This window comes from Rhineura floridana, chromosome 5, assembly GCF_030035675.1.
Source record: "Rhineura floridana isolate rRhiFlo1 chromosome 5, rRhiFlo1.hap2, whole genome shotgun sequence".
NCBI classification, from domain to species: Eukaryota; Metazoa; Chordata; class Lepidosauria; order Squamata; family Rhineuridae; genus Rhineura; species Rhineura floridana.
Genome location: NC_084484.1, coordinates 138,403,915 through 138,476,003, shown reverse-complemented (window position 1 = coordinate 138,476,003; position 72,089 = coordinate 138,403,915). Strand labels below are relative to the sequence as shown.

The 72,089-nt window shown below is 42.0% G+C and overlaps 1 long non-coding RNA gene across 2 annotated transcripts; it reads right to left on the bottom strand.

Moving 5' to 3' along the window:
• Positions 1-41,838: 41,838 nt before the first annotated feature.
• Positions 41,839-62,698, bottom strand: LOC133385945 (uncharacterized). Of its 2 annotated transcripts, XR_009763027.1 has the most exons (7): positions 62,652-62,698; positions 58,941-59,072; positions 57,661-57,784; positions 56,086-56,165; positions 55,214-55,421; positions 54,366-54,432; positions 41,839-42,790 (listed from the first exon to the last, which is right to left on the bottom strand). It is a non-coding gene; the product is annotated as an uncharacterized LOC133385945 (long non-coding RNA). The 2 variants fall into 2 exon arrangements; XR_009763028.1 differs by lacking the exon at positions 55,214-55,421.
• Positions 62,699-72,089: the final 9,391 nt, after the last annotated feature.

The following is a 72,089-nucleotide window of genomic DNA, read 5'->3' as shown; positions in this document are numbered from 1 at the left end:
GGTATCCTGGTCCTAAGCTGCATAGGGCTTTATACACCAAAACCAGAACCTTGAACTTGGCCTGGTATGTAAATGTACTGCCTTCAAGTCAACTCTGGCATATGGCAACCCTATGAATAGGGTTTTCATTGTAAGTGGTATTCACAGGCTGGTTACCATTGCCTCCTTCTGAAGCTGAGAGGCAGTGACTGGCCCCAGGTCACCCAGTGAGCTTCATGGCTGTGTGGGGATTTGAACCCTGGTCTCCCAGGTCATAGTCCAACACCTTATACCAAGTTAGACCAATGGTCCATCTAATTCAGTATTGTCTAGTGTGCACTGACTGGGTGTGGTTCTCCAGGATTTCAGGCAGGAGTCTTTCCCGTTCCTACTGGGCTGTGCCAGGGTTTGAATCTGGGACTTTTTGGGTGCAAAATGTGTCCTCTCCCGTTTTGACCATATGCTTACCTACAATCTAATTACATTCTATCTAAGGGACTTTTGGGTAGCCCTGCATTGTAAGCTGTCTGAGGGAAAATCAGCTTGCAAATTCTTATTTTTCAGACCTGACTTGGAAAAAAGCATGCACTCCAGTCTGCTTGTACCCTGTTCTAGGACAGAGGGAGTATACTGCTGCCAAATCACAACTATAGCAAACTTCATCCATCCATTGGTTTCCCTGCTTTGTGTGGCCTTTCCTCCAGATACTGGAAGTCTTGCCCGAAAGAGGAGAACACAAAGATAAACTTGAGTACATGTGTATGTGCATACACACAAACACACACACATACACACATACAAGGGAAGCTAAAAATAATCCAGAATATTAGCATTGGTTAGCTTAACGCAGGGGTTCCTAAACTGTGGTCTGTGGACCACCAGTGGTCCACAAGCTTCATTCAGGCAGTCTGTGGTCTATGGAATTAAAATTATAATACAACAAAATACAATATAAGAAATAAAAGGAGCAATACAAATACAATTAAAGATATCTAGCACCACACATTACAATTGCTACAGCAAGCATAAGAATCATCAAGTAGTCCGCAATGAGCCTCAGCAATTTTCAAATCGTCCATGAGAAAAAAATGTTTGGGAATCAGTGACCTAATGCAAAGAAAATGAATATGAATTCAGAGCTTGGAAAAGTTATTTTTTTGAACTATAACTCCCATCAGCCTAATCCAGTGGCCATGTTGGCTGAGGCTGATGTGAGTTGTAGTTCAAAAAAGTAACTTTTCCAAGCTCTGATGAATATGAAATGAAAACGAATGTTCAGGAAGTGGGAGAGAGCCTTTAATGTGTGTCTGTGTAGTCAGGGGTACTAAGACACGGAACCATGGGGTGAGGGTGTTGCAAGTATACTAGAGTTACCATTTTTCCTCAATGACATATTGGTGAGTATGCATTGTATTGGTTCTAGCTAAAATGTTTCAGTTGTCATACAGGTTCTAGTTTAGATTTTGACTGGACCACTAAATCAACAGAAAATATTTTGAAAGCAGAAAATTGTTTTTTCCTTTGGATCTGGAATGGGTCACTCATGCTGTGGAAAGAAGGTGTCATGTTCACTGTCGAAAAACACCATCTTGGTAAACACTGAATATCTGATGAAATGGGAGTGTGAGGTCTGGTGCTGAGTCCATAAAATGGACGTCACAAAATGACAAAGATTGACATTTGAGATAAAGAAGCATGTGTAATTGGGACAGACCAGAATGATCATACCTTTGAATGTCAGAAAATGTTTTATCTTGTACGCACATCAGCTATCCCATGGGAACCTATGCAACTGCCTATCAGTCCGAGGGGTTAGCACAATATGTGGCATGTTATCACAAAAACAATAAAAGTTACAGTTGTGAGACAATGCTGTTCAGGCACGCCTAGAGCACACGCTAACCTTTAAGCACAGCAAGCTGCTCTCGGCATTGTGAATCAAGGTGACTCTAGCCAACTTGGCAAAAGAAATCCGTATCATTTCTAATGAACAGGACAAGACATGATCCTGAATCTGGCATTTCTCTTGGAAATGTTAAATGGATACAATTTACCCTTGAAAGGGTAATCTTGCGCAGATTTAACCAAATCTGGGCAAATTGTCCTGTTTGTTTATTGACACAACTTGTCTGTTGCTTTTCTTTGCAGCTAGAAACGTAAACCAGCTAACAAATTGAAACAACAACCAACACACATAAAAGCATGTTAAAAGCACAGTAACAATCTAGTAACTAACTACCCCCTCCCTACAGGGTTACAGTACATACACTTACCTTGGAGTAAATCCCAGTGTATTTAATAGGTCTTCCTCCTGAGTAGACATGGATTGAGCTGTAAAAAAGTGTCTTCTTGAACAATTATTTTTTATTTCCCCCCTAATACTCTATATGGATGGACTGTTGGGGACTTCTCTAGAATTTCTTTACTATTAAATTTAAATCCTCCCAGAAGGAGCCTGGGGGGTATCACTACAGTTAACAATAATCGACATGTTTATGCAGCACTGTTGAATATTTAAAGCACTTTAGGCAGTTGTGATTTTTTAATGATGATGTTTTATGTCAGCTGGGAAACTTGTGGACCTCCAGAAGTTGGACTCCAGTTCCCATCAGCCTCAGCTAGTGTGGTGAAGAGTCAGGGATGATGGGAATTGTAGTCTGACATCTGGAGGGCCATAGGTTCCCCACCCTGTTTTATGATGTGGTTTTACTGCTGTCTGTTTTAATATTAGGTTTGTTTTTAATTATACAGCCACGGGAGTGGCTGTATACTATAGCCAGCGTGGATTTTTCACATTCCACAATGTTAAATTGAAAATACGCCCCATGCCATTCTGATGCTTCCTATACGCTCATTTCAAAACAAAACCTTACAAAACTTATAGTCCTGAAGTCAGATACGCTTGCTTAACAACCCTGTAAGTTTTCATGATGATACACAAAACAGTCAGAGAGAATAGAGAGTTCAAAGTCTAAAAAGAGATAAGACAACTCCAGAACCCTTTTGGACTTTTTTCTGTCAGAGTTCTCATAATCTGTTGAAATTCATTAAACATCAGCCATGTTCACAGAGTACCTGTAATCCTATTGCTGACCTTGCCCCATACACTGACCTTCATATTCTGCAGTTGAAAAGTTAAAAAAGTGCCTAGCTGATTTTTAATTAATTTAAGAAATTTTGCCCACCACTGGCTATTGGCCCCCAGAAAGAAGCTTTAGCTCTACATTGAATACAACCCATGGATACTTGTCATTGCTTGGAATCATATGCGGGGAGAGTGCTGTTATGCTGAGGTCCTGCTTTCCTGTGGAATCTGGATGACTACTGTGAGAACAGGAGGATGGACTAGATGGGTGATTGGCCTGATCCAGCAGTCAATTCTTAGGTTCTTATGGATGGGGTACTGACATGGAGGGACAGACAAATTGCTGTTTATCACTGTTTCAAAAACTCAAAGCAGATGTATGATGTTGGGTTAGGGAATGAGGGAGAGGCTCACAACAGTCAAAGAATCAATGCCATACTTAAAAATAAAAAGCAAAAGATTCACAAAAGTCAGTGTCGTGTTGACGGTGGGAAAGTAAATATTCATTTTTATTGAATGTAAGATGTGTGCTCCAGTACTGGAGCCAGCAAACAGGGAAGGACTCCAATCATGAAAGTTGTCCAACATAAAAATAAGTTGCAGATGGTGTGGATCCAGGGAACATGAATTCTGTTGCTCATCTTTAGTTGCCATGATACTTGCAGGACCTCATTACATGCAGCACCAATATCTGCATGTGCTGGAAGAAAAGAAACACTGAAAAAGTTTCTGGTTTGCATACTGGGAAAATGCAATATCCCTGCAACAGTGTGTGCCTGGATCTTATGCAACAAGAAATGAGTCATGGTACATTTGTTGCGTGAAAAAACCACTGTGTAGAAAGACCCTAAAAAGCACTCAAGTAAGATAAAAATTATTCAAGAGAAGTTCAGATGCAGATGTTCATTCACATGAGGGCGGTGAGGAAACAACAGCCAGATCTGTAAAAGTATATGAGATCATCTTAAAATATCTCTTGGCTACGAAAAATGTTTCATGTGCTATACAGCAAAATAAATGACCTCACAGCAAGGATATATAAAGTATTTCCCCTTTTGGTAAAGTTTTAAAGTTTATTTTAGAACTAGCAGAGTTGTGGTATTCTGCCTGGCTGATGAACTTGCCTCCCTCAAATAGACTCACTCAGAGGCATTACAAATGTGGAAGACAATCTTTTCCCCACCCTATTTGGGATTGATTAGGTGATGAGTGCTGGAAGTTCCTGAGCTTTTGGCAGTGATGTGGTTGGTGGCAAGAGGAATCTCTTGAGGCTTGGGGTGAGTCATTGCACAGATTTGCTTGCCTACATGAGAGATTACACCTCATACGTAGACTGCAACCATACCTTCCTGTCCATCAGCTCCCATTGGTGGTACATGCCCTGGTCACCTCTCGTTTGGATTACTGTAATGCGCTCGATCCCGTATGATCTTCGGCATGCCCCTTCCCTGAATGTATTCCGCCAGGCCTTGAAGACCTGGCTTTTCAGACAGGCCTTCGGGACTTCCGGGGAGGGTTAATCTCTATGACTAATTGCCTATTACTCTGAACTGTCATTGTTTTACAGTTTTTATCGTTTGTATTGTATTATTATGATGTATTTATTGTAACTGAGATGTACGTCGCCTAGAGTGGCCATCGGCCAGATAGGCGACACATAAATTAAATTATTATTATTATTATTATTATTCCCTTACTAATAAATTGTGAGGATCCAGCAATTTGCCTACTATGTCAACAGCATCAGTTAGGAGCTGGAGGGGAAACGAAGCCCTTTTTCTGGGCCTCAGGTAAGATAGAGCTAGGATTACAAAAGCCCAAGAAGCATTGTCTGTAACTCTGGGTGCGTCCACAAATGCTAAACCACCACATTTTGGAGATGGCATAATGTATTTAATTCCAGTATTTGTACACTGTCCAACAACAAAACACTGATGTTCAATTACTGTCAATCAACAATAATTAAACAATAAAAGCAACAGTTAGGAGAAGGAGAAATTTGATTTGGTTCGCATTTAAAGCCGAATTGATCAAATTTGCACTTCCTGAAACAACGTGAGAACTGAAACATGGTCATTCTTCAAAATTTGCATGTATCCAAATTTTATAATGCAGTTCTCAACCAATGTTTACAAAAATGCAAATATTAGGGGAACATGTGCATAAAAATAAATATATTACTAAAAACAAGATACAAAAATTCTTTATATTCAGAGAAATTGCTTGCAAAAATGTGTACATTAGTCAAAACTGCATACAAAATGTGTTTAGTAGGAGAAATTCGCACTAAGATGCTGGAGAATTTTCATGAGGGCTTTTTTTAAAGAAATCACAAATAGCTACAGAAGTGAATTTAAGACTGGAAAAATCAGAAACCAAGAGAACAAAAATTGACAGATCTTTCTGTCCCTAGCAACAGTACTTCTGAAATTCTCTGATCAATGATCTCACACTTCAGACCTATTCATACCTACAGAAAAGGGACATAGTACAGTTCTCATTGGTCTGCATCATTTGAGAATGCTCATGAGAAGTAGTATGTCTGAATACTCCCCCTCCTCAGGAAAAGGCTTCTGCATGTGGAATTATATCATTTCATTTATTTAGTATACTTCACATTGGAGAGCCAGTGTGATGCAGCGGTTAGGGTGTTGGACTATGACCTGGGAGACCAGGGTTCAAATCCCCACACAGTCATGAAGCTCACTGGGTGACCTTGGGCTGGTCACTGCTTCTCAGCCTCAGAGGAAGACAATGGTAAACCACCTCTGAATAACGCTTTCCATGAAAACCCTGTTCATAGGGTCGCCATAAGTTGGGATTGACTTGAAGACAGCCCATTACAGTCCATGCTTCACTTTTCTTTCATCATGGAACTCAAGGCAGTATACAGTGCCTTGCAAAAGTAATCGGACCCCTGACCAATGCTCTCATATTACTGAATTACAAATGGTACATAGTAATTTTGTTCTTTATATCTTATTTTGAAACACTGACACTTAAAATCAATTATTGTAAGGTGACATTGGTTTTGTGTTGGGAAATGTTTGTAAGAAACATAAAAAACTGAAACATGTTGCTTGCGTAAGTATTCAACCCCCTACACATTAATATTTGGTAGAGCCACCTTTCGCTGCAACATCAGCTTTAAGTTTTTTGGGGTAGGTATGTACCAGCTTTGCACACAGTGTCAAAGGGATTTTGGCTCATTCTTCTTTGCAGATTCGCTCCAGGCTGTTCAGGTTGGTTGGACATCACTTGTGGACTGCAATTTTCAAAGAGCGCCACAAATTCTCAATGGGATTGAGATCAGGACTTTGACTGGGCCATTGTAGGACATTCACCTTTTTGTTCTTGACCCACTCCAATGTTCCAATGTTGCTTTGTCCTTGTGCTTGGGATCATTGTCCTGCTGAAAAGTGAATTTCCTCCATTCCTTCATCTCTATGCCTTCTATGTACACGGGCTCTCTTCATGTATATCTGTGGAGCTTGGGAGCAGGATCAGTGGGCACAATCCTGTTCCCTCATCTGTGCATTCATATCCATGATGAAAACAAGACTGTAGTGTCTCATATTCTTTTCCATTCTTAACATTCTTTGGAATTTTTAGGGACTTGTGGATTCTTAAGTCATGAAGTCTATGAGTCATGAAGTGAATGCTGAAGGCTTGCATAAGCATATATGATTTTAACACCAACCTTCTTCTACTGGTACATTTTTGCTTGATAGTCATGCTAAGAGGTCTCATGGCAGAACCTTTCCCTTCTGCTAAGAAGCTTTTTCATAGCTGAAGGCAAAATTTACCCTTGGTGGGTGGGTACTTCTGTTTCTGTTTTTAAATAGGAATTCTCTAAAAAGTAATACAAAAGCTGTAGAAGAAAATCTGCTAAGGAAGTGAAAGGGGCTACAGGAAGCTTGTAAAGAACAGAATAAATAGGTCAGCAATTATGTGCATCATTTACATCTAAAGTTACTGCCCAAACTGCTGACAACCCTTAGTATAATATTAGAAAAGGGATTGTTCTGCTATGCTGGAGATAACTTCATAATATGAAATAGAGAGGCATGTTCAAATGAAACTATTTTACTGTAAACCATCAAGAGAGGAATTTCTTAGGAGAAGTATCTTTAAAATAGAGGAACATTTAAACAGTTTCCTGTGGTGAAAAATTTTAACAGAATTTCAGAAACACATCACTGTATATTATGGGTTATTCCAATCCATATAAACAAATTGCAGAAAACCACACCAATAATTTTAATAAATTTGGAGTGCATTCCATGTAACATGGACACAATTTGTATTTCTTGTGTTTCCCATGGGGGTACATGCTGTCTTTCCTCTCCGTAAGCTAGAAGTAGTTTGCACTTATTTCCATGGATTCCTGCTTCAAAATGGAAGGATTGCCATGATGGATTAGATCAAGGTCTGTCTTTTTCAGCATTCCTTCTCTTACAGAAGCCAGCAAGATGACTTTGGAAATATAACAAGGAAGATAGTGATAATTATTGTTAGTGTTTTGCCCAGTATCTAAATGTAGGAGCTGCCTCCCAACACAGGGTTCAAGTTAAGCAGAAGACAAGCCTTGAGCCCTTGGTTTGGGGTGCCGATTGTGGGGTGGAGCGCACCTCCAGGCAGTGAAAGGAGGGAGGAAATCTCATCCTTCCACCCATGTGAGCTCTCGTGGGATTGCCTGCAATCCCGGGCAATCGTGCAAGAACGTCTGTGGGGTGGAGTCAGGCCCGGGCATTTAAAAGGCCCTGGCCTGTGGAGAACTGGCCTCTTTTTTCACATGCTGGCTGAAAACATCCTGGTGAGGACTAAATGTGCTCAGTTGACTGTTGGGTTGGGAGACAGAAAACCAGAAGGGAGAGAATGGAGAATTCTGAAGGAGGGCACACTGACTGATTGGAATCCTGAACAGGTGCACTCAAAACCACAATAGTTTGTTGCAGGTCCCACTTGTCATAGCAAACGTTCATTGATTACCCCCATTGATTTTTTTCTAGCTACTCCTTAATCTTGCCACCACCTACAGCCTTTCCCAACCAGTGTGCCTCCAGATGTTGTTGGACCACAACTCCCATCAGCCTCAGCCAGCATTGCCAATGGTCAGGAAAGATGGGAATTGTGGTCCAACAACATCTAGAGGCACACTGGTTGAGAAAGGCTGACCTAAGAACTAAATACAGTCATAACATAGATCTCCATACGGTTACCAAATGACAAAGTTTATTATGAATACAAGTATCTGGCTATGGATGAATATTCTGGACTGCAGAGGTCTGCACACACAGTATTCTTTTGCACTGAAAATGTTCATTGATTAATCAGTATGAAAAATCAAACCTTTAATTACAGATTTTAGGAGACTGTGACAAGTATAAAAGTATTAATTCTTACATCAGAAATTAAACTTACCCATAGATGAGTCAGAGTATTGCTCTACATACCTTTAACAAAATTACCTATAACACTTGATTTTGTTTTAATAGGAAGCTGCTACCTTCATTATTGGGATCCACAACAGGACACAACCACAAAAGAATACCACCTGTTTAAATTGCTTTGATTAATTAACCACTTGATTAAATAAATATATAAGACCCAAACAGTTAATCACTAAACCAACTTGAGTCCATTGACCGTTTTTTGTATACATCTGAATTTCATGAACAATAGTTTTTAATTGTTTCTTTTTGGCAGAGTTTGAGTGAATGGCAAAATGTATTACAGGTACACAATGAAGCAGAGCAGGTTCAAATCCTTTAATGTAGTCTTTCCCAGTCTGGTGCCCATGAGATGTTGTCTGGCTCCAACTCCCATCAACCTCCACCACCATGGTCATCAATGGTCAGGATGATAAGAATTGTCAGCTAAAACATCTGGACAGCAGCAGGTTGGGAAAGACTGTTTTAAGGCATCAGTGACTGTTAATGAATGAGCCAAAAAACATCATGCAGATTAGTGACTGGATTTAACAAATAATCTGACTCGATATTATATGGAAGACATTAAGCTGATCTACTGACTTGTGCTTTGTTTTGCATTTGTTTTATGAAATTAATGTTATTGTTGATTTAATGTTGTTAACTGCTTTTTCTTAATATTGGTAGTATATACATTTTTGCAAATTAAAAAAAAAAGTGCATTGCTCCTCCTAAATTGCAGCCTCCTAAATTGCAGCCAGAGGACTGGCTGCTTAGCTCCTTTCCCACTCATCATTTGTCCATTCAGAATCCTCCTCCTCAGCCATGGGACAATTTTGAGGAAGGGTGACGTTTAAATAGCTGCTCTTCCAATCATAACCGCAGTCTCTGGGATTGATGTTCACTAAAACTGGGAATGGAGATTGCTAATGTATCATCCACTTAAGTCTATTCACAGAGAGACAAATAACTTGCTATCAGGAGTACCCACAACAAAATTAAGTCAAATAACCTAGATTTCAAGATGTTTACTCCCATTGCCCAGTGTGATGTTGTGGTTACAGTGTTGGACTGGGACCTCAGAGACCAGGGTTCAAATCCCTGCTCGGTTATGAAGCTCACTGGGTGACCTTGGGCCAGTCACTGGCTCTCAGCCCAACCCACCTCACAGGGTTGTTGTGAGGATAAAATCAGTAGGGGAAGAACCATGCTTGTATGCCACCTCATACTGCTTGGAGGAAAGGTGGGATATAAATATAACTACAAATAAATTGACATGAATGTGTCTAAATGGTGAGAGACTCACATATTTTCTTTATCTAATCCCCTACCATGTGATCTCATCTTCAATCACTCTTCCCACAACTGCTTCTGGTTATCATCTCCCCTACTTTTAGTCCTTCTCTCTGCCATATCATCAAGCTTGTTCCCCATCACTTTCAAACATTCCATCAATTCCACATTATCAATACATCCAGTTTGTGAAAACTGTCCATCTGCCTTCACGTACAAGCTCCTGGAATCTACTGGTAACTCCCTCTGCCCTAATTTTCTCTCTTCCTGCCTCTCTTCCATCTGTTTTCTGTCCTCTGAGCTTGACTGAAACTGGCCTCACTGAGGGCCCATCCATATCACTGCATAATCTGCAATGTAATTGCTTTGCGTCCTCATTAATTCACCATCATCCATATGATGTTGCAAGCTAGTACTGATTTTTGTGTTAACAAATCCACATTAGAAATAACCCCGAAAAACTGATAAGCTTTCCTAAACCGATAATCTGTTGCATTAACTTTGGTTGGCTTGGATGCAATGCCGTGGACTTTCCTGCAATAGGTGGTCCATGGGCGTTCCTCCATCATATGCCAAGTCCCTTCTCTTTCCCCCCACTCATCTGTCCATGTCTCCTCCTCCTTTCTTATAGTTCATTCCTGCTTCTGGTGGTGAACTGGGGTACTTCCTCCTTCTGGCTGCTGTAAGTGTATCGCATTGGTGTTTTTTTTTTAAATCTACTATTTTGTGATCAAACATAAAATCAAATGTTTAATTAATAATATTTCCACTTAAAAGCTATTTTGCAATGTTACACAAACAATTAATTGAAAACATGGAGTTTAAAGGAGGTTTTTAACTGAGCTTCCTTGGGCTGATAGGGGGAAGGAGGGGGGAGAGGAGCAAGCTCTAGTACTTTAATGTGGCATTGATCTTGCAGCCAATCCAGCAGCAGGTGAAGCCTCTCTTTTCCTACCCAACAGCTGATGGGAATAGGAGGGGGAGTCAAAAATACCAAAAAGCCAAAAATCAGGGAATGAGAGGAAGGGGAGATCAGCTTCTCTACCTCCAGGCAGCCCAATCTCTCTGTTTCTCTCTGTGTGTGCAGGCATTATAAATTGAGTTTTCCTCTGAGCCTGAAATGGACTAATCTGGGTCCTCCCTTTGCTAACTTGAAACTGAATGAGAGACAATCTCTTGCTTTCTCCTATGGTGGGCGGTGGAGGATCTAATACAATTTGGGAGGAGGAGGCATGAAGAGATTTGGTGGGTGCACTGGACAGCAGGTAACAGCAGGAGTTAGTGGGAAACAATTGAACACCAGAAGGCATTTGCCTCTCAGTTTGACAAATTCAATGGAATCAGGAGTAACCAGTGGCTCCTATCCTTAGTATGCACTATATTATATATAACGACCCAGACATCTATTTTGCTTGCACTTGGGAGGGGGATAACATTGCCCTTTTGCACATCCACAAACCTGCACATGAGTGGGAATTAAAAAGAAACAAACATTTCTTCCCTCTTCTGAAAAAGGGCATGAAAAATTAATGACCATTATGGACCAATCACTGAAAATGGATTGACTTAGGGGAGTAGCCAATGAGAGAGGGGGAAAAAAAAGCCACATGTATGGATGCTTCATACTTGGGTTTTCACAATAATCTGACCACAAACGAGACATGTATGGATCTTGAGGCCACCAATCGAATATGGAAAACACGGATTTTGTGGTTAGGTATGGATGGGCCCTGAGGCTGCAATCCTATGCATGCTTATTTGAGAGCACATTGCATTGAATGCAGTGGGATCTACTCCAGAGTAAAAATGCATGATGCAGCATTACTGAAAATCTTCTTCCTCTTCTCCTTCTCCTCCTCCTCAAGTTACTTATGGATATGTTTCATATTAAATTGCAAAAAAAGGAAATATATTTTAAAAGCATTCTTTTTATATTTTTGTACTTCATACTACTTCCACAAAGTTACTAATATAGTTTCTATGGTTTGTCACACTAGAATGCTGATTTATAGTTAGTGGGCAGAATCTTCCTGCTTATATTTCTCATTTACAACAGTACAGTGGTTCTGCAGAATGCTGGGGTTCCTTTTATCCAGGTGTGAGGAACCTTTGGTCCTCCAGATATTGCTGAACTACAATTCCTATCAACCCCAGCAAGCATGACCAATGGCCAGGAGTGATGGGAGTTGTAGTTCAGCAACATCAGGGGGGGTGCTAAAGGTTCCCCACACCTGATTTTATCAAAGGTCCATGAATGAGATCAGTAAAGGCAGATAAGCTTCTCTGAAAGTTCACTTGACCACCACTACTGATTTTTTCCTGCAATGTGCAATCACAGGACGTATTCTAGGGCCCACCTTCTGTTCTCACAGTGGCAACTCTACTACACCCAGACTCTGCTACAGTATACAGAATGTTCCATGGCTGTCATGCAGGAGTTCAACAGCAGAGAACAAGTCAAAGTGGGAAAGCGCACTGGGTGACCTTGGGCCAGTCACTGCCTCTCAGCCTCATGAAAACCCTACTCCTCGGGTCGTCATAAGTCGGAATCGACTTGAAGGCAGTACATTTACATTTTTTATGTGTTTACCTATTATTCTAACAGAAAATTTATTTGTTGCACATAATCAACAAATAATCAGTCTTCACAATTTGTAGAACAGCTGTGTTATTCTGTTTAGCAAGAACAAATGAACAAAAATAAGGTCCTCCTGTGGCACCTTGAAAGACTAACAAAGGCATTGTGGCATAAGCTTTCATGTGACAACCTCAAATGCAACTGATGAAATGATATCTAGTCCATGATAGCTTGTGCCTTGATACATCTATTAGTCTTGAAGGTGCCACAGGAGTCTTTACTGTTATTTTCATATGCTATTATTTCTAATAGTAAAATAATAATAATAATAATAATATCCCAATCTTCCTGAATATCTGAAAGATTTAAGTTTAGATTTTCTCCCCTGCCATGTGCTCAAGACAATCAATTGCACTTATTCACATGAATTCAATGCTATATTTGTGCTAATGTCACTCACCACTGTGGCAAAGAATTGTGTGGCACTTTAAGGTCTAACACATTAATTGTGGGCATAAGCCACAACCAATCTGTTAAGATGCCACAAGATGCTTTGCTGTTTTTAATGGGGATGAGTCTATCTCTCATTAATAAGGTCACACAGGAAGTGTAGTAGAGAGTTCTCTGGTGCCAGTTCATTCACCCCTCCGCAAGATACTTCCTCCTTTCTCTCAGCTTCCTCATATCTGATCTTATTTCCTAAAATGTGTTGAAAGATTGTGAATGATGGCTGCAATATGAACATTTTGTTCTAGCGTGGCTTTTTACAACAATGGTGATCTGGAAGTCTGAAGTTGGGAAAGCCTCTTTGAAGGCAACAATAATGTGCTGGAGACAGACCCAGAGTGTTCTATATAGTCGTTCACCACCTTCAAATACTTCCACAATTTTAGAATAAAGGGAAACTCTCTCTTTTTTTTTTTTACAATAATTTTTATTCAAATTTTCATAAAACATACAAAACAAAATCATAAAACATTCAAAGACAAAAAACAAAACAAAACAAAAATGATTAAACAAAAAAATAAAATGTTGACTTCCCATTTGTCGCAGATCAAATCAGTTATAGGTCTACAATATATAACAATCCTGTCTCTTAAATTATATTATAAAATCACTTTCCTCCAGTAGTTATCTTAATTAATCATCAAATCTCATAAACATTACTTTATTCTTTCCACAAAAAGTCAAAGAGAGGTTTCAATTCTTTAAGAAATATATCTATCAATTTTTCTCCAAATAAACATGTCGATTAATCCATCTCGTTAATAATAATAATAATCTTATTGTCATAACCATAGTCCAAATAAACATATCGATTAATCCATCTCATCAAAATCTGTTAGGTCCAATAATTTCAATAGCCATTATTCCATTATCCATATTAATTCCATCTTCCATCTTCAATAGTCCTGTTAAGTCCAGTAATTTCAGTGTCCAATCTTCCATTATCAGTATTCCATAATAATCTTGCTGTCATAGCCATAGTCATATAATAAGAGTCTGATGGGAATTTCCTCTATCCCAAGTATTTTCTTGCCATCCATTCTGAATAAGTTGCTGAAATACTGTTGTAAAGTCATATCTCTGTTCTTCTTTTTTACAAAATGCACTGGCTCATCTCTTGAGAGTTTTTCCATTGTCACATGGCTGCAGTTAATTCCATAGATTTTCTCTATATCAAGCTCCATCACGTCATTCCAGTCCAGAAGATTATCCAAGCCATTGATAACTTTATCTCTAATATCTTCATTAATTTCTTCAGAGATAACGTTAAATTCCAAACAGTAGATTTTATTTCTAATATCCATAAACTCCAGATCTTTTTCCAATTCCACATTTGTTCCAATCTCCAGGGCTTGTATCTTCCCTTTATTTTTTCTTTTCTCATCTCTGATCTCATTCTCCTCTCTCACAGGATCCCCTATTTCTTTAAGCTCCTGCGTCATTTTGCTCAGTTCAATTTTCAGCTCCTTACTGCCCTGTCGCAGGGTTTGTTTCATTATCTCAATCTCATCCATTATTTTCTGAAACATAATTACTTCCAGATTCTCAGCCACTTTCTTGATTGCCATTTTTAAAACCACGAAAACAAAACAAAACAAAAATAAAGAAGAACCACTTCTTATTTCAGCAACAATTGGGTTAATATTCCAGGCTTGATGACATCACAGTATAAACAGAGCAGCCTGCCTTATCTCTCTATGTTCAAGAATACAAAACAAATTTAGTTCCCAGCATCAAAACAGTTAGTGGTGTCGTGAAGAAGCAGATTCGTCAAAATAAAATAGACCAAAAAGAGAATAGTCCCAGACAATATAATGTTCCTTGGAATAGAAATCCCTCTTCTGTTTATATCTTTAGAATGCACTTCCAGGACAGCTTTTTGCAATAGAAACAGAGATAAGCTGTTAATTTCATGAATAACAGAGAAGAGTTATAGCTCACCCAGAAGTTCTTTAAAGCTGATTCATTTGACAAATCTCTTTTTGCTGCAACAATTTAAACCAAGTAAAAAAAATAATAGAAAGAAGGGTGCTTGCCTGTTAGTCCGTTTTCTCTTTGAAGAAAAGATAAACGTATCGCATTAATCAGATAGAGCTTGTTTGGAAGTCCGTCCGGCATTGCTGGCTGGACCTTTTCTCATAAATTAATGAAATCCAGTCCTCCCAACAAAAACAGGCTTTTGAGGTTGATCTCTACGTTTCTCCCTGCCCGGGAGAAATTTCATCAGTCAAAAAAAAAAATGTTCTGACTGATTTATATCTGAATAAGCTTCTTTTGAGGCGGGAGCCCGTCTCAAAAGCAGGCACAAGCGAAGTCACCCTTCCCGGAAGTCCAGAATAAAGGGAAACTCTCATGGTGTTGCAACTTGTCATTTCTCTGGTCAGGGCAGGTTGCCAATTTGTGCCCTATTCTCTGGATCTGGATCACACACAGTTTTTTATAGGCAATGACTTTAAAAAATTAAAACAGGAACTAACCCTTGACTGACCTGAAAAGGAATTATTAGCACAACCTGAGATGAGTTGAGAATGCATGCACATCTTTTATTTAGTTAAACATTTTCACACTGCTTTTTAGCAACCATTGTCATCATCATTTAATTTATATACTGCTTAATGCCAATACAGGCTTCTAAGCAGTTTCCAAGCATACAAACCAAACATCCACAATTAAAATATGCAATAAAACATCCCCGTTAAAGAAACACAGTAATTGAAATAGGATACTCAGGTCAAGAGGTCAAGAGAATGCCTTGGTAAACAGGAGCAGCGTCTGCCAATATAACAGAATACCAATAAGACCTCTCATATTTCATCAGGGAGTGCATTTCATAATAACAGTGCCACCAGTGAAACAGCCCACCTCCATGTCCCCATAAGCCATAATCATTAGACCATGGCAAGACTAACCAGGTTCCATTTGTTCCTCTTAAGTTTCTTATTGGGCAATAGGTGTTTATCAGCTGTTTACCCCAAAAATAAATAAATGGGGTCTTAATGCAGGAATCCCAAGTTCTCACCATTCAGATAGATGGCTCCCGCTCTTTTACACTGAGTCATTTCAGAAGCTGTTGCACGAATTCAATCAGTCCCATCAGAGTAAAATTGCTCCAGTTCATCCTCTCTCCCAGCAACATTGATTACGTGTAAATGCTTTACTGGATTAGGCCACAGCCGTGGAGCCAATTCGAAGCTGCAGGGGTGCCCCTCTTATTGCCTTTGCTAAGCCTGCGAACAAGATGATACTTGGCTTTTCATGTACCACACTGAGAACATGTCAAGGTACTTCTAACATGACATCATTTAATATTATTTTATTGTGCTGATATATTGCACAATGTTTTCCTCTTCTTTGAGCCCCTGCCAGGTTGCACAAAGTTACCTCCTAGGGCAGATGCCTATAGTGCCATACTTTAGTTACACTGTTGAACTCTCATTATCCTAATCTCAATCAGTTATTTACTGATTTCATTGTACGTTTCCCCACAAATGTAGTCCCATTTATTTGTATTTTGGATGTCTTTAAAAATTTTCAGTACATCCTCATTTGAATAATACAGAACAGCACATCTTTTCACGCCTTTTGTGAATTCATTACTGTTTTTTCATTCCAATGAATTAAAAGAAGAATGGTAAATTGTGAAAGTCTGTGGCCCGATTTATATATAGCCCCATAGGAGATGTTTTGTTAAAAAGGTGATTACTCACACCATCCTACTGCACCTATGCCATAGAGTGTGATATTACTGTATGCACAATTTCCTAGGATAGGGGTTGTCATATGTTCCAGCCCCAGGGTCCACTTTAGAGGGCTGAAAATTTCAGAGGCAGTCACAAAATGGTGGTGTAGGGGCATAATCATGTGGCAATTACTGAGATTATTTTCTAATATCTAATTTCCTTACTGAAAATTGCTAAATTCTTGGCCATAGTAATTACCTTGTGGCAGGGAGTTCTATAGTCCAGCTTTCCTAATGTTAAGTACAGACATTGAGTGTGAAGTTATTGTGATTCAGCTTCCCATTTTAGGAAGAATTTGTTGATCTAGAAACCCTAGGTGGGAAGAGCTTTTTATATTATATTTTCATTCCCCCTTTTGATCTTCATTTCCTGTACTTTCTTCTGCCCTTTATCTTTCACAATGAACGTGAACCCTGTTCCTGCCAACTCTCAGCTTCTTTTACATTCACTTCTTCCTCTTATAACACTTTCTTCTCCTCCTCCTCCTCCTCCTCCTTCTTCTTTGACTCCAGGGTGGGTCACAACAATATAAAGTATATTATTTAAAACCAGTTTAAAACAAATACTCCTCTCCATAACATACATGCGATCACCAAAACATGCCCAGCTAAAATGCCTGCAGGAGTAATGGTAAAAGGGTTGTATCTAATCTAGTCCTACTCAGAGTAGATCCATTGAAGTTAATAAACATGAGTAAACTCTGAGTAGAACTAAGCTGGATACATTGCCTTCCTCTCAATTCACAGTGTTACTGTTACTGTTAATCTTAAACTTTTTTATAAATCTTTCTAATTTCCTTTTCATTGATTCCTTTTTATGGCCTTTCTCCTTCAGAGGAGAAAGATCTTCTCTTTCCTCCTCACCTCCTTCTGAACTTCTCTAGCTCTTTGCCACCTTTACTCAGGATAGAGACACACTTACTGTTGTGCCGGTTCCAGTACGCCTCCACCTTCCTTTTCCGAAATTGGGAGCACACAATGCTAGTCAAACTCCACCCCTTTTTACTCTATAACCTGGTTGGATCAGCTTGAGTGTTGTTTTTTTAAATTCAGCTTCAGGAAGATTTCAGAGTGGATTGGTAGATCAACCCATTTGTCTTCCAGGTGTGGCCAAGGGAAACACTTTGCTTAGGCAGAGGCAGCGATTGGCCAGAGACAGGCAGAGACAGTGATTAGTGGTCCTAAAAGGCCTGAAGTCAGCAGTGGGAAAGGGAGGTGTGGCCAGCATAGGGCAGAGTCACTTCAAAACACAGCCAGAAATAACATTCTGGTTGCTTTTCAAGTGACTAGCATGTCCACAGGCTCAGTTTCTCTTCTTTCCCCCTCCCCCAACATTGGCACACATACCTGCTTATTCTCCAGGAGGGGCTTCTGGACTTGGCAGGAGACCAGGCTGGACGGAAGGAGTACTGGAGTGTGCAGGTGGAAGTGTGCATGTGAAACAGGTGCAAGAAGGCATTGTAACACCCCTCGCCACTTCTCTCCTCTCCTCTGTCCAACTGTCCTGTTGGCCAACCTCCTTCCCATTTTTTCTCCTCTCTCCCTCACACCCAGCCAGCTACTCTGTCTGCTGCCCATTCCTTTGCTTTTTTTCTATCCCTATGACTTTGAATGCTGCAGCCTCATTCTGTAACCAACTCTTTCTGCCCCCTTGTGTGTGCCTATGCATAGCAGATGTGGAAGCAGTGGCTGCAAGAGCAGCCAGGGGCAGGGCAGAGTCGGAGAGCCCCCAGTTTGAGAAACATTGCCCTAGGATGATTTGCACAGGCTTTCTCCTTCAAAGAACAAGAGTAGGGAGAGAAGATTGCACACTAGATGCATTATGTGCCAAGACTGTGTCCACACCATGACTTACCTTAGAGAATCCGGGGAATTGCAGTTTACCCCTCACAGAGCTGCAATTCCCAGAACTTCTAACAAACTACAGTTCACAGGATTCTTTGAGGAAACCATGTGCTTTAAATACGCTTCAAATACATAGTGTGGATGTGAGCAGCGCTAGGGTACTTGTGGCCCTCCAAATGTTGGCAGACTACAGTTTCTATTATCCTTGGCCATTGTCCATGCTGGCTGAGGCTGACGGGAGTTAGAGTCCAGCAACATCTGAAAGGCCAACATGTTTCCCATTCCTGTTGCAAAGCATACAGGAATGTGGAGGGGCCATATAGGAAGCTCAACCTTATTGTGTTGATGGGAGACAAATTCAAAGTAAGTGGCAATTTACCCCATGTCATTTATTTGTCAACTAAACCATAGCCATTTAATCTGGATATAATCAGCTCCTATTACGTTGCCCCTGATAAACACTGGCTTAACCGTAAAGAAATCAAGAAATGCTGAATGGAGTTCTTAGGGAGAACTCCAAATTTGAGATCTTTGGAAAACTAATGCTAGAAATGTTAGTAATCTCTCTTTTTATTTTTTTCCTTTCTTCATTGTATCAAGCGATTAGGCAATGTTGATATTCAAGTTTCCTGAAGCTGAACACAGACTGACTGAGCCCGATAACTACTTTAGAACTGAGACTGCAGCTAGCAAGTGCAAAGCATTATCAGCACAACCATGATGAAGTTCAGTCACCCACTGTAGTTATGTGTTTTGACCAGAATATGAGAAATAGAACCACTGTTGATTGCATGGAGTCTTATTTTTGCAAAAGGAAGATTTGAAGAGGTAGTCTGGTAGTTTGCACTGGTCTGACATTATCAAAGTCTGAAGTGCTTTTTACTCAGACAGAACTGTACCAACAACATTTTCAGTAGCAATGCTATCTAATAGTGCTGTGGGCAATCCTACAGGTTTTTCTCTTGATAACTTTAATATGAAGATGTTTTTTCTTCTGAAGAATGGATGCGAGAGAAATACTGCATATGTGATTTCTCACTTTATTTCTCAAAGAAGAATAGAGATTCCAGAAATTCTGCTGTTTTTAACACACAGGAATAACATAGTTTTGGAGGGTTTTTATGGTGGAGAGTTTTTGCACTCTGTAACTGTGCAACAGCATAAGTACTTGATAAACTTTGGTCTGCTGTAATTTGGTTACACTAAAACTCCACACAAGATGTCATGTTGTGTGTAAATGATTAATTTGTTCTTTTAAAAAAAAAAAATCAAATAGCTGTTGTGGGAAATATGTACATATGCTCAGCAATCTCGAGGTAATTCATTTCTCACTTAGAAATAAAAATAAACAACATTTTTCTAAGCTGACTAGGGATGGGGAAAATTGCAGTTTCCAAAACAATATGAGCACTGAAACACAGACATCCTTTGAAATTCGCACTTATCCAAATTTTGCGATGCAGTTCTACAGCCAAGGGCTGATTCACACAGAGGTTTAGTATGAGTCTGGTGCTAGTCACAGCCCCTTTTAATCCTCATGGTTCAAATGACATTACTGGCAAACAGAAGCTACCATGCAGTTTCCCCCCTGTAAATCTGTACTAACCCAACCCTTTTAAAATACGAAAAGGGAAGGAAAAAAGTCTTCACTTGGTATCTCTAGTGCTTCCAGACACTATGCTCCAATGTGTCTAGATGGGTGTGTCACCTCTCCATGCCTACTCCCTCCCCCCCTTTTTTCATTTAAAGTTTGGCTGCTGGCTCCGATTCTGCAAGCCTGTTGCAAATGGTGCTTTATTTTTCTTCCCCTCCCTAACTTGTGCAAAAAGCATGACACTGTTCAAACAAATATTTGTATTTCAGCTGGATTGTGAAAATACAAATAATCACCACTTTTTAAAAATGAAACTTACTCTGGAACAAACTGAGCATGTTCGGTTGCCAAGGTAACAAGAAGAAGTGGGATTTTGACCTTAAGAGGGCATGGTCACTAGGAAGTTGTGTGATTGACCCTTTCCCTTCAGTGTGAATGGAAAACAGCGGATTGGAAGGTAGGAAGTGTGAACCTTGCAAATCTATCACGACGGCAAAAGCTTCGTCTTTAATACATGTGAATAAGCCCCAAATAGTGCTTACAAAAATGCATGTATTAGGGGAAAGTGTACATAAAAATGAATATATTAGTGAAAATATACAAAAATGCATTATAAGGAGAAAATTGTTTGCACAAATGTGTATGTTATTCAAAACTGCATAAAATGTGTTTATTAGGAGAAATTTGCACTAAAGTGATGGAGAATTTTCATAATTTAACACACACACACACACACATTGCTGTAGAAATATGGAGAAATGAATTTAATATTGGAAAAATGAGCAACGGACAGAACTGAAATTAACATATATTTTCATCCCTACAGCTGACTTTAAACCTAACATAAGCCTGAGTGAGTTTCAGTCACGTCGTTATAACAAAGAAATCTCGATCCTTTCCAAATGGCATCGATACTAACTAAAAACATTGTGATGAAACTCTATGCCAAAGCAAAACCTCAGTTATGCAATAAGGATACTTCTCCATGCACTACACTTCTTGTTTTACAAGAAATTTAAGATGTTGATTACTTTTAATTTCTTTTGATTGGTTTTCACTTCTCCACGGAATTTGGTGACACAGGCAGAGTTCTAAAATAGATCATTCTAACTTTGTGTACAAAGGTGAAATATTGTATATTCATCTGAGACTGAGATTACAGCAGGCTAGCTCTCCTGTGGCATCCTTAGAGAGGTTTATGTTAACAGCTTGTCTACCATTCTTGTCAAAGGGTAGCATAGGCCTTCCTGACATTCACCACACATATAATGAAGTATGGTAGGTTAGTGCCATGGTAACAATTTCTATACATGACAAAGGAAACTACCTTTAGTGTGAAGAGGAAAGCATTCACAAGAAGGCAATGATTTGTCCTCAGTCTTTTTCTAAAATGTTGACCACGTGATGATGGCACAGGCAATTGTTTAAAACTGTGTCTGCCCAGTCACAATGCAAAACATACACACATGTTTTAAGAGCAGAAAGGCTGTGTGAGGAGATGAGCTGAACCTTTCCCTTCCCTGTAGCTTACTCTTCTACTCCTTACTCCTTTTCTTCCTAGCTGTGCTCTGATACTAAAAATATACTTGGTGGGGAAAAGTGACCAGAGGGAGGAGATGTAAGAAGGTAAGCCATGAAAGGGGTGAAGATTCATGTCTCCTCCCCCACATGCCCCCTTTGCTCTAAAATCTGTCACCATCCTCCAATTTTTGATGTTATTTGGTCAAACCTTAAACAAAACAAAACAAAAAGCTGGTCAGCCACTATCATGTTATTTGAGCCTGTTTCTGTTTTATTGCAATCTGTAAAACAGATGATAAAATCACGGTATGAAAATCATATGATTTGGGAAAAGGCAAAGGAAAAAAGAAAAATCTCTTGACACGGAAAAGTCATCATTGTAGACATTATTAGATGAGCCTCTCTAAGGAGAGAATTCCACAAGTGGAGAGCCACAACTAAGAAGGCCCTCTTCCAAGTTGCCATCTGCCTCACTTCAGATAGTGGGGACACCCAGAAGAGGGTCTCCAAAGAGAGAGCAGATATTTCCAGCGGCCTGCCCTGTATCATCCTGCCTTTTCCCAGATGTAAAATAATAGTGAGTATTGCTTTTGGAGGTATCAGTTGTGTGTTAAAATGCATGCTGTTGCCCTTGGATTGCAGAGCTGAAGGAAAGCACACTCTGGCATTTGCCATCCACCAGAAAACAGAGGACCATAGGGAGGCTGTGTGCTTCCTGGGAAGAACATCACAGCAAGAAGAAGATGACCAGCTTGATCCCATCCATCAGCAAGAGAAGGAGCAGTCATGAGGAGCTTCCTTCCCCTCTCCCACCAGAAAAAACAATCTACTCAAACTGCAAGTTGCCCTACATTGATGCTTATGTTAATGTTGATAAGGTTAGTTAAACTATGGAACTGATTATATGCTTTAGCCATACAGATAATCTGCCTTACATTTTTTAAATCCCTGAACATTAAAATGCAAGAGGGAATGGCAATGGTACTGTCGGTTTACTTTTGTCTTCACTGATGTAGAATGTCAGATATTTTTTAATAATGAAACATAGTTATCACTCAGAGCTTGGAAGTAACTAGTTACAAGTAATGAATTACTTGTAATTTATTACTTTTTTGAGTAACGAGTGGGTAAGTTCATTACATTTTGCAGGTAATAGAATGAGTAGTAGCTTCATTACTTTTGAGGAGTAATTGTAATGTTTCTAGCATTACTTTTGCGCATTACTTGGGGGGAGCAGGGGAAGTCTTCTGCTCCTCTGATTTGTGAATAAAAATCTTGTGCTTCAAATTGGGCTTCTGTGCAGCATTGTTCTTCCTTCATGCTCTATGGGTGCTTAGGAGGCGACGAGGGAGGAGGTGGAGAGCGAGACGGGGTGAAGAAAACAATTGTTTAAAAATTGACAGGAGTGGAAGGAGGAAAGAGCTGGAGGCAATATATATATACAAAAATATGTGTGTTGGGGTATCATCATTGCTGGGGGTGGGGTGAGGGGATGTGAGATTCTGTTATGCCATTCTGTTAACTTTATGGATAAAAAAAAATATTATACTACCCTCTGTGTGTGTGTGCTTATTTTTAATGTTGTTTTAGGCTACTCAGATGTGCAGCAGCCAAGGCCAGCACCTTGTAGGCAATTTTTTTTAAAAAAAGTAACTAAAATGTAATTGTAGCAATTACTTTTGAGTAAATGTAAAGTAATCAGTTACTTTCATAGCAATTGCAATTGTAACGGTAATTACTACTTTTTGGGGGCCATGTAACTCTAACTGTAATTTATTACTTTTTAAAAGTAATCTTCCATGCTCTGGTTTCACTAAGGCAGGGGTTGGGAACCTCCAGCCCATGGACCTAATTTGGTCTGACAGGCATCCCCATTTGGCCTGCCAGGCCATTTTGGCCAAGTCACATCCATCTGCCAGTCATCTGACATCATAGATGACAGTGTGATGTCAGGTGATTGACAGGTGGGTGGTCCTGCCCACCTGTCAAATTTGGATCACAGGGGATAGATGAGATAAGGATTTGGCCTGCCAGCTGTATCCAAGGGGGGTATTCAATGCTAGTTCAGTTCAGAGTAGACCCAATGAGTTAATAGACATTAATTTCAATGGGTGTACTCTTAGTTGAATACAACCCCAATTCTCCACCCCTAAACTAAGGTTATCTGGCTATCTAGCTCTTATTTAGGGGGTAGGATATGCTGATTTAGTACACATGCACAGGATACATGATCTCCTGATGATTCACTCATATGGACTAGACTAGTCTTCTGCATGACAGGCTTCATACTGAGAATGTGAGGCTGTCGCAGAGGAAATGATACAGTAGCATGCAGTTACATATGAGGTTTATGTGCCTTAAACATCATTTCTCATCACACACCCACATCAAATGCAATATATGTCAATGGAGGCAGTTGACACGTTCACCTGAAAGTTGCTGAGTGATACATCAACAACTGATAAGACATCAAATGATGTGCATGCCTTTGTGAATCAGCAATGAGATTTCCTGGGACACATGGTGTGCTTCCACTTACATGCTGGAGTGTTCCCTTGAGAGTGTAGGCTAGAATGGGGAACTTTTTTGCCCCCAGTGGCCACATGGGCAGTGATTAAGTGGTCAGAGACTGCATGCAGTGAGCAGGGCCTGGTCTCATTCATACACCCACACATTCACACCCACACCCATTCATGGAGTGGGCTGAGTTAATCCTCTGTCCGTACTATCCTTCACAGGAAAACAGGAATACTGGAAGCTGCCCTATACTGAGCACTGGGTAAAAAATTGTATGAACCACTTATTAATTTTAGCATGGAGAGCCAAAATCAACATTATACTGCTAGGGCTGCCAGGTCAGAAGCATCTGAAACCCTGAGATTTCAGGGGTGGCCCTTGGTGATGTGACAATGCAGGGTCCTAGGAACATTGCAGAGTGTGGCCCTAGTGATGTCACTCCCACAGGCACTTTCCTACCCTCCATCTTCTTTTGTTGGCATTGGGTGCTTACAGGCCTCCCTCCCGCTCAACCTTTGGGAAAGCCTGAACTTGCTTGCTGCTGCTGCTGCCGCCTCCATGGCCTCTCATGTGGCCCTGTGACCTCTCACCTGCCCAGTAATTGGGGTGAATGCCCTGGAGACTCAGGGAGGACCCCCAAAACTTGGAGTCACCAGGTAAAATCTGGAGAGCTGGCAATGCTATTACACACAGATGAGTGTAATATTCCCCTAAAGTTTAGTTATATCAAATAAAAAGCTGCATCAGGAAGTTGTGATCAATAGCAGAATAAAAGGGATGTGTGTGTATATATGTGTATGCCTAACACTCTCTGTTTTCTGCTCAGAACTTGCTGCCCCTAGATGCTTTTTGCCTGATGGGAGAAAAGCTGCTTTTCATTGCATGCATGTGAGTGTAATGTCTACTTTGGCCTGAAGTCTGTTCTCAAATGGAAGATTAAGTCCTATTCACATATTGCATTTTTAAACATGTGTACAGTAGGGCCCCGCTTTACAGCGTTCCATTTTCTGGCGTTCCGCTGATGCGGCGGCTTTCAATTAGGGGAAATTCCCCGTTTTAAAGCTGATTTTGCACTTTTGTGGCATTTTGTGGCATTTTTGCGCTATGCAACCCATTATAGTCAATGGGTTCCGCTTTACGGTGATTTCCGCTTTACGGCGGGGGCCTGGTCCCTAACCCGCCGTATAAGTAGGGCCCTACTTTATATCTATAAATTGTAATAATTCACTGTTAGAAACAGATACATTAACCAAGGAGCTGGGATTAAGCTGCCTAGTGTACACTTAGTAGCAAACCCAAGTTGGGGGGCTGCATGATGACCCTTTCTTTCTTTTTCCAACATTACCCTTTCATATATGCTCTGTAAGATTAATCACTTCAGACTCATGCAACAAATAGACACAATATTTGCACAAAGATAAATGTTTTGAGACAGACTCCTGCATGTGGCTTTGCAGTAAAACAAACTTATATGCAAGCCTTCTCCAGAGGCATGTAGATTCTGATTTAGATATGGTTGAAACAGCATGGGGATAAAGGTCCCTTAAACCTGCACCACTTTTTTGATGTAGGACACTTGTGATAGTGACTGCTGACTCAGTGACTTTATAGGTAGCTGTGATGATTAATGTGGCTTGAAACCACTAACTGAAGATGTGATAAAGAACAGCATCAGGAAGCTGCTGAGAGATTGTTGGGTCTGATGGTTTCAAAAAGTCACAGAACCCATCAGCCAAGCCAGACTTTCCATGAGATCAGTGCCTCATGTCCTAAATCTTGTAAAAGTGTCAGACCAGAGGTAGTCAGGGGTTCAGCACCAGAGCTTGGAAAAGTTACTTTTTTGAACTACAACTCCCATCAGCTCAATCCAGTGGCCATGCTGGCTGGGGCTAATGGGAGTTGTAGTTCAAAAAAGTAACTTTTCCAAGCTCTGACATTTCTGAAAAAACCTTTCCCTTTTCAGGTCCTGGCACTGAATCCAAATCTAGCTTCACTGACATGGCCAGCTGCCATGAAACCTCTTTGCGTACTATAAGGACAAAATACTTTTCACTCAGAGCCGGTCCTGCTATAAAGGCAAAGTGAGGCAGCTTCCTCTGGTGGCAGATGCAAGGTATGAAGAGTGGCAGTGAGGTGTTGGAAGACTGAGTGGTGCCTTCCTTGTACCCCTTAAGCTGGACTGCTGCCTTCAGGAGGATTCTGTTCCATTACGAGTATTAAAGTAAGATTCAGCTGCGAGACGGAACAGGTTCTATATGTGGAACATACACAGAACATACCTCTTATCCTTTGCTTCAGGCATCAAAATACCTTGGGCTGGCCTTGGTCCTGCTTTAAGTCGTCCCCATTCATCATGCCAAGATTGCTGATTGTCCTGCATAGATTCTTTTATGGCATTGATAGAGATGTATAAATATGCTGGTTCAAATAAATACCTTAATTAACATCCAGGGAGTAACTTAATTTAGTCAATAAAACAATATAGTAGCCCTCAATTTTTTCAGATCTGGGAGCTCCCCCCCCCATATGAAATATTCATATATGAATATGAAAAATATTCAAGAATTATTGTCTGATTAATCATTGATTTTTATAACCAATATTCTGTTTTAATGTGTGCTTTTCAAAAGCGTTAGCATTGACTTAACTCAGGTCCCACTGAAACTCAGTCCTTAACTCCCAAGGTATTCCATAGGAGCAGATTTAGCAGAGCAGCTGGTGCAATTGAAAAAATAGTCTTACAATGTCCCAGCAGTGTGGTTTCTGTCATTTTCCTTGGGAGTCACTCTGACTCCTGAACATCCAGAAACTAATCTTATTTTGTCAATATGATGCAGGTGTTCTCAATTGTTTCAGACCTGAGACTCATTTAACCACAATTTTTAACTCCAATCTGCAAGAATGGGACCCACTTTTAACTTTTTAAAAACATATGTTCTGCTGTTCCACTCTTTCTCTCTTGGCTGTTTCCTTCTTTCTTTGTCTTCCCATTTCTCTAAAAAATGTAAATAAACAAGAAAAGGGAGCTGATGTAGCTAGTTTTGACTGACTTTGGGGACATGATCCACCAGTTGAAGACCAGTAATAAAATGCATTCTTTTTACAAGACAGGCATTGCATGATGTATACTCTGCCTGATCTGAGGGCACATGAGGCTACCACCTTGCTGAAGCTAAGTAGGTCTGGATCTGGTCAATACCTGGATGGGAGACCTCCTGGAAACCACATGTATGCCACCTTGGGTTCTATGGTGAAAGAAAAGTGGGATATAAATGTAATAAAATAAATAAATAAAAGTGGAAGCATAACATATTAGAAAAGTATAGTTTCCCTCACCCAGAGGAGTGCACCATCCTCTCTAACAGTGTCCTTCCATGCCTTTCAGCTGTTTCAGTTCTTCTCAGATATCCCTTTTTCTTCCTGATCTCCTGGTTTTCTGGTGTCAACCCTGCTCTGTCATCTGAATTTAATAGACAGCCAGCATGGCGTAGTGGTTAGAGTGTTGGACTACGACCTGGGAGACAATGGTTCAAATCCCCACACAGCTATGAAGCTCACTGGGTGACCTTGGGCCAGTCACTGCCTCTCAGCCTCAGAGGAAGGCACTGGTAAACCACCTCTGAATACTGCTTACCACGAAAACCCTATGCATGGGGTCACCATAAGTCAGGATTGACTTGAAGGCAGTCCATTTCCATTTTCAGATGTACATAAGTCTATCTAGTCCTGAATTCTGTTTCCTACAATATCCAACCGACCTGCCTGCGAAAATCACAAAGACAGGATGGTGGTAACAACTCAACCAAAGCGAAACATTTTAAAATCCCATTGATTTCAATAGGACAGATTTGAGCATTAAACTTTCCCATTGAAATCAATGTCACATTAAAGTGCGTGGCTGGATTGTGCTCAAAGGGTGTGAATTTATATGTCATGATCTGCAAAATAACACTTATTTGAACTGGTGAGAATTGAAAGTCAGGAACTTCCACACACAACTTTTAATACATGTTTTTGTTTACACAATATAATTAGTGACATCTGAATGCTAGCTTTGATGCACTGCTAACCTCATGTAGTTATTGTTGATGCTACTATTGTCATTGCGATTAAAGCTGCCCTTTGTATATTAATAAAATGTAAATGGCTCAAGGTAGCTGTTCCATGTTGCAATCCTAAAAGCAAAATGAAAATAGTTTAACAGTGCCACTTACACATGTGTACTCAGAAGTGAATCTGACTGAGTTCAATGGGACTTATTCCAAGGTAAGTGGGCATAGGATTGCAGCAGGGCCAGCTCCAAAGGGTGGCCAGGTGGGGCCCTGACTGAGGGGCCTCCAGCCCAGAGGGGCCCCTGAAGGGCCCCTTGTTATGGTGGGGGAGTTATGGCAGGTTCCCTGCCATGGATCGCAGAGAGGGAGCTGCTCGTGCCTGCCTGCCTGCCTGCTTGTTCCCTCGCTTGCCCTCCTCCTGCCTGCTTGCTCGCTCACCCGCCGTCCTGCTCGCTTGCCCTCCTGCCTGCCCACCATCCTGCCCTCTTGCCCGCCTGCCCGCCTGCCACCCCACCCTGCTCATTCACCCGCCTGCTTACCCCCCTCACCTGCCTGCCTGCCTGACCTCCCGCTCCTCTAGCCGCCTGGTAGGTAGGTAGGTAGGTGGGGCAAGTGTGTGCATGCACCAGGGACCAGGGCAGGCTGGTGCCCCGGCATGCCTGGGGCTGGCTCTGGATTGCAGCCTCAATGGTCTGGTGCATTTCTCTCCCCACTACACCCAACAGGATTCAGAATTAGATAGTGATTCATTCAGCTTAAATTAACTACTTTCAAGGCCCATTGATTTTATTTTCAGTGTTAAGTATACACTTAAATGGAATGAATGGAATGCTGAAGTTTCAATCCGATGTATATGTACTTAGGAATAAGTCCCGCTGAACCCAGAGGGATTTGCTTTCAAGTCAGGATGCATAGCATCGGGCGATAAAACTGCTAACTTGCCTTACAATTTCCCTATGCTGTTTTTCCACTCTGTTTGTCATACACTCACCCACATTGTTGTTAAAGGCAATGGAAATAAATATTGGTTGAAAAAAAACACACACTATATACAACTAAGTCTAGATGTCTTATCTTACTTATCTTACCTTCTTCTCAGCAGGGACTTTTTAGAAACTTTTTGAAATGCCCCTGCTGCCTCAACAGGAAAAACAACAGATAAGCTACATTTCAAAACAACTACTAGGATCTACTTGTGCAGTGCATTATCCCGTTTGCACATGCAACTTCCATGTAGAGTCAGATGGGATGGCAACATGCCATTCTTTGCTACAGCATTTCTCCTGGAAATGTACTGGTAAGAGCAGTGAGCGGAATCACCCTGAACATTCACCCTTTAAATGACATTTGTCTGGGAAAAGCCACACGCTTATGCCAAGAATGGGGACAGGTTATAAAATGATTTCAGTGCTGTGTGTAATATTTACAAGATTTGAAATGAACTACAAATACTGGTTAGAAGGAACAAACTTTACTTAACAGTGTGTTACTGCAGAACCAAGAGCTGTATTGCTCTCACCCAGACAGAGAGCTCTTCTCTCATTTTCCTGCTGGTCGCACCCCCAACTGATTCCCGCATACAACTATTTCTAATTCACTTGAGTTCCTACGCACATTACACTGTGTGCTTCTCTCCACCAGAGCAATTAATCAGAACGTTAAGGATGAGAGAAGGAGATGCAGTGGCCCAGCTAACAGGGCTGGCTGGATTGTGTGTGGGAGATAGGTAGCATCTACTGGTAAGTGAAGGAGAGGGTTGTTGGAAAGAGAAGAAAGAAAGCAAGACCTTGAGGCTGTGGGAGTTTGTGGAAGGGAGGAAAGCTCTGATGCCAGGATGGCGTCAGCTGAAATGCTTTTACTACTTTTCTTTCTTTGAAATATCTATAAGAACATCATGCTGGTGTTGCAAAATTCAATATCCAATTTGTGTGTTTGTGTGTAGAGGTAAAGAGACTCTGGGTATGTTGTCTTTTGCAACAGCCATCTCAGTTATTGTTTTTAAAAAGATAGGGTGCATAGTTTGGCTAAAAAAGGGGGGGGGAGGTCAAGGAATGAAGTTTGTGGGTTTCATGAAGGAACCTTGTACCTTTTCTCCCATAATTCAAGCACTGCTAGAATGGTCAGTCAGTGATGATAATCAGTCTGGTAAACTGACATCAAACTGCTAAACAGTGTTCACACAATGACTTTAATTTAGTAAACATATTTTAAGTTCATAAGATCCTCCATTGCTCACATAAGAACAGAAGAAGATCCTGCTGGATCAGGCCAATGGCCCATCCAGTCCAGCATCCTGTTCTCACAGTAGCCAACCAGTTGCCCATGAGAAGCTGGCAAGCAGGACCTGGGTGCAAGAGCACTCTCCTCTCCTGCAGTTTTCAGCAGCTGGTATTTGAAACCATACTGCCTCTGACTACGGAGACAGAGCATAGCCATCATGGCTAGTAGCCATAGATAGCCTTATCGTCCATGAATTTGTCTACTGCTTCTTGTGAATTCCATAGTTTAACTGTGTGCTGTGTGAAGTACTTTCTTTTATCTATACTGAATCTTCCAACATTCAGCTTCATCGATGTACATCATCATCATTAATTAGATATTATTATTATTATTTAGATTTATTTGTCGCTTGATACCCAAAGGTCCCCAAGTGACTTACACAATGTTAAAACAAAACAAATAAAACACACTACAAAAATGTAACAATAAACAACAACAAAACAATAGCAATACCACCCCCACACAGCCATAGGAAGGTTTGGCAGCATATTAAAAACAAAACATCATCTCAATTTATCAAATGCGTGGGAGAAAAGGTATCCCAGGTCGTAGTCCAATATCTTAACCACTATGCCACACTGGCTCTCACAATATATATTTATATATTTATATTATATATAATTTATATATATATATAAAAGTAATTGTGATTAACCAAACAGAGGTTTTTATTATATTAACAAAACGTTTCAGCTTTCACCTTCATCAGCTGCCAACATACAAATGCTGTTACCAAGGTGACAGTTATAGAGCTTTGAGGATGGAATGCTCAGAGGGGCTTCATTTGCAGAAGCTCAGTAGTGGTGGTACCGTCCTCCAGGTTTAGGCCATGTGGTGCCAATGTGTCCAGAGAGTAAATCCAAAAGTTCTCCCTTTTGGTCAATGCTGCTGGATCTGCTGGCATCTCTATCGCTGTAATGGAAAAGTCCAACAGGCTGTGACCCTCGATGTTAAAATGCTTTGCAACTGGTTGCTCCACTTTTTTTGTCAAAATTGCTGGCTTGTGGTTCCTGAAGCACATGCGTAGGTCAGTTGTCGTCTTTCCTACGTATTGGATATGACATCCTGGTCTTTTGCACTCGATGATGTAAACTATATTGCAGGACCTGCAGGTGATGTTCTGTTTGATGTAATATGTCCTGCCTGTCCTAGTGCTTGTAAAAGTGGCTGTCTCCCTGAGGTACACACAGGTGATACAGCGTTTGGAGTGACAAGGATGAGACCCCGGATTGGTGATAGGTGGCTTAAGCACAGCTCTCACCAACAGTCTGCGCAAATTAGGAGGTTGGTGAAATGCTATAACAGGAGGCCTGCTGATGGCTCTGGTAAGATGTTCAGAGTTTGCCAGCAATGGGTAGCTCTCCTTGATTGCTCGGTGATAGTTAGGAGATGCTGGATGGAAATCTACCACAAATGGAAATCTACCACAAATCTACCACAAATGGAATCCGTTGGTAAAGAGAGTTTGGAACAATTTAAAAATTACATCAACTCTATCCATCCCTCTATTAAGTTTACATTTAATAGTACAAATGACAATCCGCACATTCCTTTTCTGGATGTCCTTCTTACCATTGAAAACAACAAAATAGCCACTGATCTCTACAGCAAACCCACTGATGCCCACACCTATTTAAACTGGGGAGATCCAGTGCCTGCAAGGGAAGAGGACCATCACCGCCCAGGGAGGGAGAGCCATCTGCCTGCTTTGCTGCTGCTGCTGCTGCTTGGCCAACATCTCTGCTCTCTCCTTCTTGGGCTCCTGCTCTGCACGTGGGCACCTTGCAGGACCAGGCCCCAGGTGGCGTTTTACGTGGGAAGAAGAACGGTCTTAGAGCTAGTGTTTGGGCACACAGAATACGGGACTGTGTCTTCTGTGTGGGTTTGAAGTGGATGAATGGGTGTTATATGAGTGTATGTTGTGAGTGAATGTGTATTTTTATGTATATGAGTTTTTTGTATTTATAGTTTATCATGTGCCTCGGGAAGAGATTTTATCATCAAGAGGGGAGACCTGAGGGGGCCCCAATTGCCGTGGTGACGGGTAGAGGGAGGTATGGTGATATGAGAGGGACGTGCCAGGTAAGGAGAACGCGGCCCAGACATGTAGTGGCTGTGCCGCGTTCTGGTCCTTCTCATACCCACAGGGTTGTTGGTTGTCCTATCAGCCAACTCTCAGATCTCCAGTTGCTGCTCTTTAATGCCAGATCGGTACATAATAAAACCTCCCTCGTCCATGATTTGATTGTGGACGAGATGGCCGATCTGGCATGTATAACCGAGACCTGGGTGGGCAAACAGGGAGGAGTTAGTCTCTCCCAGCTCTGCCCACCGGGGTATCTGGTTCAGCATCATGGTAGATCTGAGGGTTGGGGAGGTGGGGTTGCTGTGGTCTATAAGAGTTCCATCTCACTCACCAAGCACCATGTCCATGCAATCACTGGTCTGGAGTGTTTGCACCTTGTGCTGGGCCAGAGGGACAGACTGGGAATCCTTTTGGTGTACCGCCCACCTTGCTGCCCAATGGCTTCCCTAACTGAGCTGACGGAAGTGGTCTCGGAGGTACTGTTGAGATCCCCCAGACTATTAGTACTGGGAGATCTCAACATTCATGCTGAGGCTACTTTGTCTGGGGCAGCTCAGGACTTCATGGCCGCCATGACAACCATGGGGCTGTCTCAATATGTTAGTGGCCCAACACATACATCGGGGCATACTCTTGACCTGGTCTTTGCTACCAGACATGGGGATAGTGATCTGGATGTGGGGAGTTTTACATCTCTCCCGTTGTCATGGACAGATCATTGCTTGCTGAAGTTTAGACTTTCAGTAGCCTTTTCCCTCTGCAAGGGTGGGGGACCTATTAAATTGGTCCGCCTCCGGAGACTAATGAATTCTGAAGGTTTTCAAAAGGCTCTGGGGGTTTTTCCGGCTGATAAGACTGGAGCTCCTGTCGAAGCCCTGGCCGATCTGTAGAATACAGAGATGACCCGGGCTGTTGACACGATCGCTCCTGCGCGCCCTCTCCTCTGTAGAGCTCATACAGCTCCTTGGTATACTCCGGAGCTGAGAGCGATGAAACAAGACAGGAGGCGGCTTGAGCGGAGATGGAGACGAACTCCCGACGAATGCAATTATGAGCTGGTTCGTGCTTCTACTAAGCTCTATGTAGGAGCGGTGAGGGTGGCAAAAAAACAACATTTCACCGCCTCTATTCAGTCATCTCTCTCACGCCCACGGGAGCTTTTGAAAGTGGTTCGTGGCCTACTCCATCCAGGCCTACAAGATACGGCAGATACATCGGTAGCTCGATGTAATAAATTTGCTGAACTCTTCCAGCATAAGATCTCATGCATTCGCCGGGACTTAGACTCCTATTTAATAGCAGTTAATCCTACTGAGGTGTGCGGAGCACAGTCTTGTCATGTTTTGTTGGATGAGTTTCAGTTGGTTCAGTTCGAGGACATGGACAAGGTGCTTGGACAGGTTCGTGCGACCACTTCGGTACTGGATCCTTGCCCCTCTTGGCTAATTAAAACTAGCAAGGAAGGAACAGTTGGCTGGGCCAAGGAAGTGATTAATGCCTCTTTACGAGAGGGAGTGGTCCCTGGCTGTCTGAAAGAGGCGGCAGTGAGACCACTCCTGAAAAAACCTTCCTTGGACCCAGAGGATTTCAGCAGCTACAGACCAGTAGCCAATGTTCTGTTCCTGGGCAAGATCCTGGAACGTGTGGTTGCTGAACAGCTCCAGGCGCTATTGGATGAAACCGATTATCTAGATCCATTTCAATTGGGGTTCAGGCCTGGTTTTGGCACTGAGACTGCCTTGGTCGCCCTGTTTGATGACCTATGTCGGGAGAGAGACAGAGGGAGTGTAACTCTGTTGATTCTCCTTGACCTCTCAGCGGCTTTTGATACCATCGACCATGGTATCCTTCTGGAGAGGCTTGCGGAGTTGGGAGTTGGAGGCACTGCTTGGCAGTGGTTCCGCTCCTACTTAGCGGGTTGTCAACAGAAGATAGTGCTTGGGGAACATTGCTCGACACCGTGGGTTCTCCAATGTGGGGTCCCGCAGGGTTCGGTTCTGTCTCCCATGCTTTTTAACATTTATATGAAGCCGCTGGTGGTGGTCATCAGGAGTTTTGGAGTTTTGGAGTGCGTTGTCATCAGTATGCTGATGACACGCAGCTCTACTTCTCCTTTACATCAGGTGAGGCAGTCGACGTGCTGAACCGTTGCCTGGCTGCGACAATGGACTGGATGAGAACTAACAAACTGAGACTCAATCCTGACAAGACTGAGATGCTGTTGGTGGATGGTTTCTCTGATCGGATGGTGGATATATACCCTGTCCTGGATGGGGTTACACTCCCCCTAAAGGAACAGGTGCGTAGTCTGGGAGTCATCTTAGACTCTTCCCTCACACTTGAGGCTCATGTAGCCTCGGTGGCCCAGAATGCGTTCTACCAACTTCGGTTGGTAGCCCAGCTACATCCCTATCTGAGTAAGGAGGACCTCTCATCAGTGGTACATGCTATGGTAACCTCGCATCTGGACTACTGCAATGCGCTTTACGTAGGGCTACCTTTGAAGACGATTCGGAAGCTACAGCTAGTGCAAAATGCGGCAGCCAGACTGCTAACAAGAACTAAGCGGTCTGAGCATATAACACCTGTGCTAGCCCGTTTGCACTGGCTTCCAATATGCTTCCGGGCCAGATTCAAAGTGTTGGTACTTACCTATAAAGCCTTATACGGTGCGGGACCACGATATCTGTCGGAACGCCTCTCCCGATATGAACCGGCCCGTACACTACGGTCTACTACGAAGGCCCTCCTCCGGGTTCCGACTCATAGGGAAGCCCGGAGAGTGGTGACAAGATCTAGGGCCTTCTCAGTGGTGGCCCCCGAACTATGGAATGGTCTCCCCGAGGAGGTGCGCCTGGCGCCGACACTATCATCTTTTCGGCGCCAGGTTAAAACCTTTCTCTTCTCTGAGGCATTTTAATTCCTGTTAATTCTAAATTATTATATTTTGATTTTAGACTGTACAGTTTTTTGTACAGTTTTGTATTGTGATATACTGTATTGTGTTATTTTTATTGTATTTTTAATGTTCACTGCCCAGAGAGCTGTTGCTAGTCGGGCGGTATATAAGCTTAATAAAATAAATAATAAAATAAATAATAAAATAAATAAATAAATCCTGCCATCCTAGGCATATAAAGAAGAACATTGTGTATAGCTTAGCTCTGAGAATCAAACTTATTTGCAACACTGAAGATAAACACCAGAGAAGGATCAGTGAACTTAAAGAACACCTTCTTCAAAGAGGATATTCTCCACATATTATGAATTGCAACATCCACCGAGCCTCCATACTGTCCAGAGAAAACCTCCTCCATCATACTGAGGTGTCAAAGAGCAGTGAGCAACGGATTCCAGCTTGAGTGAAGTTCTGTTTGTCGCTTTCTAAACTGTCTTATATATATATATATATATATATATTGTGAGAGCCCCAGACAGAGCAGACTCAGCATGAATGTTGATATATCCCAAGACTAACAGTTCTGAGATCCTCAACAACATGTCTGAGATCACGTCCATCAGCTCAGGTAGGGAGACTGTTGAGCAGCGGGGTGGGTGGTGCACCAACAGAATCTTCAGTCTGTCCCACTGGCCTAACACAAGGAACAAGCACTCCAAATTGGCACTCAGATGAACAGGGAGCCTGGAGAGCAAGATGGTATTCCTGTAGACCACAGCAATCCCCTCTGCCTGGTCCTCAAGCCTCCCTGGTGCTGAGCCAAGTACCAGGGGGGCACAACTGGGAGAGGCTAACCCCAGCTTGTACTCCCACCCAGGTCTCAGTTATACATGCCAGGTCAGCATCAATTAAAATGTGGATGAGAGAGATTTTATTATGGACTGACCTGGCATTCACAAACAGCACCTGGAGATCTGAGGGCAAGCTGGGACAGTCCCCACCAAACATTTGGCTAGACAAAGGGTCGGAACAGGGCACAGGCTGTAACTGTTTGTGCCATAGTCCAGACTTCAGCTGTCTGGATCAAGTTCCTTCAGCTGGCTCACCCTTGATCCAATGCTATATGTCCCCCCACTTGAGACCACTGAAATTGGACCCGCCTCGGAGTCCAGAATTCGCTCTCCCAGGCACATGATAGACTATAATAACAGTTCTTGGCTGCTAAAGCAAAAAAGGACAAAAGAAAGAAAAATTCCTCACCCACCCTCCACCAGATAGATAAATGAAAATAAACTATAAACATAAACAGCCCCCTCTCCAGCCCAAGGTCAATTATGCTGTTTTGGGAATTTACCATCTCTCCCTCACCCTATTATTATTATTATTATTATTATTCCGCCCTTCTTCCCAGAAGTAGCCCATGGTGGTAAACAAGGGACAAAACACTAAATGCATCTTAAAAACATCTCTTTTTTAAAAAAAGTTTAAAAACATCTTAATGATGAACTGCATCCCAGAGTATTGAAGGAACTTGCGGATGTACTCTCGGAACCTCTTGCCATCATCTTTGAGAAATCATGGAGAATGGGAGAGGTGCCGGAGGATTGGAGATGGGCAAACGTCGTCCCACTCTTTAAAAAGGGTAAAAAAGAAGATCCGGGGAATTACAGGCCGGTCAGTCTGACTTCAATTCCCGGAAAGATATTAGAACAGATAATAAAAGAGTCCATTGGCAACTATCTAGATGACAATGCTGTGATTAGAAGGAGCCAGCATGGGTTTGTCAAGAAAAAATCCTGTCAAACTAAACTCATCTCTTTTTTTGATCGGGTCACTAGCTTAGTAGATGGTGGAAATGCTGTAGATGTCGTCTATCTAGATTTCAGCAAAGTGTTTGACAAAGTCCCCCACGACCTTTTGATTAGCAAACTCGTCAAATGCGGACTAGATGGAAATACTGTCAGGTGGATTCACAACTGGTTGGAAAACCGTACTCAAAGAGCGGTCGTCGGTGGCTCTGCTTCGGACTGGAAGGAGGTTTCGAGTGGAGTGCCACAGGGTTCTGTCCTGGGGCCGATACTCTTCAACATTTTTATCAATGACTTAGATGACGGGGTGGAGGGAAGCCTTATGAAGTTTGCGGATGATACGAAACTGGGAGGGATAGCTAACACAATGGAAGACAGGAATAAAACCCAAAGGGACCTGGATAGACTAGAAAACTGGGTAGGATTCTGCATTTAGGCCACAAAAACAAAATGCACGGGTACAGGATGGGAAATACCCAGCTTAGCAGTAGTGTGTGTGAGAAGAACCTTGGAATTGTAGTGGATCGCAAGTTGAACATGACCCAGCAGTGTGATGCTGTGGCAAAAAAGGCAAACACGGTTTTGGGCTGCATAAACAGAGCTATAGTTTCCAGGTCGAGGGAAGTAATAGTCCCACTATATTCTGCATTAGTCAGGCCTTATCTGGAATACTGCATTCAGTTCTGGGCGCCTCATTTTAAGAAAGATGTAGACCAGTTAGAGCGGGTTCAGAAGAGGGCGACGAGGATGATAGCCGGTATGGAGAACAAGTCTTATGAGGAAAGGTTGAAGGAACTTGGCATGTTCAGTCTGGTGAAGAGAAGGCTGAGGGGTGACATGATTGCACTCTTTAAGTACCCGAAGGGCTGTCACATAGAGGAGGGTACAGATTTGTTCTCTGCTGCCCCAGAGGGTAGGACTAGGTCTAATGGTTTTAAGTTGCAGGAGTGTAGATTCAGATTGGACATTAGAAGGAACTTCTTGACAGTAAGGGCGGTTTGGCAATGGAACCGACTGCCTAGGGAGGTGGTGGGATCCCCTTCGCTGGATGTCTTCAAGCAGAGGCTGGACAGCTATCTGCGGGAGATGCTCTAGCTGTGGATTTCCTGCTGTGAGCAGGGGGTTGGACTCGATGGCCTACAAGGCCCCTTCCAACTCTATGATTCTGTGATTCTAAAAAGCAATTCCAGCACAGGCACATACTGAGATAAGGTCTCTACTTAACAGACTTGTTGATAAAGAAAGGTATTTGGAAGGTGCCAAAAAGATAACAGAGATAGCACGTGTCTAATATTTAAGGGGAGGGAATTCCAAGGGGTAGATGCCACAATGCTAAAGGTCTGCTACTATGTTTTGTGGAATGGACCTCCTGATAAGATAATATCTGCAGGAGGTCCTCACGTTTAGAGTACACCCCTTAGTCTCAGTGCTCCTTGCCTTTAGGGGAAGGGCCATAGTTCAGAGTTAGAGCATCTGCTTTGCATGCAGAAGGTCCCAGGTTCAATCCCCAGCATCTCCAGGTAGGGCTGAGAGAGACTCCCTGTCTGAGACCCTGAAGAGCTGCTGCCAGTCACTTGGATGATACTGAGCTAGATGGACCAATGGTCTGACTCAGTATGAGAAAGTTTCCTTTGTTCCCCGTTGCCTACTGCAGCTACTAGTGCGCATGCTCCTCCTCCTCCCTCATTCTCAGTGTCTACTCACATGCATACTTGGGGCTCCAAGTGTGTCTATGAAGTCATGGAGAAGACAGATAAGCCTCACCAAATATCTGAGTGTTTGAATAGAAGTAGCTAACTAGATGGTTTTTCTTGTTATACAGGCAATTTCACGTATTTGATTAGAAGAGAACTCAGTCTATAAAACAAATGCAGTCTACTCTTTTACAGATAGATTGTGAAGTGTATGCTGAACCCAACTGAGTTCTGAATAGCTGGTTTATCAGTCCTGGAAAGTTGACACTGCTAACCAAGGAAAATATTCACTAACAGACAAAAAACCCCACCAACCCTTCGGTTTAAGAACATACCTATAGCCAACAGATATTTCTATCAAACTTTAAAAAGCAGGGAAATTGGGCAGCTATAGTGAATGTACCAGGGGAGCAGGAGACCTGACCTCCTCTCTGAGATATTGTACTGCCCTACAAAGTTGTCAAAATGCAAACACAATTTGGGTTGGTCTTTCACAGTCCAATCCACTTCCTGTGTAGCCTGGAAGAATACAATAACATCTGCCTCTGAGCAGGGGAGGGGAAGGAGAGTGGGGAAGAATGGGGAGGAGAGAGGGGAGGGGAAAGGCAGATTTGATCATTTGCATTATTAATGAGTTCAATGGGATTTACTCCCATGCAATCATGCTTAGGATAGGTGAAACTGATCACAGGAGAGGAGAAGGGGGAGGGAGAGACGGCTGGAGTGAGGAGGAGGAGGAGGAGGAGGGGATAGAGGGAAGGGAGGAAGGGAGGGCAGAGGAGGGAGAGGGAGAGGGAGAGGGAGGGAAGGGGGAGGAGAGGGGCAGGAGGGATATGAGGGAAGAAGAGAGGGAGGCAGGTTTGATCATTTGCATGCTTGTTGAGTTCAATAGGATTTACTCCTGTGCAATCATGCTTAGGACAGGTGAATCTGACCTGGGGGAGGGGCAGGGAGGGGGGAAGGGGAGTGGAGGAGTAGGGGAGGAAGGGTGGAGCAGGGAGGAAGGGTAAGGGGAGAGGTGGAGGGGGAAGGGGGGAGGAAGGGGAGAAAATTTGGTGGGTGGACACTAAGCAGAGGGAAAGCCCCAGGATTCTTTTGGGGAAGCCATGACTGTTTAAAGTGGAAAAAAATGGCTGGTGTGGGTGTGGCCCCCTGATTAGCCAAGCTAAACAGCTCTGAACATGCCTGTGTTATCATAGGCTCCAATGTTAAATTTTTTAAATTAATTAAAAATCAGCCATGCATTTTTAAAATCTTTTAAACTGCAGAAGATGAAAGTCAGAGTATGGGGCAAGGTCACTAACAGGATTACAGGTACTCTGTGAACATGGCTGATTTTTAATTAATTTCAATAAATTGTGAGACCACTGACAGAAAAACCCCCAAGAGGGATCTGGATTTTCTCTCTCTTTTTTTAGACTTTGAACTCTCAATTTTCTCTGACTGTTTTGTGTATTGCCATGAAAATTTAGACGGTTGTTAAGCAAGCTTTTCTGAATTCAGGACTATAAGTTTTGTAAGATTTTGCTTTGAAATGAGCTTATGGGAAGCAGCAGAATAGCATGGGGAGTATTTTCAATTTAACATGGCAGAAGGAGAAAAATCCATGCTATAGTTTACTATATGACTATAGTATATAGCCATTCTTGTGGTTGTATAAACACTGCTGGTTGTTCAGACTGCTGGCTGACTGACACCACCTTTAAGCTCAATGGAATGTCCTCTCACCTGAATGAGCTTGAAGTGAAGAGAACCAGGTGAACCAGTTACACAGGCATGTTGCAATGCTTGCACTCTGTGCTATAAAGATACCATAGCCATCTAACAGAAGAGAAACACAGGAAGTGCAATGCTAAGAGCACTTATGCTACTACAGGTGAAGAGGCATCCTATGCTTGGCGTGTAGGGCAAAGCCAACAGGTCTGCTCCACCTACTGCTGAAACTCCCTAAAGCAGAGGTGGGCAACTTGTGCCTTAGGGCCACACAAAGCCGACCTAATTTTAGGTGGCCTTTGGCCTAATTTGAAAAGCCCTCTGAAAGTGATTAGTTCAGACTTCTGGCAAGAGTGCTGGAGTCCCTCCTCCAGCAGCCCTCCTTGTGAGGAGCAAGCGAAAGATGGTGTGAGAAGAGAGTGTTAGAAAGAGAAAAAGAGAAGTGGGTGCAGGAAGATGGAGAAAGAGAAGGGGTGGCCCACACACTTTTGACTCTTGCCCAACCCACTACTGGCTTCAGCCCCACCCACAGTTGCCATGCAATCCACAGCAGATTGCCCCTGAGGAAATGGGGCCCTCAACCCTGTCCTAAAGTGACAACCTCCAAAGGAAGTACCCCAAAGTCAGTTTGGTGTCACTGACATTATAGATAATCAAAGGCAGAATTATTATTTAAGGATAGTGAGTTGTAATTGACTAAGTCTTACTCAGAGTAGACCCACTGAAATGAATGAACCTAAGTTAGCCATATCTATTAACTTCAGTGGGTCTACTTGCAGGAGGACTAGCACTGAATACTACTCATTGTTAATTTATTAATTTAAGTGTATGTTGGGGTGTGTATGTTAGAGATTATGTCTGTTTATATTTTGTGTGTATTACTGTTTGTTAGCTGCCTTGCATCTCTTTGGAGAGATAGGCGGGAGATATATTTTTTGAATCAATAAAAATAAATACCACAGTTAAGAAATGTAATATTTCCTTTCAAATCAACCATATTTCTAAATTTATGCCAGAAGATTCTCTTCACCAATGTTTCATATTGCCATCATTTTAGGTTGAAGAAGGCATCTTAATGCAAGCAGGGTTCGCTGACAGCGCCATTCAGCTGATTGGTGGTTTATTTATTTATTAAATTTTTATACCGCCCCATAGCCGAAGCTCTCTGGGCGGTTCACAACATCAAAATATCAACATACAATTTAAAAACCACACATTAATCAATTTAAAACATAACTCATTAAATTTCCAAAAAACCTATACTAAACTAAAATACTAAAATACTAAAAATACAAAATGCTAAATACTACAATACTAAAATGCTAAAATGCTAAAATGCTAAAATGCTAAAATGCTAAAATGCTAAAATGCTAGAATGCCTGGGAGAAGAGGTAGGTCTTAACCTGGTGCCGAAAAGACAACAATGTTGGCGCCAGGCGTACCTCATCAGGGAAATTATTCCACAATTCGGGGGCCACCACTGAGAAGGCCCTTTTTCTTGTTACCATCCTCCGGGCTTCCCTCTGAGTGGGCACCCGGAGAAGGGCCTTCGATGTTGAGCGCAGTGTACGGGTAGGTTCATATTGGGAGAGGCGTTCCATCAAGTATCGTGGTCCCAGGCCGTGTAAGGCTTTATAGGTTAAAACCAGCACCTTGAATTGAGCCCGGAAACATATAGGCAGCCAATGCAAGAGGGCCAGAACCGGTGTTATATGTTCGGACCGCCTGGTCCATGTTAACAATCTGGCCGCTGCATTTTGCACAAGCTGCAGTTTCCGAACCGTCTTCAAAGGCAGTCCCACGTAGAGCGCATTGCAGTAATCTAGTCTAGAGGTTACCAGAGCGTGGACAACTGAAGCAAGGTCGTCCCTGTCCAGATAGGGGCGTAGCTGGGCCACCAACCAAAGTTGGTAGAAAGCACTCTGTGCCACCGAGGCTACTTGAAGCCTCAAGTGACAGGGATGGTTCTAAAAGTACTCCCAAGCTACGAACCTGTTCCTTCAGGGGGAGTGCAACCCCATCCAGGACAGGTTGAGCGTCCACCATCTGGTCAGAAGAACCACCCACTAACAGCATCTCAGTCTTGTCTGGATTGAGCCTCAGTTTGTTAGCTCTCATCCAGTCCATTGTCGCAGCCAGGCATCGGTTCAGCACGTTGACAGCCTCACCTGAAAAAGATGAAAAGGAGAAGTAGAGCTGCGTGTCATCAGCATACTGGTGGTTATAGTAAGCCCCTTTGAAGTTTGTCTGCAAGTGTGATTTGGATTTGCACACTGTCTGCAGAGGAAATATGTATGTTTGCCATTGTGGTTTGAGTCCAAAACTGCACCTGCAAATAGATAGCTGATTGATGCTGTCAGTGAGTCCTGCTTGCAAAAGAACAACTGGGAGCTCACTTTAAACTTCTGATTGTTCCTATGGAGCTGTGTCCTTCTGTGTCTCAAATATGACATCAGGTGTGGGTGAGGTGGGTGTAGCTTGGGGAAAATGACCTCATGGGCTAAAATGAGGCCTGTGATCAGAGGTTCCTCACCCCTGATGTAAGGACTGTGATGTGTATTCATGAAGAGGACCCTACTACACTAGATCTCTTGATGCAAAAAGGGCCAACGTTAACATACTGGAGAGCAGGCCACATTCCTGTTGCTGGTGTTGGGCATGCTGTCTGACCATTCTCTAGATGTTCACCCATTAATGTGGTCATCATTGAAGAAAAAGCCAATGTGCAAGCAGCATCTCGCACATAAGCTCCCCTGCAATTGGGAGACTGGCTCAGTCAGGTGTCCCAATCGCAAGGAAGCCTGCACATAAGCTGCTGCTTACACATAGGTTTTTCCTTTGTAGATGACCATGCTGAGATGTGAATATCTAGAAGGGGGGCCAGTCAACATGCCAGGGGATGGGTCTAGCTGGACTGCACAACATTGGGGGCCTATCTGCTTGGTGCAGCCCTGCTCCCCCCTCATGCATTCAGTGAATACATGGACAAAACTGAAAGGGCTCTTCAGTGAGACTTTTCTAAGAAAATTAAGACATGCTGTCTTGTAGTTTGAATTTCTCTTATAAAAGTATCTCATTTTGAATTTTTCATTCTCTGTGAGCAATGAACTCTTCGTTGTTGTTGTTATGTGCCTCCAAGTCTACTACAACTTATGGCGACCCTATGAATCAGTGACCTCCAAGAGCATCTGTCATGAACCACCCTGTTCAGATCTTGTAAGTTCAGGTCTGTCGCTTCCTTTATGGAATCAATCCATCGCTTGCTTGGCCTTCCACTTTTTCTACTTCCTTCTGTTTTTCCCAGCATTATTGTCTTTTCTAGTGAATCGTGTCTTCTCATTATGTGTCCAAAGTATGATAACCTCAGTTTCATCATTCTAGCTTCTAGTGATAGTTCTGGTTTCATTTGTTCTAACACCCAATTATTTGTCTTTTTTGCAGTCCATGGTATGCACAAAGCTCTTCTCCAACACCACATTTCAAATGAGTTGATTTTTCTCTTATCCGCTTTTTTCACTGTCCAACTTTCACATCCATACATAGAGATCGGAAATACCATGGTCTGAATGATCCTGACTTTAGTGTTCAGTGATACATCTTTACATTTGAGGACCTTTTCTAGTTCTCTCATAGGTGCCCTACCCAGTCCTAGCCTTCTTCTGATTTATTGACTATTGTCTCCATTTTGGTGAATGAGGTGCTGAGGTATTGATAATCCTTGACAAGTTCAATATCCTCATTGTCAACTGTAAAGTTGCATAAATCTTCTGTTGTCATTACTTTAGTCTTTTTGACGTTCAGCTGTAGTCCTGCTTTTGTGCTTTCCTCTTGAACTTTCATCAGCATTCGTTTCAAATCATTACTGATTCTGCTAGTAGTATGGTATTTTCTGCATATCTTAAATTATTGATATTTCTCCCTCCGCTTCTCACACCTCATTCATCTTGGTCCAATCCTGCTTTCCGTATGATATGTTTTGCATATAGATTAAACAAGTAGGGTGATAAAATGTCTCACACCCTTTCCGATGGGGAACCAATTGGTTTCTCCATATTCTGTCCTGACAGTAGCCTCTTCTCCTGAGTATAGTTTGCGCATCAGGACAATCAGATGCTGTGGCACCCCCATTTCTTTTAAAGCATTCCATAGTTTTCTTTGTACCAACTGATTTTACACAAGAATGCATGATTTTTTTTCCAGCAGGTGTCTCATGTATAAATGTTGGCATGCAAGATTGTTACTTTAGGGCATATTTTCTTGCAGTGCTTCTGCGTGGGTAACCAGTCATTATGCAATGGTATATTTCATAAAGGTCATATTGAAGGACTAGTATAAGTTAATATTTTCTTCCTTACTGCCACTGGGGCAAAGTGTTTCAGAAATATTTATATTTTCTGAAATATAAATATAGAAATACAGAAATATTCAGAACTTTATGTTCTCTCTGCAATGTTCTTATGAACCTTTGGACAGGCAAAGCAATTTTCATGTAAATGGCCTACCAGATCTCCACTTGGTTAGGCTATATTCCTATGGCAATGACACATTTCAAAAACTGATATCAGACAAGGCAAATGAATGAAAGGGGAATTATGAATGGGAATTATGACTGATCAAGGTCTTAATATTTTAGATCTAAAGGAAGCTGCCATCTAACTAGTTCAGTATTGCCTACACAGTCTGGCAGCAACTCACCAGGGTTTCAGGCAGGAACCATTCCCAGTCCTACCTGGAGAACCTGAAAACTTCTGCATGCAAAGTTTGTGCAGAATAGATGTAAGAAATAATAAAATGTAGCATTTCTATTGTACTTTATCTAAGTGCTTCAAAGATTATTTCAGTCCGACTAAGAATGCTGTATTAATTTTGCTGGGCTGTTGGCTATATCTGTCTGCTACATTCAAATGGACAGTCCCAATATTAGACAGTATGTCTGAGACTCAAGTTGAGAATCGAACCAAAGATGCAGAATAACTTCAAGGGGTTCCAGTCTTTGACTGTCTACCAGGACTGGCCCAAGTCATTTGGCTGTCTGGGGACCAGGGCAAGATGGCATCCCCCATTCCATGTACAGAAGCTGATTGGATTGGCAGTTGAATCTTACTTCAGCATTAGTGTAGATACACATCCTCCACCACTTCTGAGGGCAGAAAGCTTACTTCCGGCATGCAGGATGGGCAATTTTATTTATTTATTCAATCCATGTCCTGCCCAAAAGGAGCCTAGGGTGGCATCTTGACACACACAGCTCTGTTCTCCATCCTCCTTGCTGCTACTTCCCAGCTCCCCTACTCCTGAATTTGCTGTCTTACTCTTCCTAGTGGTAAGGCTAGTTGTTCTGGCTGCTGCTAAAGTGTCCATTTAATGTAGACTACTATTGTTATTCCCATATTCCAGATGGGGGTTGAGAGATGTCCAGCCTAAGGCTACCCACTGACCACATAGCTGAAGTGAGACAGAAACTGGGGACTTCCTGGCTCAAAGGAAGCTGCCTTACACTGAGTCTGACCATTGGTCCATCTAGCTCAGTAGTGTCTGACACTGACTGGCAGCAGCCCTCCAGGGTCTCAGGCAGGAGTCTCTCCCAGCTCCACCTGGAGATGCTGGTGACTGAACCTGGGCCCTTTTGCATTCAAGGCAGATGCTCTACCACTCAGCGATGGCCCTTCCCCTCAATCTCTTAGGGCATTTCCAGGCGCGCTCTTTATCGAGCATTCATCTTGATTTGTTTGCATGGAGATTAAATAATGTTATTTATTTAATGAACATTCATTCTGAATTGTTTGCAAGGAGCTTAGATGATGTTGCATCAAAGCAAGTGTTATCCTACCTTTTCCAGTGAATTTTCTCATCACTTTCCTTATTACAAAAAGCTGATCTTTTGGGAAAGTAGGTTTGTTGCTCAAGATTTTGCAATCAACTATAATTGTGCAACCTAAATTAGATGCAATGTGATTGAATCCCATCCAAACATAGTGACAACATGGAAGTGTCCTTAATCACTACATGACACTATTATAAAAAAAGGCTGCTTCTGCACGGTTTTGATCCCATAACTTTTCCATGTGAGATAAACCTGATAATTGCTGCCTTATAGAAAAAGATGGATTTGCCATGTCCATTAGATTTTCATCAAGAGTGAGTTCAAGCCACCTATAGATATTAGGATATGATGGTATTTCCCTATTACAATGGAAGAAATTTGTGGCCACATAGTCTTTTGCAAGCAGTATGTTCTCACTATATGGCAAGGCAGACCAGCTTCAGAGATAGCACCAAAGACCTCAGATGCAGGGCCGAGGGCTATTATTAATAATATTACAAGAAAACCACCAATAGTGTGCTTTTCGTGTTCGTCATCATGACCTGAATATACTTGCAGAGTAATTATGCTCAGCTTTCACAGGTAATCATAAGTAACTTTCAGCTGTATAATGTAGTAGTTCTATTGATGTGTTGTGTTTTTTGTTTATCATAACAACGTGTAATCAGCACCATCGGTTAACAGGTACCACAGCAATCCTGTGTCTAATAGCAAACTCATTCCCCAAGTGTGGACCCTTACTAGGGATGGGTGAATCTGTCGGTTTTGTTTTCTCCCAGTTCCCCATTTTTTTCAGCCTTAAGTTCAATTCTTCACATTTCCACATTAATTTGCTTTTTAAAAATCCTTGTGAAAATTTAGCAACATTTTAGTGCAAATTTCTCTTAATATATACATTGTGTATTTTAGAAAGCAATTTTGTCTAATATATATATTTTTACAAAGCAGTTTTCCCTAATGCAACACATTTTTGAATGTTATTTTCCTTAATATATGCATTTTAATGCACATTTAACCCTAGCATATGCATTTTTGTATACATTACTTTTATGGAGAACTGCATTGCCAAATTTGGAGAAGTGCAAATTTCAAGGATGGCTGTGTTTTGATTTGTGTATAGTTTCAGAAAGTGCAAATTAGGTAGGTTTGCCTTTAAATGCAAATTGAATTGAATTTATCCCCCATCCCTAACCCTTACATAGCCAAAATAGCACCACTGACATGTAAGAGGGAAGTATCAGCAGGCTTAGGAGAACTCTAAATTTTAAAGATGTGAACAATAACAACATAAAATCCCCTAGAAAAGTGTGCTAGCACCATCCCCTCTGCTGCCATTTCTGTCACCTTCCATCTTGCAGAAGGCGACTGTCTGGAGTGGGAAGCCTCTTATACCTGTGGAAGCTCCTGCCCATTTTAGAACTTTGATTTTCCAGGGTTCTAAAATGCATAGTGAGTCTCCATAAGTACAGGATGCTCCCCACTTTAGACAGTCACTTTCCACAAGTTAGAAGATGGTGGGTGGAACTAACATGCTCCTTCTGTCCTCCGCTTATATGTTTACTTTCTCCTATTTATAATACCTGAAAGGGGCTCTGTTCATTTGTAGACCTGGTTCAACTGAAGACTTTCCTCATTACTTGCTGGGTTACCTGGTGTGTGTTGATGTTAGATCTAAATGGATACTCCTAATATTAGGGATTGTTCTTTTATAGTAGGGTTGCCAGGTAACATGAAAGAAGGACAGGGCTCCTGCACTTCTAAAGGTGCAAGTGCCCTGCCCTCTCTTTCACCTGGTCATTCTAATGGTGAGTGACAAGAAACTCTTGTGGGGGACCAAAGATGTCCTAACAACAACAACAAAGGCATTAGTCTTTGCCTTGCTGCTGCTAAAATCAGAGAACAGGCCCAGAGACCTGAAGTGGTATGTTTTTATTTGTTCTTTTAGTTATCTTACACCACTATCATATGCACAATTATCTGGTAACATCCCACTGAACTTATAGGACGTCTGAGTAGACATGCTTTGTGTTGTGTTGTATGTTTAATATTTTTCAATGGTATCCAGTGTTAGTTCTACTCAGAGAAGACCCACTGAAATTGATATCGCTGCCTTTGTAATTTTACAGTGATGTTGTTTAACACAAGCGGGTTTTTAAAAAAATCTGTGACTTTGTTTCTTTTATTTTTTAAGCCAATGTACAAGTACATTTATGTATTTTCTTACTGATATGACAGATGCTCCCGTCCTGGCAACTGTTTTTTATAACTATTCTTCAAAACAGACAAAGCTGGCAATGTAAACTAAACTGTCAATTGAAATAAAAGACACTATCAGATAAACCAAGCCATTTGTTTTACTGAATGACTGTTCTGCTCACTCTGGTTATAACTTGTTCAGAATGAGTGGTGATGAGAGACTTGAAACAGTTAAAGACCTGGGTTTCACAATTACAATTTTGAAAGTGAAGCAAGCTAAACTCCTCTCTTGGGTAAACATTGGTCACATAGGTCAAGCATAAATCAAAGCCTTTCCCATAGCCTTCATGTTTTTCAGACATCTATGCCACCAGTTTTATTAACTCCTGAGAGCAGTGTTTACATAAGTAGATGCCACAGGAGTTAGCATAATTAGACACAATTACTGTGGTGCAAGGCATAGATTTCTATGACCAGTGGCTCATGGATCTCTATTTGTTTTACTTAAAAAAAATGTGTCTGCTACATGATACTTAAAGTGAAGCATTACATTTACAGCTGAGTTGAAACTAGTCTGTTAACTTTTGTAGCCATGTTTGCAGGGTCTGAATTAGTACACTTCCTCTTCTGTTGATACACTGGAAGGGTGGAACTGGGAACAAAGATCACCCACTGTGGGATCACCTATCTTACTCTGCTATCTGCGCTGGAAAGCACAGTGTGGGAAGACAGGAAGTTGTCGACAAGGGTGCAAGCAACTGGGTGACCCTCCTGATCTTTCAGGGATGTGCTTCAGCACAGAGCAGGAAGCACAAAATGGTGGTGATAATCACAGTTGCAAACCACCACAGACTGCCTTGGGTCACTCCTAACATTGTCAGTAAAGGCATTACTTTCCTTTCACACTCTCCACACTTTCAGTAGTCGCCTACTCCCCCTTGTTCATCTGCTAATGCTTGTTTTCTTCCCACCCATCTCCTATCTTAATAAAACCTTGACTCTTCACAGTCCCATCCCATCTAAACTGGATGTTGACTTCTTGAGAAATATTTCGAAAAAGTAAGGGAAGTATATGTCAACATGTATTTCCTCAGTCAAACATTGTTCCATTGTTCAGGTATGTTTTAGCCCTGGATGCGTTGCTCTAATTACATTTATTTGAACAATCTTTAGGCTTGTAGCTGCCTCCTCTTCTAGCATGACTGTGAGTCTGAGGCTGGAAGATTATGCTTCCATTTTTACCTAAAGCCAGTTTATAATTGTTTAACCGATAAATATAATAAAAATCTCTGTGCAGTTTACATAGAAACAATAAAAATACAACCATGTTCAATAACATTTCCCCCCAAAATAAATAAAAACTAAACTACATATCACAAATAAATAAATTGCAAAAATATATTGGGTTGGATTCATAGTTGTACCTGTATTTCTCCATCTTATTCACAGGTGGAAAGGTTGGGGGAGGATAAGAGAAGCATTTCACCGAATATTCTTCAATGTCTCCTGAAACTCTCCATTTAGGGGAAGAAAATGCTCAGAAAATTGTGTGAGTCATCTTCCACCCACCCCTTCTAAGAGTGAATCTTTGGGTTCAATCCATTAAAAATATTATATAGTTTTTATTATCTGAAATTTGGTGACTCTTTAATGTTCACATCTGAATGTTGATAATCTTACAAAATGATGTGAATACTACAAAACTCAAGAGATCCTCTGCTGAATGTTGGCATTTACCTAAATGCAATAATCAACATTCATCAGCATAAGCCCAGAAACCAGAAAACCACATGCCTATCTTTGGGCATTCAAAAATTAATCTGAGAATGCCAGCATTCAATATGAATTTGTTTCTGAGAAATTCCAGTTGGGCTTTGTGTAATACTAAGCATTCTTGCCAGAAAATAAGTACCACTGTGCTGACTGAGCAAAATTTTCTGATTAAACATGTTCAGGAACACTCTAAAGAGTGAATCTTTCTGCCTCCCATGTTTCCGGAGCTATATTATGCACAATGATTAGTCTTCCTAAATCTCATCAATATTGTGGAGAAATGCCTTAACAAAATAATTGTAAGATTCAAGGTATTTTCATGCAGGAAACTTGAAGGTTGATTCTGTGCAGGTCTAAATAGACAGAAATAACTCTTAAGTAAGTGTACATAGAATTGTAGCCTTACAGTACAATCCTATGCATATTTACTCAGACCCACCGTATACTTTCCTAAATGTTTTTAGAATTGCAGCCTTAGATCTATAACATTAAACATTTAACTATATCAGCAACTGTAACCTTATCAGTATCTGAGATAGCAGGACAACATATTTTGCATTTGAAGGGCACAGTGTGATGGCCTGAATTCCAAGAATTCCCCTCCTGTATGCTGGCCCTTTGAGATCTCTGAAATGATTTCCATGGGGGTGGAGGAATCCTACTAAAAGGGAGAGGGCTGTGGGGTTGAGCACTGAAGAAAAAGTGGGAGATCATGGAAAACCAGGAAAGGCACCTTCTGTGGGAACCCTAGTCACAAGTGGTCCTCCATCTGGTTTCCCACAAACTCCCCCTGTCATCTCAGCTCGTCACAGCACAGTCTACTCTGTTCAGAAGGGTTTTCTCTTGACTCTTGCAGGATACTTTTTTTTTTGAGGATCAGGGGCTGCTGAGAAGAGGACAGATGGGAAAGTCACCTATCACCCACCCCTTTCAGGAGAGAATCTCATAAAACCATAAGAAGAGCCCTGTGGGACTAGACCAAAGGCCCATCTAGTCTAGCACTTTGTTCTCACAGTGGCCAATCAGATGACTCTGGGAAGTCCACAAGGCAGGACATGTGTACAACAGCACTCTTATGGTCCTCAGGACTGTTATTCAGAGGCATCCTGCCTCTGATACTGAAGGTTAATATTTCTATTAATACTCAGAGCTGCTGATGGCCTTATCCTATATGAATTTGTCTAATCTTTAAAGTCATCAAAACTGGTGGCTATTAGTTTATCTTGTGGTAGCAAATGCCATAGTTTAACTACATGCTTTGTGAATAAGTACTTCCTTTAGTTTGTCTTGAATCTTCCATCATTCAGCTTCTTACTGACTTCAGGTCTTGGTATTATCAGTAAGGGAGAAACTCTTTCCACTTTCTCCACACCATACATAATTTTATATACATTTGGATGCAACCCATTAAAAATATTATATTATAGTACAGAGCTTGGAAAAGTTACTTTTTTAAACTACAACTCCCATCAGCCCCAGCCAGCATGGACACTGGATTGGGCTGGTGGGAGTTGTAGTTCAAAAAAGTAACTTTTCCAAGCTCTGAAATTAGTGAACATCTAAAATTTGGTGACTCTTGATAGTGACCTGTGAATGTTGACAATCCCAGAAAACTCTGTGAATGCCACAAAACACCACTGAATATTGCCATTTTCCTAAATGCAATGAACAACACTCATATGTCCAAAAAGCAGGACACTGTATGTCTGTCTTTGGGCATTCACAACATGTATCTGGAATTGTCAGCATTCAGTATGAATGTTGACATTTGCCACATTTTGAACATTCAGTGTAACTTAAACAGTTCTTAAATTCATTCTATACCATTTTATTCTGGATTTGTTACTCTAGAATTAGCTATCACTTCCAATTCTTCACATGTAATTATTCACCTAGATTAGAATTCACATTCTACATATAAGCATGCATGGAAAGATTGCAAACTCTTGCCCTTTTACCTTTTTACATCCATTCTTATTATGAGCACAGAAATGTACAAAGGGTGAATGGGTCTGTGTGAAGTGATCTTGAATTGGCACTCATAGGTTCAACATATTTTTATTTTATTTCATTTATTAGATTTATATCCTGCCCTTCCTCCCAGTAGGAGTTCAGGGCGTTAATATGATACCTGGATTCTAATGAAATCCAAAACTAACAGAAAAAAAATATGCTGGAAATTTCCAAAGGCAAAAGAGCCTTATTGGCCACTGCTGCTGTTCAGGAATCCAAACACACTTTTACTTTTAGCTATCAACGCATTAAAATGATCTCTTTGTTACAGGTGAAGGCAGCTGACTCATTAATTGGGCAGTGTGTGTGTGTGAAAACTGGTTCTGCTTTGGACCCTTGAGGCAGGGAAGGGAGAACATTTTGACTTCACCTGTGTGGTTTTGATACTGTAGCTACATGTTGCAAACCATGAGCTATGAACTGATCTCTTTATGATATTTTGTATTAATGTGCTCCTTACAAAAAGGGGGGAAAGTTTATAAACTATCCAGGCATTAAGTCTGGCATGAAAATTAATGGTTCAGAAGTTAATATTACTCCAGTTCTGGACTGGTTAAATTTGCTAGATTATTAATTAGAGAGGCTGAAGTTACTAATCCCATGAATCTGTAGATTGTATGTCTCAGGGCAAATATCCTACCCAATATGCCTTTGTTCTACCTTGAAACAGAGAAAAGCCCTTCTCTTGAGGTGAGACCCTGTCTTGTGGGGAATCATGCATGTGTCCTGAGGGAACAGATGTGCCGCGTCAGCAGCACATCTAAATCCCCAATTGACCCCTGTGCAGACATACCCAAAGCTGCCATTAGGATTCAGGAATGCCAAGTAAGGATCACTGTTCAACTACTTTTCTCTGTTTGCCTTTGGTACGGCTAGTAGCAACTAAATTAAGGCCGCTACTGCACTTTTCTTTAGTAACAGAGCCATCAGATTTACTTAGGGTTCAATGGAAATAGGCTAAACCATTCCGGGAGAGACAAAGACTGTTTTTCAGATCTCATGTTTAACTAGTGGGAGTGGTAGCATCATTGGAATACTACAGGGTGCTTCATTTATTGGGGCTGTTTTATTCCTTAGGGATTTACATTTGCATATGCCATGGGGTTCTGGATGGCATTCTAGGCGCTAAGAACATGACCAAATAGCATGGATGCAGCATTAGGTTACATTAGCTCCCCTTGGTTATAGAGATGCTTCCAGTGTGCAAAAGTGCCCATGCCTTGCTTTTCCAGGTTTCAGAGTTCAGGGCTGCACTGCAGTCATGCTCAGAGGCACATGTTACCAAATTCTTCCAAGCTACACAGGAAGTGTACTTGACTGTGAAAGACCAACCCAAACTGTGTTTGCATTTTGACAAATTTGTAGGGCAGTACAATATTTCAGAGAGGAGGTCAGGTCTCCTGCTCCCCTGGTACATTCCCTATAGCTGCCCAATTTCTCTGCTTTTTAAAGTTTGATAGAAATGTCTGTTGGCTATACGTGCATTCTTAAACTGCAAGGATTTTTGCCTATTAGTGAATATATATCCATATTTCCTAGTAGTAAGCTAACTTCTATAGCTGTAATAGTGCTATTTCCCTAGGAAATAGCAAGAGATATTCATATATCAAAGGCCAGAGCTTTTTACCACTATTTACTAAAAGCTAGCCTGGCCAGGTTTTTTAAAGGCTGCTTGTGCAATTGAAATGAGGCTGAACCATGTGGGAGAGACCTTACATAGTCATGCTGAGATCTGTTCTCATGAAAGCTTGGTAATCACAGACTTGGAATATTTGCCTATTCTCAGTTTTGTTACAGCCAGGAATCCCAGACCTCATGAGACTTCACCTTCTCCAGCTACCACAACTTTCCCCACCCTTTCTGCAGGCTTGGGGGGGGGGGCTTTTCCAGGTTTCTTTTTTAAAAACCCATGTACTTTCTCTATGTTTGCCACTGACCTTGCTTATACCTACACACCACTCTGATGCAGTTCCTACAGCTGTCCTCTGAGACACAAATGGAAAGCTTTATGGAAATGGAAAAATGATGGTTAAATAAATGAAAATATGTTAATTGAATAAAATATGTTTTAAAATGTTTTTAATTTTTATTTTTTATTTTTTTATTGATAATTTTTAATGTTTTTTGTAAACCACTCAGAGGGTTCTTTTTAAACAATCAAGCAGTATATAAATTTTATTAAAGAAATAAATAAAGCCGTATCAGTTTGGCTTAATTTATGTTGTCTTAAAAGCAAAACACAAGAACATATCATTCAAAGCAAAACTGGAATAAACTGATCACAATTATAGCCAGAAAGCAAAAAACTACACAGACTGGGAAGTGCGCAGGATGGGTGGGTGGGATGAATGAATCTGCCAATTTCAGTTTTTCACCGGTTGTCATTTTCTCAATTTTAAGCTCAGTTGACTACATTTCTGCATCAGTTTGCATTTTTTTTTAAATGTCAATGCAGCCTATATCTGTTTGACTTGATTCACAGTAACTACAGTTACACATGAATACATATTTAATTGAGTTGGGGTAGGGTAAGCAAAGACAAATCTGTGGCTGAGTTGGGAAAGAAAATCATTGTTCTTTTAGTGCTTGTAAACAAGTGTAAGATTTGGATTTTGAAGCTGCAATTTGGCAGAAGCATTAGAATCAGAACTCTCCCATTACTCTGTTGTTTATTAGACTTACTGGAAATCACAATGGGAAATGGAATGCCGTTTGAATTCAATAAACATAATCAGCTCCAGATCGGTGGCTGTTTTGGCTAAACTCTCATTACCAAATTGCTTACCTTTGAAAACAGTAATTATTGTTCTCATAAATAATTTGAATGTGTGCCATCTTTCCTGTGTATTTCCTGCCACTGGCAAATTAAAATAGACTTTGGTGAAAGCTAAGCTCTGGTATGTTGTATTGCAAGGATGGAGAACCTATGATACTCCAGATGCCAACTCCCATCAGCTCCAGCCAGCATGGGCAAGGGTCAAGGATGATAGGAGCTGTAGTTCAGATAAAAATAAAGAGGCATGTATAAATAGCAGCTGTGAATGTGAGCTGTGAGAAATGCTGTAGCCAGCAAGGATCAGAAGCTAGTTTACTTCTTTTTAAATAAATCACAGAAAGAGAGAGATGATGCAAGACTGAAACATACCATACCATGCAACTGTTGCCACATCATATGTCTGACTCTGAGCATGGAAATTATAGTCTGACAAGTGGGACCTGTAACAAAATGTTGCCATGCAGAGTGCTTCTTGTTCAGCATTCATGCTATTTCATTCCATTTCTTTCCCATCACCTACAGTTTTTCATTCCTCCTCTCCAACAATCAGTCCGCATTCCATGACCAGGCCACTGAGCATGATCAATCCTCAATAGGCTGCCCCCCCCCGCCTTCTGATTCCTCCTTCTTGTGCATGGCTATTGCCATTTTGGCTAAAAAAGCAGTGGCACTCCAATCTTGAATATTGGAAATAGAGGGAAGGATATACAATGACAGAGCATGCAAAGCAGAAAGCATTTAAGGAACTGACATGCAAGACTATGGACAACAGCCAAGAAAATCCCCAAATTGCACAATTTTTCTCAATGCCAGAAGTAACTTCAGACAGGAGAGCATTTATCTAGTGCTGCTTGTTAGAGTCACTTGGTTCCAAGGCTTACCACTGTTTCCTGAGTCACATCAGCACGAACGCCTTCAGTATGAGATATGTTTTTCCCCCAGTAGTGGATAATTTAAGAATCTGGAAAAAAATTATGTCACTGCAGCAGAACTTGTTAATGACTGTTCTCATTTTGTTAGTCATGCATGGAAATCACGGTGACGGCCAAAATGAAAGATGTTGCATCTACATATTGCAGTGTAGAGCAGTGGTGAGGAATCTTTTCCAGCCTGAGGGCCACAGTCCATTCTAGGCATTCCACATGCCAGTGGTGGGCAGGGCCAGAGGCAAAAATGGGCAGAACACTGATTTTATTCATTGCTCTGCTAATTTCTACACACATCTCTCCATTTCCCATCCAGGCAAGCAAGATGCGTTATTAGAGTTCATGGGCACATTCTAGCCTAGGCTGGGTGATGGGTATAGCTTGGGAGGGTGCGTGCCCAGGGACAATCCTGAGGGTCAGATAGAGAGGCCTGAAGGGTCACATTTGACCCCCCACTCTGGGCCTGAGATTCCCCATCCCTGGTGTTGGTCCAGTGCATGGACTGTTGCTGCTGAATGGAGTGTTCACACCACTGAGCCACCGTAGCAATGCCTGACAAACGGCTGGAGGCTATCCATGTGATGTGCTGTGGTGTGTGTATGTGTAAGCTGTGTCCTGAGCCACTCTGTACATAAGAGATGCCACATGAAGCATTCATCACATCTTTAAAGCCATTTATTTTTAACGGGTGTAGTGGCCTTAAACAGAGCTGAGATGAAGAAACACATCATTTTGCTTCCCCCGCTATGAGGATAGTCCTCTCTTCTACTTTGCAATGCTTACTTCAGTACTGTAGCAACCATACTTAAAATTGTTGTTACCAGGCTTTATATCCTGCCATTTCCCAGATGCCGACATGAAATCAAAGTAGGTATCGTGTGAGCCTTCCCGGGGAGGGAATTCAGGGCTGGTGTAAAACATACTACCACTTGCCTTGCTTGCGGCCTCTGCATACTGGCTGCCTCTGACTCCTGTTGTTTTCATGGCTGCATCAGGAGTGGCAGTGTGAACAGGCTATGGCTCTCCAAGGCCTCACACTTGACAATATCTAACTCTCATGAAGAACCCTGAGGAACATGGGATTGAGGCATTCTAGGTGAGGTGGCCCCAAGCAGTGCTTGCCCTGCTGCTGACTTGCTGCAGTGGGAGCAAATACTATTTAAAATGTAAGCAGTATCTGGTGTGGCAAAGTGGTAGAAGCAAAGCTGCTCTCCAGGGCCACCATGCCCACAATGCCTCATTCTGAAGAAGGATGCTTCAGCATCGTCTGAGAGCCCTGCAGGAGTTGTGCTGGTGGCACTTCTAGAATACTCAAGAGTGATGGGTGGGTGGCCAGGCCAAGGAGGGTGTGCAAATATGCTCCCTTAAATGTGGACTGAACAAAATTCTTGAGCATTCCTGATTTTATCAGCGCTGAGCACTTGAGTGGGAAACAGATTTAACCAGTGGTACATTCACAGGAAAGCATTCCTTCAGCTCTTATCACCCAACAGTAGTACTCGATTGGAGACTTTTGTTGTTTCATCTTACCTGAACAGATGAATCAATTGCAATAATACCAGAGAGGCACAAAATGTTTCTGTTAAACAAATATTTGGTCACTAGGAAGTACAAGAAGAACTGGATTTTCTGCCCAGCACGCTGCTTGTGCTTGCTGAAATTAGAGTTAAAAGAAATTTACTGTGCTTTGTGACAATGAGCATGGGTACTAAAGGCTAACCCATGATGCAAAGAAGAACAAAATCTGGCCCAAGTCAATCTACCTCAGGCTCTAGAGTTAAAGTGCAGCAAATTATCACCAATTTTCAGCAAATTAACAGGAAAGAAAGCAAAGTAAGAACGCCAACAAACATACAGAAAAAATTCTCCATCTTTGGAGAGGTAGTCCTGATTGCAGGTGTTGCCACCACTCACCATATCAGCCTTTCCCAACCAGTGTGCCTCCAGATGTTGTTGGACTACAACTCCCATCTTCCTGATCATTGGCAATGCTAGCTGAGGCTGATGGGAGTTGTGGTCCAACAACATCTGGAGGCACACTGGTTGGGAAAGGCTGCACCATAAGCTCAGAGACACGTTACACAATTCTTCCAAGCTACATAGGAAGTGGATTGGACTGTGAAACACCAACCCAAATTGTGTTTGCATATTTACCAATTTGTACGGCGGTACAGTATCTCAGAGAGGAGGTCAGGTCTTCTGTTCTCCTGGTGCATTCACTATAGCTGCCCAATTTATCTGCTTTTAAAAGTTTGATAGAAATATCTGTTGGCTATAGGTATGTTCTTAAACTGCAATTCCCCCCCTATTAATGAATACCACATCTAATTTGGCCCCAAGATAGACTTGGTAATACACTAAATGTGGTTGTTAGGGCTTGGTATGAATTCCCCAGCAAACATTAACTTAGCATAACCTTCCCCAAGACGGCACCCTCCTGATGCTTTGGACCACAGTTCCCATTATCCCAGGCCAGCATAGCTCCAATGGGTGTTGTAGTCAAAAACCACTGGAGGGCACCACCTGGCTTAGCAAATGACTGTTCGCCCATTAATATTTGTAGCTAGAAAGAAATGGATGTACTGAAAGGAGAAATGTGGGCAGCTTCTCATTCCAGCTCACACAAATTCTTGTTAGCTTGCAAATCTTGTAAATCATAACACTGGATTTCTCCCCTTCCACAATCTCAACAGTGTTTATTTCATTCCAATAAAAAGCTTTGGTACGAACTCCACCCTGGACAAGAGATTTTTATCAATACATTTGTCTCAAGACTGATTACAGTATGTACTGACTATTTTATATCTTACGTTCCCAGAAGCTGTCAGGTTTGTTTAGTAGCCCATCATACGGTTGGAAGTATTCTGCAAGTGTTGGTGTTCTATGTGGTGTTTGCCTTGTCTGAGCCAAACGATATGTGAAAGACAGTGCAATGATTCTTTCTATTGAAAGCAAAAACAAAGCAGTTAAAAGTGGCTGAAAATCTGAGCCAAGAGCCAGCAATTGGGTAAGAGGAAGGTTCCCCCTCCCCCTTAACTCTTTCTTTTTCTGCATTTGCTCAAAATCTTCTCTTCTGTCTGGAACACCATGGATTGTATTTAATGCTAGGCCTGTGCTAGTCCAAACTGACCCACTGAAACTGATGAACCTAAATTGTTCATGTTTATTCATTTCAATGGGCCTATTCTAAGCAGGACTAGCATTGGATACAACCCCATATCTTTTCTTTTGCAGGGATGAATGCAGCTGTGAGGGGCCAATTTGAAGTGGACAAATGGTAGGAAGAGAAATTGTTTGGCAGCTTCTGCCCCTCTCTCCTACCCCTCTTGTGGTCATCCACTCCTGATTTCAGCCACTTGCAGCTACTTTGTAGGGGGAAAATTATGCTGGGAGCAGGGCTAGCTCTACCATTAGGCAACTGCCTCAGGGTGCAGATACTCAGGGACAGTAATATCAGCCCCTAGCTATTCCTCCTGAGCCCCCAGCCACTGCTCCTATTTTGTGGGTATCATTTATTCATATACTGGCAAATTTAGGTTGCAGAATTAAAGTAGATTTGGTGCTCTTGTGCTCTTGCACAACAAACCCGCTTCCAAAAGGAAAAGAAAAAAAAGGAATGTTTGGGATAAGAAAAGTGACCTGGAAATGTGCTGGAAAGAATGGAGTAATGACATCATTGGGCAATGTCATATAAGCCCTGCACAAACAAATCAGGATTAATGCTCAATAAACAGCAACACACTATGACCTCTATGCAAATTTTGTGCAAACTAATCAGAATGAATGCTCAATAAACAGCAAAATTGTATAACCTTTGTGCAAACCATGCACAAACAAATCAGGATGAATGCAGGATGAAACAGTTTACCTGGAAGAGCCCTTGTATAGTTTGGCCCTGAACATCTAGAAGTGTCCACTCTGAATGGAAAAGCTAATGGCATGGACACTGCCTAGATCTTTTCTGCATAATTTCTGTGACCTTTGTGAACTTTTCTTCACAATTTCTTAAGGCAGGGATGGGGAACTTGTGGCTCTCCAGATGTTGCTGGACTTCAGCTTTCATCATCCCTGACCATTGACCATGCTGGTAGAGGGCTGATGGGAGCTGGAGTCCAACAACATCTGGAGGGCTATAGGTTCTCCATGCCTGTCTTGCTAAGGCATTTCTAAATGTTCCTCAATCCTCCAGTGGCAGTAGTAACACTGAAGACAAAAGCACAACAGGAAAAAGGATGCACTCCCTATTTTGGGAGTTCAGAGACAATGCTATTTTGGCAGGACAGTAGCTTATTGTTGCTCATCCTGCTAGTTCTTCTCAACTGGCAGCAGCTGATGTAGGAAATGGCACCCTGAATCTATGGGTGTAGGCTGACCAGTGCTCTGGTCCCGTAATACTAGTAAAGATTTGTCTTCAGTACTTTTTTCATTGTTTCATTGCTCAGAAATACTCTATTAAAACCTGTATTTGCCAGGATCTTGTGGTATTTAAAACATTTACAGGGTGGATGCATAAGGTTTGAAGTACAGGCTGAACAGGTGCCACCACAATACTTTGAGCATCCAGCTCATTCTAGTTCCTAGCATACAGCTCAGCTGGATTTGTTCAGCTGTCAGTCAGTATAGTACAGCTGAAGCTCATCTAAAGTATTGCAAGCAACTGCTATAAATAACATGTGGAATTCCTAACAGAATGTAGGAAGAGAAGGTTCTGTACCTTCAAAATATGCATGTTAATAGTCTGTTGGAGGCTGATACACACAAATAAAAGGCAGAACATTTTTTTCAGAAAGCAAATGTAAGATGTCTAGCTAGCCTATTGTCATTTGCAATTTCCTGATTTGATTTCTCTTCCTGAATTCTTTTCCAATACCAATGAAACTCTAAAGAGGTACAGGAATCCATTGGTCATAGGGACATTTTTTTTTAAACTATGGATTTATTGACTTGTCACTTTCTGGAATATATACAAATGAAGAAGTAAACATAATACAGTTAGGACTGTGATAAGAGCAAAGTTCAGAAATTTTGTAACTTGCCTTAGAGTAGAGTTATTTATTAACTACTAGGAGCAAAGACTGGTTTATAGTACACATATGTTGTTCACTGCCCAGAGAGCTATGCTAGTCGGGCGGTATATAAATTTAATAAATAATAATAATATATTATTATTTTTAAGCTTCCCAAACATGTTAACTGGAAATCTGTTGCAACATGTTTAGCCCAGAAGCAATGTTAGCCAGCCAAGCTCAGCTCAGAGAAACCTTGAATCAGACACCCAAAACAGAGTTAAGTTTATTCCCAGAGGCTTTCCTAATATATCACCTGTAGCATCTACAATGATGCTGGCCATTTGTCTCTCAATTGTTAAAATTTTCTATAGACCAGCTGACTGGACCAGAGCCATGGTTACACAATAATCTACAGCCAGTTCCTTAGTTCTGTTACATTGTCACACTATGTCATTAATCAATCATCACTCTAGTGTGACAGAGAAAGGGGAACCCAAGGTGAGCTACAGGCATGAAAGAGCCAGGGCATTTGCCATGGGCCCTGTGGAGTGTTCCTGGAGTGATCATGAGATGGAGGAAGAAATCTGGGATCCTGGGAAAGGGCCCAGTGGGATGCAGCAGAAGGAGACTGACATGGGAGAAGGCTTCAGCACTTTTGACACCGACAGCTCTGCTCCTGTAGTTTTAGTTAAAACTGAAGAAACACTGTCTGATAATGAGCTCTTTGCAGCCCTCCCTTATTGCTCGAGCTGACACCACTCATACCTCCTCTCAAGGAGAAGGGATCGGAGGCTCAACCAGAAGTGGTGTCCAAGGAGAATCTTGATGAAGTGCTGCCACTGTTGTTGCTAAGGGTGTGCAGGCAAATACGCAGGCACTCACAGATGTCACCAGGTTTTTGACATGTTTGTAGGAGTGCCAGGTTGTTAGTTCAGTCCCATTCAGAGAAACCCTCCCCATGCAAATCAGACGCCCACCCTGAGCCTATTTAAAGGGTTTCAAGAGGTGTATTAATTGCTGCAACAATGTTAGTAGTCATGCCTAGTTATGCTGTGTAGCGATGCAGAATTCTGTGTAATCTGTAAACTGATCTATGAAACCCTCTAAGGAATAACACTAGAATGACAGCTATTCTGGATTGTAAAAACTGTTTCAATACTTCTTCAGATACCACTGCTTCTCAAATAACAAGTTCTTAAATCAGCAGCCAGCTTTGATTCCTCCACAAAAATAATCAATATTCTATTGAAAATATGAAGTAAGATACCAGCATGTGAATATATTAACAAAAAGGTGCTAGAACTGATATAAATTAAAAATGAAAGTAAATAAATTCCTCCATTGGAGACAATACAAAATATTTCCAGGAGAGACTAATTGTCAAGTGGCTGGCTCAAACACAGTCTTCATATTATTATGAATTATCCCTACAATTGTAGAAACTATTTGGTTTAATATTAGGAAATCCAAATTGCTAAGACAGCCAATTAAATATATTATAAAAAATCTTACCCTTATCATGTCTCATAAAGGACAAACATGAAAATTCTTATCGGGAGAAAGACTAAACACTGCTCTAAACCCAGCTAGAACCTCAGCCATATTTATGGTTTAATCAAGGTCAGCTGCTGGCAAAAGTCAAAGAGATAAAGTAAATAATCCAAACTGGTATAGGTGACTACAAAATGAACCCAATATAAATGAACACACGAGGAGACAAATAATATGCTATTCCACTGCAGTTACAAAAGAAAAACTGTATCTTATTAAATCTAATAGAAAAATCTTTGCAGTAATTTTTATGACAAATTAGTACAATTTTTACAAAAACCCTGACAAATCCAATCAGCCCCCAGGAAATATGGATTTTAATGTATGTATCCAAATGGCTCCTCTTTTTAAGAGTATGCCTTCCAATAAAACCTGTTTTAGGCTCTGTCAATAGGTGTCCTACCCAGCCCTCTCTGTGTATGCTGGGGATTGAACTGGAGACCTTTCACATGCAAAGAATGTGTTCCATCACTGTACTAAGGCTTTCCCCTATATAAGAAGCAAGCAGATTCCTGAAAACCTCTGATGCTGCATTAGATTCCCAGAGTTTCACTGTTTCAGCCCCACAAGGCTATACCCCAGTTTTTGCCAACTGCGGCTAAATTCTTTTCTCTCTTGCTTAGTTTTCAAACCGTGAAACTGTTCTTGTATACCCCTCTGCAGCTGAAAGACGACACCATCCAAAGTTTGGAGAGAAATCCCAGGCTATCAGGAAAAACATCCCCCATCATGAAGTAACATGACCTTTCTTTCGTTGAAGTCCCTGGCCACACGACAATGACCCATTCTCTGTAACTGAGCTGGCCAAACTCACAACAATAGAACACTTTTCCTAAGAACTCAGAGAACTTCACATATGTGATTTCAGTAATCCAAGAACAAGGCAAATCAATATTATTGTTCCCTAGTTCAGATGGAGGGTGTGTTTTGAAGCTGAGAGATTTCCAAGAGAGATATAGGACCTATTTAATCAATCATTTTGTGTATGCATGATTTGTTCCCAGAAGTACACTTGTGGACACAAAAGATCATTACCTGTTCTCAGCCATGACATATATTTACTCATCCTGAATGGATGCTTGGTTTATGGTAACTGAGGATGTGCAATAGGAATATTGCAGCAGACAGATCTCCAAATATGCCGCACAGGCTGCTTGAGTTGATAATTACCCCACATAAGAAGATTATGTCCTTGCCAGTTATTTGAAGATTAGCTTTTCCAGCAAGCAGTGGCACCATCAGAATGCAGCCAACAAGTATGTGCTAGGTAAGTCCACCTGGCAGTTTCTTTCCTCACATATGCAGCGAGCACCATGGGAGTACAGTGGTGCTGTAGTGTGTACTGCACATTAGTCTGGGAAGAAGGACTGACTGTTAAACCACTTGGGGAATTGTAGCTCTGTGAGGAGAATAGGGATCTCCTAGCAACTCTCAGCACCCTTCACAAACTATTTATTTATTTATTTATTAGATTTATTAGTTGCCCATCTGGCTGGTTGTCCAGCCACTCTGGGCGACGTACAAAACAGAACATACAAACACATCAGGACATTAAAATCTAAACAATAAAATAGAACCTAATTCTTGTCCTTGTCCAGAGCCTCCTTACTCTTGCCCGGCGACGACAGAGTAGAATCGGTAATGGTGTTAGTGGTGGGCGGCGATGATGTACGGGCTGGGGGCCAGTATGGCCCGGAGTGTGTAGTTCTTTCTAACTCTCTGGAAAGGGAAGTGCCATTTTTGCGAGGCTGGCTCCTAGATCTTTTGTCTGTGGCGGCGGCTGCCGTGGGGGGAGCTCCTGGCTCGGGAAGTCGTGGCAGCAGTTCTCGAAACTTGCATTTCTCTCTCCGCAGCTCCCGGCAGTTCTTCCTGCACAACGCCAACGGGGGCTGTACTAGAACATCACTTCCCAAACTACACTTCCCAGGATTCTTTGGGGGAAACCATGACTGTGTAAAATGGAATAATAGTGGAATAAATGCAGAACTTGGAAAAGTTACTTTTTTGAACCACAACTCCCATCAGCCCAATCCAGTGGTCATGCTGGCTGGGGCTGATGGGAGTTGTAGTTCAAAAAAGTAACTTTTCCAAGCTCTGAATAAACGTACAGTACGACTGTGGCCTAAGAGTATGATTAAGATACAGATAATCAGTTTCAGGCTTGTTACAAATGTTTGTACACATTATGCCCCGCCCTCTCTCCCACAGTAGTGCTTAGTTTATAGAGCTGCATTATTAGCTTTACCCAGTCATTTATTTAGAGTACATAAGAGCATAAGAAGAGCCTGCTGGATCAGGCCTGTGATCCATCTAATCCAGCATCCTGTTCTCACAGTGGCCAACCAGATGCCCATGGGAAGCCAAAAAGCAGAACTTGAGCACAAGAGCACTCTCTCTTCCTGCGGTTTCTAGCAACACACGTGTGTGTGTGTGTGTGTGTGTGAGAGAGAGAGAGAGAGAGAGACAGTGAGCATTGCAGCAGCAAGTCATTCTTTTAGTTGTAAAAAGATGCCTGACAAGTGCTATGTTCTTGTTTTGTAGAGACAGAAGTGATCCATGGTGGCAAATAACTTTGGATTGGATCCAGACTAAGTTCGTTGCCCTTAGGCCCCCTTGAAATAAAGGAGGGGGGTCGAGTTATGACTAACTTGTGCAGTCAACATAGGGCAGCATCTAGAGAACACTGGGCTGCTCTAGACAATTTATCCTCTAACTTGAAAGGTTTCACTTGTAACATTTTTGTTCATTTCATCTCAATTCCCTGGAGACTCCATTGTTTAGAAACTGGCAATGTAACTGGAGAATCTGATCTGAAGAAATGAAACTGCATGAAAAGAATTGAAGCAAAGCATGGGAATAATGTCCGAAGAATGATGAGTAATGATCAACGTCTTGGCCAAAGAAGAAGGGTGGAAGGAAAGATATAGAGGGCATCCACACCACACAGTAGTCATTCTGGCTCCACAGTGAACTGTAGTTTCATAACTGGGTTCTGGTTCTCTAACAGAGTGGAAATGAGTGTTTTGGGATCTAAGTGATGAAGGGGGATTAAGTGGGGAGATTTTAGTGGGGCTTCTGGGTGGAATTTTAATGTCTGGAGGATACATTAATTGAAGGGAAATTGATTCTGGTGTTTTGAGGCTCCCTTCTGTGATATACTTTGTTTGTGGTCATTGGCAAGTCCTTATCTTCATTTAGTTCATCATTCTGTTCTTCAAAGTGGCTAGCCAATTGCCTGTTGGAAGCTCTAAGAAGGGCATGAGTGCAACAGCTTTCCCTGCTGTATATCTCCAAGATTTGCTATTCAAAAGCAAGCTGCTTCTGAACATAGATGTTCTATGTAGCTATCATAATAGGAGCAACATTGATACATTCAGATAGGAAAAGTATTGTGGAACTACTGGTGAAGGGCAGGGGTAATAGTAATTAGGAAAATGTAGAGGGGAGTGGCTCAGGATTTCATGCTCTCCATGACAACCATGGGACTGTCCCAATATGCCATTGGCCCAACACATGTAGCAGGGCATACTCTAGATTTGGTTTTTGCTACTGGACATGGAGTTGGTGATCTGAATGTGGGGGGCCTTACATCAGTCCCTCTGTCATGGACAGATCACTGCTGGCTGAAGTTTAGACTTACAGTGGCCTTTTCCCTCTGCAAGGGTGGGGGACCTATTAAGTTGGTCCGCCCGCAGAGACTAATGGATCTGGATGGTTTCCAAAGGGCTCTGGGAAGTTTTTCGGCTCATAGGGCTGGCGCTCCTGTCGAAATCCTGGTTGAACTGTGGAATACAGAAATGACCCAGGTGGTTGACATGATTGCTCGTGAGCGCCCTCTCCTGTGCACAACTCATATGGCTCCATGGTATACCCCAGAGCTGAGAGCGATGAAACAATAAAGGAGACAGCTTGAGTGCAGATGGAGACGAACTCCTAATGGATGCAATTATACACTGGTAAGTGCCTATGGTAAGCTGTATTTATGGGCAGTCAGGGCAGCAAACAAACAATATTTTGCTGCCACTATCAAATTATCAATCTGCCGCCCAGCAGAGCTCTTCAGAATTGTCCAGGGGCTATTATACTCTCGCCCCAGGGACATGGTAGAACCATCTGAGGCCTGCTGTAATGAATTTGCTAGGCACTTCCAGGATAAAATCTCAAGTATCCGCCAGGACTTAGACTCCAGTGTTATAGCAGGTGAATCAAGCGATGTATCCAGAGCACAGCCTTGTCCCGATTTCTTGGATGAGTTTCAGTTGGTACAGCTTGAGGACGTTGACAAGGTGCTTGGACAGGTTCATGCAACCACTTCTGTGCTGGATCCTTCTTGGCTAATAAAAGCTAGCAGGGATGGAACAGCTGGCTGGGCCAGGGAAGTGATTAATGCCTCTCTGCGAGAGGGGTTGGTCCCTGGCTGCCTGAAAGAGGTGGTAGTGAGACCACTCCTGAAGAGACCCTCCCTGGACCCAGAAAATCTTAATAACTATTGGCCAGTGGCAAATGTTCCATTCCTGGGCAAGGTCCTTGAACGAGTGGTTGCGGGCCACCCTCTTGGATGAGACCGATTATCTGGATCCATTTCAGTCAGGTTTGAGGCCTGGTTTTGGCATGGAAACAGCCTTGGTCGCCCTGTATGATGACCTTTGTCGGGAGAGAGACAGGGGGAGTGTGACTCTGTTGATTCTCCTTGATCTCTCAGTGGCTTTCGATACCATCGATCATGGTATCCTTCTGGGAAGACTGGCTGAGTTGGGAGTGGAAGGGAATGCATGGCGATGGTTCCGCTCCTACTTGACGGGTCAGCTCCAGAAGGTGGTGCTTGGGGAACATTGCTCGGCACCCTGGACTCTCCAGTATGGGGTTCCGCAGAGGTCAGTTCTGTCCCCCATGCTGTTCAACATCTACATGAAACTGTTGGGTGTAGTCATCTGGAGTTTTGGAGGGCGTTGCCATCAGTATGTTGATGACAAGCAGCTCTATTTCTCCTTTTCATCTTCTTCAGGTGAGGCTGTCAATGTGCCAAACCAGTGCCTGGCTGCGACAATGGACTGGATAAGGGCTAATAAATTGAGGCTCAATCCAGACAAGACTGAGATGCTGCTAGTGGGTGGTTCTTCTGACCGGATAGTGGATGTCCAACCTGTCCTGGATGGGGTTGCACTCCCCCTGAAGGAGCAGGTTCGTAGGTTGGGGGTTCTCCTAGAACCATCTCTGTCACTTGAGGCTCAGGTAGCCTCGGTGGCACGGAGTGCCTTCTACCAGCTTCGGTTAGTGGCCCAGCTACGCCCCTATCCGAATAGGGATAACCTGGTTTCAGTTGTCCTGCTCTGGTAACCTCCAAGCTAGATTACTGCAATGCACTCTACTTGGGGCTGCCTTTGAAGATGGAGCAGAAACTGCAGCTTGTGCAAAATGCAGCGGCCAGATTGGTAACAGAGACCAGATGGTCCGAACGTATAAAACCGATTCTGGCCTGCTTGCATTGGCTGCTTGTATGTTTCCGAGCTCGATTCAAAGTGCTGGTTTTAACCTATAAAGCCTTACACGACTTGGGACCACAATACCTGATGGAATGCCTCTCCCAATACGAACCCACCCACACACTACGTTCAACATCCAAGGCCCTCCTCCGGGTGCCTACTCGGAGGATAGCTGGGAGTCTGGCAACAAGGGAGAGGGCCTTCTCAGTGGAGGCCCCCAAATTATGGAATGATTTTGTTGATGAGGTGCGCCTGGCGCCATCACTGTTATCTGTTCGGCACCAGGTCAAGACTTTACTCTTCTCGCTGGCATTTTAGCATGTGTTTTAAATGGTTTTTAAAAGATGCGTTTTTAAATTTGTATATTTGTTTTTAATGTTTTTAGTTATTGTAAACAGCCCAGAGAGCTTCGGCTATGGGGCAGTGTATAAATACAATAAATAAATAAATAAATAACAAGGGGGTAGACTTGTAGCACCCACATTTTTTAAAAAGGCATCAGCCACTACTCCTTTTGGTCTATAAGGGATTGCCAACCTGTCACCCACAGGCACCAGGTTGGGGGCCCTTGTGTATTTTTTTAGATTTTTTGGGGGGGGATTTTCTTAAAAAATGGCAGGCACTTCCTTCGTCCATGGAGGGGCTTTTCTAAATGTGCATGTGGGGTATGCTTTCTGTCTCTGTCTCTGTCTCTGTCTCTCTCTCTCTGTGTGTGTGTGTGAGAGAGAGAGAGTGAGTTGTGGGAAGGTATATATGTATGTGTGGTCTGTAAGAGATGGAAAGATATATGTGATGTATATATGTGTGAAAGAGGGAGACAGGGAGGGAGGTGTGCATGTGTGTGTGTTGTGTATGAGAGAGGGAGAGATGTATGTGTGAAGTGTGTGTGTGTGTGTGATATGCATGTATGTATGTGGTCTGTATGTGTGTGCTGAGTGTGTGCATGTGCTGTGTGTGTGCACATGTGCAAGAGTGTGGTATGGCCATCTTGTATATTTTTCCTGGTACTGGGGAAGGCTCCCTATTGTTGTTTGACATCATCATCATCATCATCTCTCTCTCTCTGTAATCAATATTGTGTGATCTCCACAATTGGAACCAGCAGGACATAGGTGACTTCCTTTAGCAAGCATGAGATATTCCCGTGGGCAGAGAGCTGCAACAACTGTACTCTTTTTTTATTATTTGATTTATATCCTGCCCTTCCTTCCAGTAGGAGCCAATAATGTGTTATGCCATGTCCCTAACAGCAGCCCTTTGTGTTGTGTCATGTCCCCATGACATCTATTTTGCAACTGGAACCCTCAGCACTCTCTCAAAACTAGAAATGTCCCCCCTGGACCAAAAAGTATGGTGATTCCTGCTCTGTAAACTCATCTTTGAGTGGAGTCAGCTGAAAATAATTTAAGAAAAGGAGTGAAATCAATATTACCAACCTCAAGGACTTGTGACACCACCTTGCCAGAATAAAAAAAAATATTCCCCTCTTGAATAATGGGAAACTTACGCTGAAGGTGGTTTAGAGGGTGACTCAGGCTGTTTAGTTGAATCATAGAATTGTACATCCTATCTAGTCCAATCCCCTGCCTGTAAGATAGAATCACTGACACCCAATTTCATCTATGCAATCTAGATCTCAGTGTGGTACAATCACAGAAAGGGTGCATCAGAATAGGGTTGTGCACAAACAATAGCTCTAGATGTCAATCAGCTAGTAGGTGTACTGAATCAATGTTAAATTTAATTCTAAATTTAATTCTACAGATCTGCTTTGATTTGTTAACCATTATCCAGTAGTGGCCTGATACATTCTTCAGAAGCATTGTTCTTTACCTTTGATGGCTTCTGCATGCATATATTGGAAGAGAGCCAACAATCTTAAAAGAGCCAGCCCACGTGGAAGTATATCATGCAAACAGACATTCCCGTAAGAGCCTATGAAAACACTGTTTTGTGAATCCACCCGGAATGATTGTTCTGCATACCTGATTTGCTAATGAGTGCATTGTTATGGTTGGCTGATAATGCTTTGTATTGTTTTAGCCTTCTTAATAATGCAGATTATTGTGATGCTTAATTAAAATGAAGCCACTGAGACTGTTTCTTTATGCCTTGTTTTTAAAGCTTAGCTTGAAACAGAGCATATCTCAGAGCAAGTCCAACAGGTATAGCAGGTGGCACAGATTATATAATTGCTTTGTAGGTGGGTATTCCGGTAAGAGCTACCCATAATTGCTGCCAGTATGTTTACAAAAAGAACTAATCAGATTACATAGTCTGAATGCCAAGATACCTGTACTAAGAGGCAATTGACCTATCCCACAGCGAAGCTATGAAAATGCCCCGCTGTGTATCACACATAGTAATAACACTTGGAATGTATGAATGGTCCCACTGAACATACTATAAAGATTGATTGGAGTGGAGCATGCTGGAAAAGAGAATAAACAAAGTCCAGCTGCAGAGGCAGCCACCAGGAAGGTTACTCATACTTTAGTAGGGGCCAAAGGGCTCCTAACAGACAATATCATAGAAAGCATCCCTGCCTTGTCATTAGCAAAGCAGATCAGGCAAAAATATTCAGAACAAGTTTTTCAGCCACATTGAACTACCTTGATTTGGAAGTGACAATGGCCAATGGACAAAAGGTCAATTTCAGGGATGTGATGGAACAAAAATGTGGGGGAAGTGCAGCCCTGATACTTTTTTTCAAAGCAGGAGCTATGATGTCATGTGCCGGAGTGGTATTTGTCAGAGTGGTGTGAGTATCACAGGTGTGGGGGTAGAGCTGGAGGGCAGGTCTGGCATGGAGTGGCATATGACTCTTGTTAGGTAGGCCAGGCTTAGGCTTAGTGACTAGGGATGGGGAGAAATTCAATTCAATTTGCATTTAAAGGTGGACCTACCTAATTTGCACTTTCTGAAAGAAAATGTAAACTGAAGCACAGCCCATCCCTCCAAATTCACACATCTCTGAATTTTGAAATGCAGTTCTCCAGCCAAGGAATGTGTAAAAGAATGTAATACATAGGAATGCATATACTAGTGAAAATAACATAAATCATTACATTAGGGAAAATTGATTTGCAAAAATTAGGCAAAATTACATTATCACTACATCATTGGTCAATTCACTGGCATAATTTAGGGGCCAATATAAATGGAGTAAAGAATCAGAACTGAAAGCCAATATTTTCTTCTGAAGTGTAAATGTTTGCAGTACTAAATTCTGTATTAGCATCCTGTTACAACCAATGTGGTGAATTCTGTTAAGTAGAGATATGAACTTTCCGGAAATCTTGAAGTCAACAAGAGGGGCTTTGGATCCTCTTTTCACAATGCTGGACAAAACTTACCATTGCTCATCATCTTCTCCATGATATCTATGTGAGCAAAGTAGAAATATTTCTAATGTTTCTGATAATTCCACACTCTGCACAAACTGACCTATCAGAGCAGACATTTTCTTACTGAAAAAGAAACGGGTTGGCATGTCTAAGGTCCCGGTAATGATGGTTGTATATCTTTTCCTACTTATTTTTTGGGGTCTCTTCCCCCCCCCAGGGCAATGGACCTTTAGAAGAGATGATAGCTCAGTGGCAGACGACATGCTTTGAATAGAGACATTCCTAGGTTCATCCCCACACACTTCCTGTTAGGAGGACCAGATGGGAAAGACCTGAAACCCTGGAGAATCAATGGCAGTCACAGTAGACCAGGGACAGCCAACATGGTGCCCTCCGGAAGTGGTTGGGTTACAATAGCCAGCAGTCCCAGCAAGCATGGCCAATGGTCAGGGAGTATGGGGATTGTAGTCCAACAACATCTGGAAGGTGCCACATTGGCTACTCCAATTTTTCTGTGGTAGAAAATGCTGGACTACATGGATGGAGCCTGACCTGGTTTAAGGCAGCTT